Source organism: Sphaerodactylus townsendi, linkage group LG10, assembly GCF_021028975.2.
Source record: "Sphaerodactylus townsendi isolate TG3544 linkage group LG10, MPM_Stown_v2.3, whole genome shotgun sequence".
NCBI classification, from domain to species: Eukaryota; Metazoa; Chordata; class Lepidosauria; order Squamata; family Sphaerodactylidae; genus Sphaerodactylus; species Sphaerodactylus townsendi.
In genome coordinates, this window is record NC_059434.1 from 74,507,394 (window position 1) to 74,579,482 (window position 72,089).

The 72,089-nt window shown below is 45.2% G+C and overlaps 1 protein-coding gene across 1 annotated transcript; it reads left to right on the top strand.

Annotated features, from left to right (window-relative positions):
• Positions 1-24,999: 24,999 nt before the first annotated feature.
• Positions 25,000-59,623, top strand: GPRIN3 (GPRIN family member 3). The gene is made up of 2 exons (XM_048508852.1): positions 25,000-25,127; positions 56,688-59,623. The coding sequence occupies exon 2, from the start codon at positions 56,805-56,807 to the stop codon at positions 59,163-59,165; it is 2,361 nt and encodes a 786-aa protein (XP_048364809.1). The 5' UTR covers positions 25,000-25,127; positions 56,688-56,804; the 3' UTR covers positions 59,166-59,623.
• The last annotated feature ends 12,466 nt before the right edge of the window (positions 59,624-72,089 follow it).

Genomic DNA, 72,089 nt, shown 5'->3' on the forward strand with positions numbered 1-72,089 from the left:
GGGAAAATGGATGGATGTGAACAAGATTCAATTCAACAAGGATAAGTGCCGAGTTTTGCATACAAGTAACAAAATGAGGAACATGGATACTGGATGTGAGTTACACTGCTGAGTAACAGTGTGTCTGAACAAGATCTTGGGGTACGGCGGGTTAAGTAAGGAGCAGCAGTGGCGTAGGAGGTTAAGAGCTCGTGTATCTAATCTGGAGGAACCGGGTTTGATTCCCAGCGCTGCCGCCTGAGCTGTGGAGGCTTATCTGGGGAATTCAGATTAGCCTGTACATTCCCACACTCGCCAGCTGGGTGACCTTGGGCTAGTCACAGCTTCTCAGAGCTCTCTCAGCCCCACCTACCTCACAGGGTGTTTGTTGTGAGGGGGGAAGGGCAAGGAGATTGTAAGCCCCTTTGAGTCTCCTGCAGGAGAAAAAGGGGGGATATAAATCCAAACTCTTCTTCTTCTTCTTAAATATGATCAGCCAGTATGATGCAGCGACAAAAAATAGTGTGATCTTGGGGTGTACCAACAAAGCCATCTCATCCAAATTGCAAGTCCTGCTATACACTGCATTGGTGTATTGTGTACAGCTCTGGAGGCTTCACTTTTAAAAGGATGGGGACAGAATGGAACGGTTGGACAGCAGAGCACCAAGGATGATCAGCAGCCTGGAGAACAAGCCCTAGGAGGATAGGCTGAGGGACTTGAGAATGTTTAGTCTGGAGAAGAGAAGATTGAGGAGTGCCATGATTGTTCTGTTTAAGTATTTGAAGGGCTGTCACTTAGAGGAGGGCAGGGAGCTGTTCCTGTTGGCAGGGGAGGATAGAACTCACAATAATTGATTTAAATTATGGGGAGAAAGGCTCCAACTGGATATTAGGGGGAAGAAATTTACAGCAGGAGTTGCGCAACAGTGGGATCGGCTACCTGTACAGGTAGTGAGCTCCCTATTACTGGCAGTCTTTCAGCAGTGGCTGAGCAAACGCTTGTCTGGGATGCTCCAGGTTGATCATGCCTTGAGCAGGAGGTTGAACTAGATCGGGGGTCTGCAACCTGCGGCTCTCCAGATGTTTATGAACTACAATTCCCATCAGCCCCTGTCAGCATGGCCAATTGGCCATGCTTGCAGGGGCTGGTGGGAATTGTAGTTCATGAACATCTGGAGAGCTGTAGGTTGCAGACCCCTGAACTAGATGACCTGTACATCCCCTTTCAGCTCTATGATCTCTATGGTTACCTTTTTACTACTAGCTTCTTGGTTGCCACCTAAAATGCAGGTGACCTATACATCCCCTTTCAGCTCTATGATCTCTATGGTTACCTTTTTACTACTAGCTTCTTGGTTGCCAGATAAAATACAAGCACACATCTCTCCCCCCCCCCCGTCCCTTCTACCACAAAGTCTTATTTTCCTCACATTTAGGCTAATAGTTTTCATATAAAGATATCAGACCTCACTTCTGTGCACACACAGAGCACAGTTCACCGCCTAAGGAACATCTACCATCCAGTCATAACACTCTTCACTCATCCAACCCATTTTTCTTCCCTCAGAGGTTTGCATTTTTAAGGCATAGCAGACATACCTTCAAAACCCCACATTCGTTCACAGAAAGAAAGCACACAGTGTTTACGCAACAAAACAGTGGAGCTTCAGTACATACAACTGGAAATCCAGATTTTTGAAGAGGAGGAGTTTGGATTTATACCCCACCTTTCTCTCCTGTAAGGAGACTCAAGGTAGCTTACAAGCTCCTTTCCCTTCCTCTTCCTGCAACAGACACCTTGTGAGGTAGGTGTGCCTGAGAGAGCTCTGAAGAAGTGTGACTAGCCCAGTAGGAATGTAGGAGTGCAGAAACACATGTGATTCACCAGATAAGCCTCTGCCACTCAAGTGGAGGAGCGGGGAATCAAACCCGGTTCTCCAGATTAGAATCCACCTGCTCTTAACCACTACACCACACTTGAAGGTGTGCATTTACATATACCAAAACTGGGAAACACACATGTTGCCTTATTCATACTAAATGGCAATCAGGAGGTCACCTGATAGCATGCTGTCCTATTGGAGTACCAAAATAAAAATATCCACACAGGAAGTAAGTGTTGTGATGATGTTTCTGGAAACAGCAGAAGAACCTGCCATGAAGCAACTTCCCACTGTCAACATGCCCTTGGTAGATCTGCCTTCCCCATAAGTATGTTTTAAACTGTGTTGTAAAAATTACCGTTATTATTGTGAAAAGGGAAAATTCAACACAAACAATCTTCTTATTCCCCAACCTTGGTTTTAGTCTATAGTATAATAAGAAGCTGAGTTGAATACATGCAGCTCTTTGAAAAACAGATGAAAATGTTCCATGTCTGGCTGTTTTCAGTTGTAGGGAAATGTCAGCATACAGATAAGAGACATTTGGCTGGCAAAGCAGCATTTTAAAAATGAAAGCAATATGGGACGGCTTTCCAAATGAAAGGCACTTGAGAGGTATGGCAGGATGGCTGACATTATTTTCATAAAAGCTCCTTTGACACATCTCCCAACACACATGGTTTCTGTTACAGCCACTAATCAGTTCTTGGTGTCAGCTACTTAAGATCTCTCTTTGTTCATTCCATCTATCTTTTCTGGCAAGGTTTCAGACAGCTGTGCAGCCTTGATAGATCCAGGGTTGCCTTGGATGCTTAACTATCGCCATGTGAGTAAGGCGATCGGAGAACTCAGTGGGACTGCCCATGCGCTCCACCAGATCTATGGCTGGGTTCGGGCTCATCTCAATAGCCTCTGTCTGACTTATAAAAACAATGGGAAACCCCAGGCAACCTCAAGAAAGAAGGGCAAGAGAGTAGGGCATATTCTGTAGGTTCGACACCTGCTTTGCATGCAGAGAGACCTCTGCCATCTCTACTGGGAAAAAAGCACAGAGCCTCATGGCCAGCAGATTCTGGGCGATTCCGCACATGAGTAAAATAGGTTCGACCCAGTTCCCTGAGAAGGGTACTGACCTAGGTCGAAGCCATTGTTGTTCCCCACTGCAACCAGCTTGATCCCAGCTCGGAGGGCGGAATCATCCTGTGCCTCTTCACCGCTCCGTTCGGATTGGCTACTGTTCTACGGCCATGTTCCATCTATCCCCACACACGTTATAAAAAACTGCCACAGGAATGGAGGGACGAAGGTGGTGTTTTTTTGATTGGCCAGCACTGGCGTAATGCCCATTGGGCAAGGTGGGCAGCTGCCCAGGGCATCACCTTGTGGGGGGGCATCAAAATGCTGGGTTCGTTTTTGGGTATTTTAGTGGTTTTCCATTTTTGGCCTGCAGGGGGCGCAGTTTTTAGGCTAGCGGCACCAGGAGACTGTCCTTATGATACCCCCCAAGTTTGGCGAGGTTTGGTTCAGGGAGTCCAAAGTTATGGACCTTCAGGTGCCTCTATCTCCCATTGTTTTCTCAATGGGAGCTTAAATAGGGAGATGGGGGCTACAGTTTTGAGGGTATACTTTGCCCCTGAACCAAACTGCACTTCAAACTTAGACATTAGGGCAGTCTTTCCTGATGAGACCCTGAAAGGTTAGAGATTGTGCCCTCAGAAATGTGCCTCTCACAATTCCTGCAATCCCGTACATTGACAGCAATGCAGCAACTCATCGTAGAACAAAGATTCTGGCACAGGATGTTCCTCGTAGGGGCGCATTTTTGATGTATCGGCACCAAAATTTCAGAGTATCATCTGAAGATGATGGCATCCCTAAAGTTTGTGCAGATTGGTTCAGGGGGTCCAAAGTTATGGACCCTCAAAGGGTAGCCCCCATCTCCTTAGCAAAGAATGGGGGATGGGGCACCCCCCTTTGAGGGTCCATAACTTTGGACCCCCTAAACCAAACTGCACCAAACTTTGGGGGTACCATAAGGACAGTTTCCAGATGATACTCTGAAATTTTGGTGTCGATACATCAAAAATGCGCCCCCTGCAGGAACATCCCAGAAATTTGCCCAAGAATCTTTGTTCTGCAGTGAGTTTTCTGTATTGCTGTCCATGGGGGTTGCAGGCTGGGGGGGGGACATTTCTGAAGGCACAGTCTCAAAACTTTCAGGGTCTCATCAGGAGACTGCCCTGTTGATACCACCCAGGTTTGGTGCAGTTTGGTTCAGGGGGGGCAAAGTTATGGACCCTCAAAACTGTAGCCCCCATCTTCTATTAGCTCCCATTGGAAACAATGGGGGATAGGGGCACCCCCTTTGGGAGTCCATAACTTTGGACTCCTTGAACCAAACCTTACCAGACTTGGGGAGTAGCATAAGGACAGTATCCTGATGATATGCTGAAATATTGGTGCTGATATGTCTAAAAATGCATCCCCTGCAGGCACCAATGTCCTGGTGCAAAAAAAAATTTGGTCGTGGTGGAGTAGCCGCCCATGGGGGGGGGATCCAACTCAGGTTTTGCCCAGGGCTACAGTTTGCCCAGGGCTGCCTCGTTATGCCCCTGTTGGCCAGCTGTACGCATGCCCGAAACACTCGGCTGTGATTGGCTGAATGGGGGACTCCTGGCACCAGAGATTCCGCACTTTACTGGAATCAAGCTGAGTTCGAGCGGGGTTCCCTGAAAAAGTAGTAGTTCCCAACTGGAGTCGGAAATTTGACCGGTACATGGGGCGAAGCTGGTACAAAACCACGTCGATCCCAGTGGTTGTGCGGGGCACTTAGGTCGAACACAGCTCGAACTTAGGTCGATAACGCAAGTGCGGAATCGACCTCTGTCTCGGACTTGCAAGGGAGGTTCTGAGGCTACCAGACTCACATGGATCCCAGTAGGATTGTTGCTGTGGTGCATGGATAGAAGCGGCTTCATCCTTCCCCTTTGCACTCTTGTAATGCCATGAAACATAGGCACTTTCACACATGCTGAGCAATGCACTGTCAATCCACTTCCACTGCACTTTAATATCTGGATGTTACTGTGTAAAATGGCAAAATGTACTTGCAAAGGATGGCTAAAGTGCATTTAAAGTGGATTGAAAGTGCATTATTCAGCATGTGTGAACTCATGAGAGCTCTGAAGCTACCTAGAGAATGCACAATTTGCTGTATTGTTTTAAGATAAATTCCTGGGCAGGGGGCATCAAGCACCTTGAGAGGTCATTGTGTAGCTGTGAAGCAAAGATTTGTGTGTTGACCTGCCATCAAGGAATCTCCTTTCTGTGAGGAGAAGAGGTAGAATTGCTAACAGACAGAACTATCAGTCAATCCTCACCTTCGTTATGAACTTGCCAGACTGCCTGAGGCAAGTATCTTGTTCTCAGCTCTCCCTCAGCAATCTGGGGAACATATTGACCTACTTACCGGATTTGCTGGAAGTTTTAATTAAGAAAAGTTTCTCAAGTAGGGTCTTTTCACACCAAAAGTCCTATATCAATGCTGCTAGGGATTGCTTTTGTTTCCTGTAGATAGTCTAGTCAGAGATGGCAGGGCAGCACAATTTAGTTCTAGCTGTTCCACATTCCAGACCAGCAGAGCAGGTTCGAGATACAAATCCTGATAATAACATCACAATTACATTAGCAGTTCCCATCTGTCGGCAGAGCTGAATGATCACTCGACTTTGGCCTTCGCCAGACTTTATTATTCAGCATGGCATAGAAACTATTCTGTGGGAAGAGAAACAGGGCTCGAAATATTATGTTTTAAACAGCTAAAGAAAGAATCCTCATTCAGCATTTATGTTGTCTCAAGCCCCAACGTCTGTACTGAAGCAGCCTTTGTCTGAACTTGGGAGCCGCCCTCTGATCCCCTCCTTCTTCTCTCTCAGAAGCCGTTGTCATTTGTTTTGTTTCACTTTTACGGAATTTTTATGTAGACTTAAAAGGCTTTTTTAAAAAAGGAACAGAGAAAATGCATTTAACAAATGGGCTTCCAATTTCCCCTGCACCGAGTATTGACCCATGAAGATATTACTACTTGTTCTTTAATAACACCTGTAAAATTAGTTTTTAGTTGTTATTACTTCACACTTCTCTCTGTTAAATCTTATTTTCTAATGATCTTCTATCCCTCAAACCCACAAGTCGTCAACTCAGTCTATAAAGGTTCCCAATTATGCAAAAATTTAGATAATATTTTCTGTAAGCAACGAAGTGAGTTTAGCTATCTCAGCCAGCTATTATAGTTATAGAGTTTTCCATTTTGGGGCCTGTTGCTGTCATATATAAAAACAAATTTTCATGGTTTATACATACATATCTGTCCATAAGTTCCAAAAGATAAGCCTCTGGTTTCATTTGTAGATTAATTTTAAAGTATTTTTGAACTGTTGAGTGTATTAATATCCAAGTTTTCTTAGCTTTTTTTACAGGTCCACCATAAATGATAAAAAGTCTCTTCAAAAGTCCTTTGTCTTTGTCCTTTGCCCCAGTGGAGACAGACATCTCTGTAGGTCTGTCCTGTGGAGACAATATCCATACTTGTATTCACATGATGCCAGAATAGCTAGCCACTTGTTTTTGTGAAATGTAGTCTTTAGTAGGCTTGGTAAATACCCTAAAAATTCGGTAAAATTCTAATTTATTCGGGCATAAAATTATCTGTATACATATTCGGATGTACCCGAATATTCGGGTATATCTGAAACATTGGAGTCTATTTGAATTTGAGGGGGTGTTTTTCACATTTTGGCCTGCAGGGGGGTCGCATTTTAAAAGCTAGTGGCACCAAAATTTCATCCGTAGATTTATGATACCCCCCAAGTTTGGTGAAGTTTGGTTCTCTGATGCCAATTTTTACCCGAATATGCCCGAATTCGCCCAGATTCAGGCCAAATCTGGTATTTGTTACATCCGAATCTCCAACACTGGCCTTTAGTTTAGGCTTGCTGTCTTTCTATCAACTGCAACAAGAATGTGAATAGAATCTACTTGAATAAATGCATTTTACTTTTTGCAATTTACTTATTGAGAGGATTGATTTACTGCACTCAATATCATGCTTCTACGAGTGGGCAAATTCTGCAGTATTAACCAAATATACCCAATTAGAGGTACCTACACTTTTTTTTCTTCCCCAGCTGTGTTGGGGGACAAGGTTGTGAGAGGAAGGAGCCCACCACAAACTGGGGCCTCTATTGCCCATTGACTAAATTCACCCCAGGAGTTTTCATGTGTATCTGCAAAGACTCAGACAAAAAAGCAATTAGAAATCAGTCTGAGGAAGTTCCATGCTGCATGCACAGACTTCTTTTGCCCCACTGTAGCCCTTTTTGCATCAAAATCCTGCCAGACCTGTTTACCAGAAGAGGAATCTAGCACAGATGTACAAAATGGGCCACCTTTCAATCTGCCACAGAAAGTGAAAAAATTTGTCTGACTTCATCCTCCCATTATCAAGGATTCCTATAAGCAGAGCATAGTGTAACCACCCAACAGGAGCCAAGCCAGTCTTCCTGAATCTGACTTCTCCCTGCATCTCCATGTACACTGAGAGTAGGGGAGCGAGGACTACTAATTGTCCTTATACATAATTTGCTAAGAGTTTGGAATGTCTGATGATGAACCCCCAGCCAATGGGCACACAGGACTCATGAAGTCCATTGGTTGGAAAATGCATCCCTCACATTCCAACCACCACCACCTCCCTTCCCAAGACCTGTGGGCCTTGGGAATCGAGGTGGGGGGAAAGATCAGCCCCGCTCTCCCTTCCCTGATTCCCAAGCTGCACAGGGAGGAGGAGTGGGAAAAACAGCCCAGTTTTCCAATTATCCTTCCACATGGAGGTTTGGGGCTCCTTCCTTGTTTCCCAAGCCACACAGGGCTTGGGAAATGAGGGGAGGGGAAACAGCCCAATCCTGCCCACCTCTCCCCCTTTCCATCTAGAGTCCATTTTATTTCATTTTAAAACAGACTTTACCACTAGTATTCCATAATTCCTCTTATGGGGCCTCAGAGTGACCTATTTTAAGGAAGGATGGATATCCTAAACACATGTAGTTGTCTTATATTCCATCAGACCACTGGTCTATTAAGGTCAGTGTTGTCTGCTCTGACTGGAAGCTGCTCTCCAGAAGCTCAGGATGAGGTCTTTCACACCACCATTAACTGCTCCTTTTAACTGGAGATACTAAGGATGGACCGATGAATTCTGGGACCTTCAGCATGCCAAGCAGATGCTCTACCACAGAGCCATCAGCCCCTCCCTGATTGCTACATTGCAACCCAGAGATTTGCTCTGCCCTGTTAAGGCTGCAACCCAGTATGTACATAACAAAGGGCAATGGGTCTACCTTCTGACACTAGTTCTCTACAAAGCATAATACCACTTGTACGTCATTTTCAACCCACTTTCCTCATAACTATGTTTAATGAGGTTTTTGAGAAGATACGCTTTGGGGAAACTACTACCACTTTTTCAGAACACCTGTGGATCATCTGGGCTCTTTTCTGCTTTCCCAGCTACGTACAATTGTATATAACCACTTTCTATTGTAGAAATGCCACACAGCTCTAGAATTTCCTATCAAGGGACCTATCTTGAGGAATCTTGGGAAAGAGAAAGGAAACTGACCACCATCTAGTCTGAAGTTTTCCTGCCCTTGTGGCAAAGAGTTCAGGGTTCTCCCTTTCCCAGTTTATCCTTGCAACAACCCTGTGAAGTAGCCTCATCTGAGAGTATGTAAATGACTTTCAGCAAGCTTCATACCACAACAGGGATTTAATCCTGGGTCTCCTATAGCCTTCTGTGACACTCTAATTGCTGCTCTTCACTAACTGTAATTGAAATAGGTATTTCCCAACATTCCAATACTTTGAGTTTCAAGCCTCCAAGTGCGGCCTAACAACGTCCTGGAATTACAACTGCTCTTCAGACTACAGAAATAAGTTTCCCTGGAGAAAATGGCTGCTTTCGAGGGTGGGCTCTATGGGTGAGGTTCCTCTCTCCAAACCATACCCTTCCCAAACCCCAGGAATTTCCTAACCAGGACTTAGCAACTCGACATCAGAGAAGGATGATTGATAGTGCCATGTTAAGCAGAGTTACATACATACATAAGCCTTTATTGGCATAGTCAGAAAAAAGTTACATGAATTGGGAACAATTGCATGGATACATGATAAATAAAAGGCCCCATGGGGAGCACAACAAATACGTTCTACTGGGAACTCTCAACTATCTCTGCAATGAAATTGGCGATCTCTTCACAAAGACAGGGGTCCGAGTTGTTTAACAATAGAGATAACCTAGTCAGATCAGGCAGCCCAGATTGGAAGAAAAAAATGTAGGTTGGTATATTTAGATCTGATGTTATCAAATGTGGTGCAGTGCAAGAGTTGGTGAGTCAGGGTTTCAACCACATTAAGTTTGCCAACTGTTAAGCAGAGTTTGACCTTATCAGCCCATTCTCTTCAGTGGATTTAGGAAGATGGAAAGACAGTGCAGAGAATATCTAGTTATGCAAAACCAAATGGGCTGTATGAACTGCTGCAAAGCAGCTGTGTACCTTTCTCTCTGCCCCGCAATAGCCTGACCAACTTCTGACAGCAGCTGTATTGACAACACCCTGTCAAACCAGAGGCGATAGAGGAGAAGTTGGACTTGGAAAGCGTGGCTCTCTGGCCTGAGCTGGCCTTCTTCCATTTCCATAGTGAGACCCCTGTAAGCCGCAGTTGACATTATTTTCATAGCCCTCAGCAATTATGTCCAACCGAATTAGCACTCCAGTGTGATAATAGCCTTTCAATTCTTGGCCATCGCTCTCTCGTTTTTTAAAATATCTGGGCAGAGTTTGCCTTCTGAAACTGTGAAGGTTATCTTGGGGAGCGGTTCCAAAAAGCTCTCAGTGGAAAATAACGTTGGGGGGGGGGTGGCGGGGGGTGGGAAAGTGACATAATATGCATTAGAAAGGACTTCCTTTTTCAAAAAAGGAAGTTGCAACAAGGATTTATGACTGTTTTTAGTGTATATCTCCACTGCAGTAATTCCTGAACGATGTTAAGACAACGGTGTGACAGGAAACCATGACTTGTGATCCCAGAAAAGCAGTTCACCGAGAAAGGTGCCCGTTGTTTCTCTGATTAGCTTCCCTGGGGACGTGCTTCCCATGTCTCTTTTGCAGTGGATTAGTAGCACTGGTTAGCATTTGCCCCAGATTGGGAAAGTGGAGTTTTCCCTTCTTCCCCCCAGCGTTGTGGTGCATTCATACGCCTCCTCGAGGTTTTCTCTGATCATTTCCAAACCCACTTGCTGCAAAGTTCAGGGGAAAACCATAGCAAAGTAACATTAGTGGCTATGTGGTTGGAAAAGTCCAGATTTTCCCAGTCTTGCCCACAAGACAGTCATTTGCATTGATTCATTTTTTATAGCAACCACACACACTCCCTCACACACACACTAAAATCATTACACCTCCCTTCCTCCTTCACTGCTAGTGAATCCTTGCAAGATGGAGGTCCCTGTATGCCATAATAATAGACAGCAAGAAGTTCTAAGGCAGCGATGGCGAACCTTTTCGAGACCGAGTGCCCAAATTGCAACTCAAAACTCACTTATTTATCGCAAAGTGCCAACATGGCAATTTAACCTGAATACTGAGGTTTTCGTTTAGGAAAAAACGGTTGGATCCGAGGCACACGTTACTTGGGAGTAAGCTTGGTGAAGCAACCATGCAACACTTCAAATGGGTGAATCACAACCCCAGGAGGGTTTACTCAGAAGCAAGCCCCATTGCCAGCAACTGAGCTTACTCCCAGGTAAAGGATCATGCCCAGACTAGCCTAGATGTGTGTGTGTGGGGGGGGGTGATTTTCCACCCCCTCCCACATGATGAACTCTGTGCACCTGTGCCCACACAAAGGGCTCTGAGTGCCACCTCTGGCACCCGTGCCTTAGGTTCGCCACCACTGTTCTAAGGGAAGGGAAGTCAACCTGGCTTGGTACCCTTGGAGGAAAATGTGCTGGAGACCTGAAATACAATTAAATGGAATCTATGTGTTTATTTATTTACTTCAAAGCAGCTCACAACAGTCTCCATTTTCTGCAAACAACTGCCCTGTGAGGTAGGTTAGCCTGAGAGAGTAGGAATGGCCCATGGTTACTCATCAAACTTCCATGGCCGAGGAAAGATCAAAATCAGGGTTGATCTACTAAAATGGATGTTTTTACCACAGAGATGGGTGAATTCCTACAGACACAGCCAAGCCCACCCTTGAACTGCATACACCGCCCCTGAACTCCACGTGGACTCAGGACCAGCCTTGAAATTCACCCCCACCTCTGGACTCCACATGGAGTTTGGGGCAGAGGCATAGTTCAACTATGGGGGCCCAGGATTCTGAGGGGGTCTCTGGGCTACCTCGTGCCCCGCGCAAGCAGCACCCAGGGAGATCTCCATTTACCCCCTGGAGATTGGCAACCCTAGCCTTCAGGACAAATGACAAACTGAATTGGGCTAGCTAGTTGAATCCCCAGTTTGGCACGTTCTGTTTCTCCCTCTTCCCAATCCATCTCAAAATGCTTTGTAAATAACAAGATCCTGTGACTGTCGCAGGTAAGAACAGAAATCATTCTCGGGCTATTAGATTGTCTTTGTTGAATTGAAAGCTGCACAGGAAGTGTGCGGGGTTTTTTTTTTGTTACAGCGACAGCATGTGCCGGGCGCTCCACGGAGCCATTCAGCTGCCGGAAAAGGCTTCTGCGCTGTCCCCCCTCTATTTGTATGCAGCTCACTACACATGTTCACGCTCTTAAAAGTGTGACTGGCACTAGAGAGGGGAGAGGGAGAGGCCCAAACCAATCACAACCCTGCCTGGAGGGGGGCGGCAGCCAATTGGGAGCCGGCCCTGGTGTTTCTAAATAAAGCAGCAAAACTGGAGCTCGAACAGATGTGGGAGCCGAGCTTCATAAATCAAATGTCCCTGCTGTGATGGAGCCATGATGCAACAGAGGAAGCAAACACGTCCCTGCCAAATCCATTCATATGTTTTCGGCCTCCTATTGCATCTGCCCGGCACAGGCCTGCTGGCTAGCAGATGCCACCAATAGGCCCCATTATGGTGACACAGCAGGTATATAAACCCAGAGGCTCTTCCACAAATGGGCATGGCCTTGTTCATGCTGTATCTTCCAACAGTGCTGAAAAGTCACCTTTATCTGGGAGAGATTCCCTGTTCCTACACTAGGGATGCCAGGTCTGGGTTGGGAAATACGTGGAGGTTTTGGGGGTGGAGCTGGGGAGAGAGAAGTTTGGGGAGGGGAAGGATATCAGGAGGGTATAATGCCATAGAGTCCACCCTCCAAAGCAGCTGTTTCCTTCAGGGGGACTGATCTTGATCATCTAGAGGTCAACTGTAATAGCAGGAGCTCTCCAGATGTTACCAGGATGTTAGCAACCCTACCCTACACCCTGTTCTCCTTCCCTGATACGGTCCCACACAGAACAAGGTATGTTTTTAATGCCTTCCAGAATGACAGATTCTTGTCTACGCCACAATCTGTATCACTGCGGACCGCAGAAAGGAGACTGCATAATTAATCGCTCCTTGCAAGCAGAAAATCAGCACTTCAAGGAAAGGAGTTGGCTAGGATTTTGTTTCTCTGTTTGTTGTGGAATTTTTGCAAGCATTCACAATTGATATCTCTCATCATTGCATCAATGATGTTTGAAGTTACAAGATAATGAGTTAGCCAAAAACACGTGCCGTTATCAAGTGGGACAGTTAGCTCTTATTAGAAGATTATTCTAAAATCCTATAAATACAGGAAGTTGTATCGATTGAAAACTTCTTCTCAGAAGGGACCCCTTGATTGTGACCTGCTCACTTTTGGGTAAAAAACTGTTATGGACTCATGTAATTGCTCTCTTTTATCTGTGTAACAATGATGGATAGATAGTATAATGCTTTGATGATTTGGACTATGTTAAGGACACAATAATTATAGTTTAGTAAAATGAGCTTAGAATGGAAGTAGAGACTTTCTAATAGTATTTACTTGTGTGCTATAGCCAGAATGAACCTATAGCAATTACTAAGGTGTACATCTGGCTAGATGTGATCGAGTGCAAAAAAGCTAACTACCTAGGGTTCCTTAAGTGCATGCCAGGTAATCAGGGCCTGACCAAAATCGTTCAGTAGAGCAACACTGAGAACACAAAGACGAATCGTCCCCATTTAGAAGAGAAGAAGAAGAGTTTGGATTCATACCTGACTTTCTCTCCTGTAAGGAGTTTCCAGGTGGCTTACAAGCTCCTTTCCCTTCCTCTCTCCACAACAAACACCTTGTGAGGCAGGTGGGGCTGAGAGAGTTCTGAGCAGGGGTCTTCAAACTATGGCCCTCCAGATGTTCGTGGACTACAATTCCCATCAGCCCCTGCCAGCATGGCCAAGTGGTAGGGCTCATGGGAATTGTAGTCTATGAACATCTGGAGGGCCATAGTTTGAAGACCCCTGGTTCTGAGAGAGCCGTGACTAGCCCAAGGTCCCCCAGCAGGAATGTAGGAGTGCAGAAACACATCTGGTTCACCAGATAAGCCTCTGCCGCTCAGGTGGAGGAGTGGGGAATCAAACCCGGTTCTCCAGATTAGAATCCACCTGCTCTAAACCACTACACCACTCTGGCTCTCTATCAGTGTTGGCAGACTGCTTACAATAATAATAAAAAAGAATGAGCTGGCATCTTCTGGGTCATTTATTGCCATTAAAAAATATAACTTAAACTTGTTCTATAAATGGTTTCATGCAGAGTGTATCCCGACATCAGTCTTGGTGCTTTCATTACTGTATACGTACCTCATTATTACTCCCAAGAGATGGATTCTTCAAGGCCTTTTCACATTCTTCCTACAGATTTTCCAGCTGCTAGATTGTTTCCAGTTATTGCTTGAGCAGTCAGACTGGTTCAGTTTTGAGTGCTTCAGAGGTTGACTCATTCGCTCAGTCGAGTAGTAAAATGGCTGGCCCCCTGCCAAATGCAGAAGCAGGAAAACCAAGCCACCCACAAGACTGTGCATTCTACTACTCAGGGGAGTTCCTAGGTAGGCAGAAAAATATGACTCCGTAAATTAACCATGCATCGTAAATATTGGCCTGATCTGTGTCAAAGTGTGTTCCAGTGAGCGTGAACTACTGAGACTGTTTATTTTGTATATATTCTGCTTTACTCCCAAATGGAGAGCAAACACAACTTACAAAATCACCCTGCCCCTTCTGCATTTTATTATCCTGACAACCCTGTGAGGAAAATCATCACGACAACCCTGTGAGGAAAACGCCTGGTCTAAGGTGACCCATGAGGATTGGGGCAGAGGTAGGGATTCTAACCCACGTCTTCCAGGTATGACACTAAACCAGGCTGGCTTTCTGACTGTTCAAGAAAAAGAAGGGGAGGTAAATCCTGAGGTAAATGTAGCTAAGTAAAAGCAGCTAGAATTCCACCTGTCAAGAACAGCAGTGGGGATTTTTTTGCTTCCAAACAATGTGAAAATCAGGTTCCTTCTGTCTGGTCTACTGGAAGAGTGTTTCTATATGTTTTTAGAGAAAAGTTTATTTCCTTGCACTCTCAGCTCAAAGCTTCCAAGACAGCTTTATATAATAATTGCCAGAATCATCTGTAAAAACAACCCATTAAAACCCATTAAAACATCACAGAAAACAATAGCCAGCACTTAAACATTTAGACATAAAAGTTAACCATCCACAGAAGAACCCCTCCCCGCCTGAATAGACCAAACAACCGCAAAACAAACATCAAAATTAGCTCAAAATCTGAGTAAACGGAAAAATTTAGACTTGGTGGCTGAACAATGAGAGGGAAGCCACAAACTTTGCAGTGAGGCCTAGTGACAATGCTGTTTTTAACAGCTGCAACCACTCATGAGCCAAGCCTTAGGACATGAACAATATTGGGACGTGGACAATATATACCCCACTAAACATTCCCTTCTCACTGGACAGAGTGTGTAACAGACTTCTGTCTGTGATACACCTCTGAAGATGCCAGCCACAGATGCAGGCGAAACGTTAGGAACAAGATCTACCAGACCATGGCCACACAGCCTGGAAAACCTACCACAACCAGTTTCATTCGGTCGTGAAAGCCTTCGACAATACAGGGATAAAACTGTTTATAAGGCAACCATAGCATGTGTCTTTTTTATGGCACACAGGCACAGCATGTCAGTCACTCATTCCAGCATGGTGTAGTGGTTAAGAGCAGGTGGATTCTAATCTGGAGAACCGGGTTTGATTCCCCGCTCTTCCACCTGAGTTACCGAGGCTTATCTGGTGAACCAGATGTGTTTTCATACTCCTACATTCCTGCTGGGTGACCTTGGGCTAGTCATGATTCTCTAAGAACTCTCTCAGCCCCACCTACCTCACAAGGTGTCTTTTGTGGGGAGAAGAAGGGAAAGGAGCTTGTAAGCCACCTTGAGTTTCCTTACAGGAGAGAAAGGTGGGGTATAAATCCAAACTCTTCTTCTTTTTCTTCCTCAGGAGGAACAGTGGGTTCACCAAATTGGGTGATAGTAGACTCATTCTGACACGCCACATTTCAAAATAAAAGGAAAATTGCATTTTAAATGCTCGTCCGCACGTGTAGAAAATATCTGGGATGGGGTAGATTTCCCCTGAGGTACTAACTAGTTTCTCTACAAGGCAGCCTGCAAAAATTGTAGTCCCCACAGACTGAAATGAAATAATATGCTGGTCTATGCTGGTCTATGACTGTCATAAAAATTTGATGTAATATGATTTGAGCCCACTGTGTAGCTCAGCTCTGCATGTTTCATAACAACAATCTCGCCTCTATTTCCTCACTTTGGCTCGCTAGAACATAACTTAGCCATGTTGCCATTAAAAATATATGCTCATTTTGCATTAGCATAGTCTACATTATGCAGATTAATTTTGGGAACCAAATGAGGGAGGACCTCCACCTCCCTAGAGACGAGGCTTGTGGGTTTCCTCCCTACTTCAGGGACACAGACTTAACGGTGGTTGAAAACTAAATTACATCCATTTGTGAGATGCATGAAATGCCCTGTTTATGGAACCGGGAGATTCGGTGCAGCATGTGGAATGCATATTTATTGTGCTCAGGGTGCATGAAGAGAGTGTGTATGATAGGTGAGGGGGGAATGCGCACACTCACTGCGTCACAGTGCTTGCTATTTTCTTCCTCGACACCGCTGGGTCTATAATTGTACAATTAACTACATCTTATGGGAGAGCTGCGTAATCTGAGAGGACTTTGTCAGTCCTAGAGGACAGAGGCGAAAAGCAAAAGATTGTTCATTGATTTGTTTATTTTTATGCATGGGTTGAATGTTAATAGGAAACTATCCCTCCAGGACCTGATGGGAATTTTACTGTTAATTAATGTGGCCAAATCCAGTCGGGGAATTGCTGGTGAAGGTGGGTTTGGGGGAAGAAGGAGGCAAACAGGAGGAATGTGGATTTATAGCCCATTTTTTGCAACTGAAAGGCGTCCCAACGTGGATTATAAACTCTTTTCCCTTCAATGTATTGTCAAAGGCTTTCACAGCTGAACTCAACTGGTTGTTGTGGCTGTGTGGCCGTGGTCTGGTAGATCTTTTTCCTAATGTTTCTCCTGCATCTGTGGCCGGCATCTTCAGAGGTGTATCACAGAGAGAAGTGTGCTACACGCTGTGTCCAGTGAGAAGGGAATATTTAGTTGGATATATATTGTCCACAGTGGTGGGATCCAAAAATTTTAGTAACAGGTTCCCATGGTGGTGGGATTTAAACTGTGGCAAAGCGCCAATGGTGCTGGGTGGGGCACGATGGGGGCGTGGCCTGGCATTCCAGGGGCGGGGCATTCCTGGGCAGGACTGTGGCAAGGACACAGCTGCTGCGCCAGTCCTTGGGCGGGAAACGAATGCACGCAGGCGCAGGCTGCCACGCACGCCAGTGCACCTCCTGCTAGACTGCTTCAAGTTCTGCACACTACTGCTGAGAGGAGGGGCGTAACTAAGGCAAAAATCACGTGGCAAAATCACCAATTAGTAACCCTCTCTCAGCACACACAAATAATTAGTAACTTACTCTCGGGAACCTGTGAGAACCTGCTGGATCCCACCTCTGATTGTCCATGTCTCGTTTCGTAGTTCCTATGTGTAGTGCCTATGAAATGCAGCATTCAGACTTGTATTAAAGAGCATGAAAGACACTGTTGCCTTAACCATCCTGAAAAATCTGCAGGAGCAGAACATGCTCTAAACAAAACTGGACATAACACTTTATTTGAAAACACTGAAACTCTGGACAATTCGGACAGTTGTCAGACTACACAGGGAGGCTATTGAAATCAACAAACAGCAAGACAACTTCAACAAGAAGGAAGAGACTCTGAGAATTAACAAAACTTGGCTACCAGTACTTAAAAACACCAGAATCAAAGGTAAAGGGCATGCTAGGTTCATGGACAATGAACTCCACCCAACAACCCTTCATTATTCCACCCCATCCCTCTGTATTTGTAAACCAGGAGTAAGGGATTAAACCACAGAGCCCAGGGGAGATGGGTGCTGTGTGCTGAGAGGTGAAGGAAGATGGACAAATGGCAGATGTCCTGGAGGAAGAGACAACAAGGGTGAATCTCCTTTTCCCCCTGCCCTGAAGAAGCCTGCAAATATTTCAAAGCAGAGCGGGAAAGGGGCAGAAGGAAAGGAATCACTCAGAACAAAACACATTAGGCACATAAAGGTAGCAGGAGGCTTGCTGTGTAGGAGAGCATGAAAAAAGCCCGTTTATGTGCCACGCCCTCATTCTGAGAATGAGGATCCTTTTTGTTCTAACATGAGATGATCCGCTGCTAGTGAATTTGTTTTGCAAATTAATATTTCATGACGTTTTATTGCAAGAAGAGAAGTCCAGGACCAGGTGGCTGAAATATAGCTTCAAACTTCATTTTTAAAAAAAAGGCAAAGAGAATGTTCCTAGTGGATTTGGCCCTTCGGAAAGCACTTCTGGTGTTCAAAATGCATCTGCGTAGCCACTGTATTTACCTTTATGGAATGCCACCCAGATGGGAGATTTAGAAACAAAGGAAGAGCACCAGTGTTGTGCTATGGTTAGATTGCTGATCAAGTCCTCCTGAGCCATGGAGCTCAGCAGGTGACCATTTTCCTTCTGCCTCGCCTTCCTCATTGCAAGGACCCTGAATGAGCATTGGATGTGCCATCTTCTTTTGGAGGCTACGGCATCTGTTATGTGCTAGGGGGCTGCGACAGCAGAAATGTTCACAGAACCAACTGTTCTACCCACACGCACAACCTTCATCACTCCCTGCAAATTCTCGGTCACCTTCTTCTCTTTTTGCTTTCATCTTTGGACACGGAAGCGGCGTCTCGGCTCTACTGTCACCCTGGTGTCCTGTGTTGTTTTCTCTGCACACATGTGGAACAGCTTTGGAAGACCACATGATGTCTTTAAGGGGAGCACTATTTGAATGCAAGTGCAGAAACACCCAGGCACACTGGAAACTGAAACAGATTGTGACAGAAACTGGAGCAAGTGCTGAGTGCGTGGGCCTCAGAGAACATGGGATAAGGAACATTCACTCCACCACCCCAACTCTGTGCAGCATTTACTGACTGATACCTCTGCTGAGTCCTGCTGTGCAGAAGGAAGGGAGTTATACCGCAGAAGATTAGTCATGGATCGTGAGACAGAAGACAGTGTGGTGTAGTGGTTAGTGTCCACTCTTCTGGAAAAACCAGATACAAATCCTCTCTCTGTCATAGAAGCCCATCTCAGCCAGCCTACCTAAGAAGATTGTTGTGAGAGACGGGAAAAGGTGTAGATTGCCCCAAGTTCCTTGGAGAAAGGGTGATATAAAAATGTTCTTGATAATGACAACAATTTTATAAACATCCTTCTGAGTTTCAGGTTCTTAAGGTTCCTTAAGGCTCTAATGTTTGTCCTGGGGTTACACAGCCACTTTTGTGATACCTGTCTCCAGAGCCCCGTCTTTGAACAAGAAATAGCCTAACAATTTGGATGTTGTATTGTTGAAGGCTTTCCAGACTGGAATCAACTGGCTGTTTTGCATTTTCTGGGCTGTGTGGCTCCAAGTTACATGTTGCTGAGATGTTCTCTGTGGCTGTGGTCTGGTAGTTTTTGCTCCTAACATTTTGCCAGCATCTATGGCTGGCATCTTCAGAGGCATGTCACGGTAAGATGTGTTTCTCTCTGTGTCATGTCTCATTGTGTTATGCCTCGGCAGATGCCAGCCATAGACATGGGTAAAACCTTAGGAACAAAACTGTCAGACCACAGCCACACAACCTGGGAGACCCACAACATCCAAATTGGACATTACTTCACAATCTACCTACTTCTATTTTCTGGCAAATCATTTCAGATCTGTTTTAAGCTTCCGATGGGCTTGGTTTCTTAGCAAAGACTCTCAGCTCAAGATCATGAGATGGTCTGAAATATTACGTTTAGCAAACAACATGGAAACTTTTGTCTGCCTAGTTTAAAAAAATTAGGGCCAATTCACCTTACAAAGTCCTTGTGTCCCACATATGCTGTTGCAGGTATGGGAGTGGAGCATACCATTCCATGCTTGGAATTTAATTCCACGATGAGGATAATGAAGAAGTTAGATTTATATCACCCCTTTCATCCATAAGGAGACTCAAAGGGGCTTACAATCTCCTTTCCCTCCCCCCCACCACAACAAACACCCTGTGGGGTGGGTGGGGCTGAGACAGCTCCAAAGAACTGTGACTAGCCCAAGGTCACCCAGCTGGCATGTGTTGGGAGTGCACAAGCTAATCAGGTTCACCAGATAAGCCTCCTCAGCTCAAGTGGCAGAGCGGGGAATCAAACCCAGTTCTCCAGATTAGAGTACACCTGCCTTTACACCTACATGAGACAGGGAGCTTAAGCCCCTCTGCCAGGTGCCATTTCCTTGACATAAAATGGCTCCAGAGTGCCAGCATTTGCCATTGGGGAATATGTACTGATGGCTACATGAAATATTTTGCAGTAGCAGTGGTGCCAGAGGCAATTCCCTTGCCTTTTTCAGGCCAGGAATGCAGTAGAGGGGCTTAGTTTCCCTCTCACCATATATCACAGTCCTAAATGAAATTGACCATGCACTTGAGAATTAAGTTCCAAGCACAGAATTCCTAGATCATGTCTACCCACTGGATACGTTGGAGAACTTGAGGAGTTCATAATGCATGACCAGTCCCTTGTACGTTCCAGCACAGTAGTGACAGCTACTATTACAGATCTGCACAAAGAGGACAATTCTGAGTTCCCATCCCCCCCCCAAATTCCAATTCTGCAGGGAAATATTGGCATTCACAAATGAAAGTTGGAAGTTTGGCAGGACATATCCACTTCCTTCGATCTCCGGCTCTGGGAAGAGACAACTACCTGGCCACAATTCTCAACCCAACTTCCAAGAACTCAAGAGGGATTACCAAAAAAGCTTTACAATATATGTGCCGGGTGGTTTCAGTCCTATGTATACTTGGCAGGCAATTACACATTGGAGATTATTCAGATTTGGCTATAACCAGGGCAAGCTTGGCAGCATGACTGTAGCTGACACCATGCCCGCTTGGGGGGGGGGGGGGAGAAGAGAAATAGTGTTGTATAGTACTTAGAGCAGGGTCCCAACATGGTGCCCTTCAGCACCATGACAACACCTTTTCTGGCTCTCCCCAAGTGGTTTTAAGAAGCGGTTAGAGCCAGGTGGGGCTTTTGCATAGGAAGGCTTCTGATTGGCTATTGGAGATTTGATTGACAGTGCAGATTTTTTAAATATGTTGCTTTGGCAGAAGCTGCCACCACAGCACAAGGATCTACACGGTGTTACTAAAGCTCAGCTGTAGGAACCATTTGTGGCTGGCTCCATCTTCTATGGCCACCAGTCCTGTGAAGGTTGACCACTCACTGAACACAACAAGGTGGAAAGGGAAGTGGGAGGCCAGATGGTATCACTACCATGGCTCCCTCAACCAGTGGTGGGATCCAAAAATGTTAATAACAGGTTCCGATGGTGGTGGGATTCAAACAGTGGCGCCGCCGCACACACGCACCTCCAGTCCCTATTGGGCAGGGAGGTTGCTTTAGTAACCCCATCTCGACACTCAGAAAAAATTAGTAACCACTTCTAGAGAAGTGGGGAGAACTGGTTGGGTCCAACCTCTGCCCTCAACCTTTCACATGCTGGAACAACTCTGTCTTACAGGCCCAGAGAACTGCATGAGATCCCACAGGGATCTCACTAGCCAGAGTCTGCAACCTGCGGTTCTCCAGATGTTCGTGGACTACAGTTCCCATCAGCCCCTGCCAGCATGGCAATTGGCCATGCTGGCAGGGGTTGATGGGATTTGTAGTCCATGAACATCTGGAGAGCCACAGGTTGCAGACCTCTGAGCCAGACTGTTCCACCAGACTGGAGCCAGAGCCGAAAAGCCAACACAGTGATGTCACTGCCAGGTTCATACATGAAGTGACATCACAGTTTGAAGCAATGCCTGTTCCACCCTTCCAGGATCTGTAGGGGGAATCGGGGAAGACCCCAATTCAAATCCCTTCCCCTAGAGAACTAGCTGGGTTTCTCTTAAGCCAGTCAAACACTCTCATTCTAACTTACCTCATGGGATCATTGTGAAGGTAAGTGGCAGAGGAGAAACTATGTATACCACCCTGAACACCCTTGGAGAAAAAACAGGACAAAAAAACAACCAAGTTTCAAACGTACTTCCAAGACCAAGAAGATCAGACTGCAAGGATAAACGTGCTCTGCGGGAAACTTGTTGTAATGTTTCTGAATCAACAGAAGATAATTATCATCATAGATATTACTCTGTTAAATTTGTCTACGTTACTAAATCCTGAAGCAGACATTACTACATAAATAGAGTCTGATGTTTATAGATGCTGTTGTGATATAAATAGAATTCTGACGGCACGCTGTTTAATAGGCTTTTCATGTTCATGATTCAGAAAAGCTGTAGAATGAAGGGGCGAAGATGCAGATTCTCAGCCAGGTAGATCAGGGACCTTACAGGCTACACCGGAAACTCACAGATCTATAAATAAGTAGTTCTTTCCATTAATATCAGGAAGGCAAATTCACTGCAGATTGGGGGAAGGGGGAGATTTCAATGCAAGTAAAGTAAAATTCGGCAAATTCACTAGATGCTGAAGTAGGGCATTGCATAGTTTTAACAGAACAAATCAGGCGGGGATATGTTAGAATGCAAAGAAATTATTCACCGTTATTCAGCTGCAGTGACATGTGATAAAGCAATGGAACAAAATTTATGACGTGAAGTTTGGACAGTGCTATTCAATCTAGGTTAGGCACTGCATCCGAGTTCTAGATGTAAAATCTGCACAATAATAAAGGCATGAAATTCTGTATCAATATCCAAAACAAGGGGGTGGAGTTGACCCATCCAACTACCACCCAGTATCACATAGAATCATAAATCATAGAGTTGGAAGAGACCCCAAGGGCCATCAAGTCCAACCCTCTGCAATTCAGGAACACATAATCAAAGCACTCCTGACAGATGGCCAAAAAAGGAGACTCCACCATACTCGGGAGTAGTGCATGCCATTGTTGAACAGCCCTTACTGTCAGGAAGTTTTTTCCTGATGTTTAGGTGAAATCTCTTTTCCTTCACTTTGAACCCATTACTCCTGGTCCTAGTCTCTGGAGCCACAGAAAACAAGCTTGCTCCCTCACCAACACAAGCTTGCTCCATTCAAATATCTAAACATGGCTGTCATGTCACCTCCTAACCTTCTCTTCACCAAACTAAACATACCCCGCTCTCTAAGACTCTCCTCATAGGGCATGGATTCCAGACCTTTTACCATTTTGGTTGCCCTCCACATCTTTTGTTTCTAGGTAAGGTGGTTGAGAGAGCGGCTGCAGAACCTCTTTAGAGTTTCCTGCAGGAATGGATAGGCTCTGCATACATTTCAGTTCAGCTTCTAACCTGGCCACAGTGTGTTTGTTATGAGGGGGAAAGGAAAAGGAGTTTGGAAGCCCCTTTGAGTCTCCTGACAGGAAAGCAACTCCTCTTCTTCTTCTTCTTCTTCTTCTTCTTCTTCTTCTTCTTCTTCTTCTTCTTCTTCTTCTTCTTCTTCTTCTTCTTCTTCTTCTTCTTCTTCTTCTTCTTCTTCTTCTTCTTCTTCTTCTTCTTCTTCTTCTTCTTCTTCTTCTTCTTCTTCTTCTTCTTCTTCTTCTTCTTCTTCTTCTTCTTCTTCTTCTTCTTCTTCTTCTTCTTCTTCTATGCAACAGTCACCTCCAGAAAAGACCACTGCAACTCACTCTATGTGGGGCTGCCCAGAATGCATCCTTACAGAATGTCCTTACAGGGACACCATGAAGAGCACATATCCCATTGGTGCTCTGTCAGCTGCACTGATGCCAAGTGGAATATCAAGTCAGGTTCAAAGTTTTGGTATTAACATTTATAGCCCTGAATAGTCTGGGCATTTGCAAGACTGCCTCTCTGTGTGCCGCCCAAAGAATACGGTTTTCTGCAAATAAACTGTTGATGGTTCCTGGCCCCAAAAATGTCTGGCTGTCCTCAACTAGATAACCAAGACAGACGGCAGGTCCGCCAAGGACCAAAATCATACAACAAAAAGCAAATAGTGGTCCCTAGGCAATCCCCAAACACTTCCCTGAGTGCATAAATATTGAAGCATTTAATCTAAAGTGCTCAAAGCATACACGAAAAACTTTACAAGCAAGTAGGGGCATATATATAAATAGTATAAACAGTATAAACCAGTCCTTCCAAAACAAAAGGCTATCGGGTTTTCTTGGTTGTTTCATGGATCAATACCCAATTCTTCAGTTCATGCAGTCTGCCTGCTTATGGGTCACGGTACACCTTTCATGCAAATGCATACATTGTTCACATTCAAATACTCAGTGGGCCTTTCCCCACTTACCTTAAGCCCCGTGCTACTTGAGGAGAGTAGCATGGGGTCCCCGGCACTCCCCACGAAAGGGGCGGCGACAGCGCAGCCACCCCGACGCTGCCGCTGTCGCGCCCCCTCAGCGAGAGGCATCCCTGGCACTCTTGCAAAGGGCGCCTTTTGATGACCCCGCGCAGAGTGCGGGGTTGTGGGGCGCCCGGGCACACGCCAGGGATGCCGCGCGCTGGGAATTGCACGCAGCGACGGCGGCCGAGGGAAAAGTGGGGAAAGGCCCACTGGGTTCTTTGATTCTTTGATCTGTTCTAAAGGTGTCCATCAAAAACGTGATGCTAGAAATAAAATCTTAGTCTGAACGCCAGTTTCCTATAAGAATGAAGATTTTAATATTCCATAGCTAAATATTCTACAAGGTGTCTGTTGTGGGAAGAAGAGGGGACGGTAAGCCGCTGGGAGGCTCCCAGCGGTTGAAAAAAGCGGGGTATAAATCCAAACCCTTCTCCCACTTTTTCTGTGGTTTAAAAGAGTTGTTGATGGTGGGAGGTGTCTTTTTTTTTTTACCCCACCAATCTCCCGAAGGACTCAGAGTTGCTTACAAGTAAAAGCATATAAAAGCAATACAATAATTAAAAATATATAAACACTATAAGCATTCAAGCCCTTCACTTTTGTTCCCCTTCAAAAAAAATATACAGATCCGGTCCTGGTTCCAGCAGCGATCGAACGCTTCCGGGAGACGTGAGGAGCCTCTCTCTAGTTGTGCCCCGTTGGAGTTCCCGGGCAGCCTTCTTCACAGCTGTGGCTCCGGCCAGGCGTCGCTCCCCGCGCTGAAAAGCTGCTCCGCCTGGTTCCAGTGGCGGTGCGTTCCTCTGGCGCGCCCGGCAAGGGAGCGAGCGGGGCGCTGCAAGAGGTGGAAGGCGCCACCCAGCACGGGCAGAAACGCCCCCGGGAGGCACCTGCGCCGCCCCCGACGACGCTGGCTGGGAGGGAGGGAGCCACGGCAGCCAGAGCCGGAGTAGCCTGCCTGCCTGCCTGCCTGCCTGCAATCCCCCGCCCGGCGGCTCTTCCTGGCAGCGCAAGGGGGCTTCAGGCTGCTCCTGGCTCGGGCTCTGAGGGGCTGCTTGCAGGAGAGGCGAAGAGGAGCGGCTGCTTTTCCCGGGCTGGCAAGCCAAGGTCATCCCGCCTGAGCTTGCAGCTGTCGGAGGTGAGGCGGGGAAGGGCAGGGCTGGCAGGCAGGCAGGCAGGCGGTGGGTCTCCGCGCTTGCTTGCTTGCTTGCTTGCTTGCTTGCCTGCCTGCAGCCGGGCAGGCAGGCAAGCGGTGCATGACCGGGCTAGGCTGGGGTGTGTGGTGGGGGAAATAGGAACAGCCTGGTGGGCAGTCCGCGGGCAAAAAGAGACGCCCGCAATGTTATTGTTTACCCACGTCCCCCCCCCCCCCCCAACATGGGACAGCTGCTTGTTTTTGAATGGCCCCACCGACTGCATGGGATGGGCGGGCTTGGCAAGGAAGTGGGTTCCTTGCATGGCCTTCGCGCCCGGGGCTGGCCAGAGACGTGTGAAAAGGGGTTTTGCAGACGCGTGTTTGCAGATGGCAACTGGGAAGGGGAAGGGAGATGCGCGTCGTGAAGGTTGCTCCACACACCGGGCAAACTGCGTCTTCTGGTCCCCTCGGCTCCCCAAGGGATCTTGTGCAGGGGGGGTGGATGGTGGCCTTTTTTTCTGACCTGTTTGCCGGATGTAATGGGCTTCAGCTGGAAGTTAGACCAGTCATGTCGTCTCCTCCTCCCTGGCCCATTTTTTGTTTGTTTGTTTATTTTGCTTCCCCCCAAAATCTATGCTGCCTTCTGGGGTTATTTTCCCTTAGAAGGAATTGTTAGGTCCTGCAGGAGATTTATGATGGCCAGCGGCCTCAGGACAGAGCAAGGAATTAAACGGATTGGGCTGAGACCCAGATGTGGGACGGGTCTGCAAACTATTTATGGGCTGAGTGACTTATTCCGAAGCAGACCACTACGGGAATTCTGCCCTCCTCCCCCGCAATGCAAGGTCAGGGTGAGGCCTTTAAGAGCTCCTCTGTAGGATTTGTTTGTGCAACGGACATTCTGCAGACTTCAGGATCTGCCGACTTGCTTTCATGCTGTTTTTGGTTATGCAGTTTTAAACGAGAGGCAGTGTTGTATAGTGGTCAGAGGACCTGGTTTAGAACCTGGCCATGCCATGAAGCTCATCGGATGACCTTGGGCCACACTTCCTGTCAGACCTACCACACAGGATTGTTGTGAGGATGAAATGCAGACAAGAGCCATGTACGTAATGTGTGGAAACACTCGATAGATTACTGTTCTGACTAGGGGTAAATTGCTTGAGTCAGTGGCAGCATGTGCTTTAAAAAAACTATTCTGCTGTACATATCACTGCTTTGCTACATTCGTTGGTGAGGAAGGAAGTAAAAAATAGGATATGGGTTCAAGCTTCTAGCTGAGTGGTTTTAAGAAGGGTTAACTTTCATTTGCCTTGGTGTGAATGCAGCATACCGGTAATTATTGGTAGATACCAAGTTATCAGTAGGGAAACGCCAGCATTTCAGCTGGTACATGGCAATGTTCAATCTGCACCAAAGGGACCATGAAAGAACTTGTTCCTACAGCAGAATTCCTTCAGTAAAAAAATTTCCCCATTTCTCCACGACCCAAACAACTGAATTTAGAAAATTATCAGATCGAGAAAATTTTGTTCCGTTGACTTAAGAGCAAAAAGTTTTTTTCCTTCTTTATCTGTAAACAAACAGGTCGCGTTTCCTCTTCCTGTTTCAAAAGCTTTCTTGTTACCAGCAAACCTCAGCAATGCCAATAATACACGCAGGGAGGGCCTTATCTTATTGTTTGTTGATTTCATCTCTATTTGCTGGTGGGTTTTGAAAAAAAAAAACCCGTCTGCGAATGCAGATTTCTGGAGATTTGTCTTTAAGAAAATAAAAACATGAATGGAGGAAAGAGAGGGGTTTTTTTTTGGGGGGGGGGTGTTTTGAGGGGGTAACATCTTGACCTGTTTTGGGGCTATGATAGTAAAGGATGCGTACCATTTGGGCTCAATTCCAGGGGACATTTGTCTGTACGTGCCCCATTGAAACATATGGAGCTATGTAACAACAGGGGTAGGAGAACTTTATTTTGGATTGAGCCCTTTGTCTTTTTTGCTGCAGTGTATGTGGTTTCCTTTTTTTTTTCCTGCCATCCAGTGGAGAAGAGTCATTACCATAGCAACACTACTGTCACAGCATAGAAACCCTTCCTCAGCACAGGTGATGGGGGAAATAAGACAGCCGCCTCGGGGGGGGGGGGGGGGCTGTAGTCTAGTGACGTCTTTTTGCTAAAAGTCCCAAATTTTAATGAGTGCTTTTCTTAGTTTCCATCTTTATGGGGGTGCTTTGGTTGAATTTGGTACCAGGAAACAGGGAAGAGAGTGAAACAGTGGAGAGACGACCAGAAACGTGATATCCCAGTAGTTTATTCCCCATGCCACCCTACGGGTCTTTTTTTTTTTTTGCCATGTATGTAATGTTTATCAGTTCTCAGACTGGTCTGTCGAGCACCTACATTAAACTCTGGAATCCTGTGGCTGTGTCCTAAGTAGAGGTGTTGGGTTTGCTTAGGGATTCCGGTGTTCCCACTGAACTCTGAAACATATTTGGGTGACCTTGGGAGAAGCAGTTGAATTTCATAATTATAAACAAACTCTCAAGGTTAGCCAGGAGAACAAATAGATATTTTTGTGGAGGGAGGGCTTATCGGAGCAAAGTGTGGTGTGATGGAATACGATAAAACAAGTTTCTCAGTCCCTTATACGCACACAAGCCTGCTGCAAGTTCAACTCTGGGCTCTCACAGAGGGGCTGTAGACAGGAACATCAGTGTCTGGGAAACTCCCACCATGTGTAGGTAGGGGAAAACCCCTTGGGAAGATTGTGCCATCTGTGCCTTAAAAAGAGCTATTATAATAATTCATAATAATGAAATTGTGAGCTTTCCTTTTGGTCCACCCAGTACCAAATCCATGAACAGTGAAGAAAGACATGCTCACTTGTGATCTCTCCCCCTCCCCACATTGAATTCCACCATGGCTCCCAAATAGTCTACCAGTTATGCTGTGCAAACTGGTGCATAATTCTTGGGCATCGCTTCCCAAACTATTTGCTGCGGCTGTGGCCCTCCAGATGTTTTGCGGGCAGATATTAAGCTCCTGAAGTTGCTGGGTAGGTGGTGGGCTTCCCTGGCTGAGAGCAGAGGTGATCAGGGCTATATCCTGTTCGGTGGTTCCCCTTTTGGTGGTCCCATAACATCTGAGGGACCTACCGCCCCCTCTGGGGGGAGGGGTTAATGACTGGACACAAGGCACTGTATCTTAGAAAGCTGTGTTTTATGGGGATTTTTAGTTGTTTTAATCTTAATAGAGCCATAAGTTTCTATTGTAAATTACTGATGTTTTAACTTGTGCTCTACCTATATGATGTAAACCACCCAGAGCCCTTCGGGGGTGGGCGGTATTCAAAATTAATAAATAATAATAATAAAGGTGGCAATAGGTTTGTGAATTCATCCGCCATTTCCTGGACCATCTCTGTTCTAGAATGTTCTGCTTGGATCCTAGCACTTTGGGGACAGAACCAGGTTGGCACTAGGACCCAGGCAGAGCATTCAAGAATTACGGTGCAGGAAATAGTGGATAAATTCACAAATCTCCTGCCATCTTTATCCTGAACAGGGTATAGTTCAGACCCTATTGCTGTGGTTAGAAGGTATAAATGGCTGGAAGTGAAAAGACAGGAATTACTCTATCGCTGCGCTGTAGTAACTCCATGCCCTTCCTGCACTTCCATGATGTCCACAGAAGACTACGGAAGGGGCGTGGCATTTTATTCGTTATAACCCCTTCCGTGGCTTTGAGATGTTTCTGCCTATATGGGGAAGAGGGACTTTGGACTGTATACAAACACAGATGACTTGGTGGACTGCATAGTGGGAAACATGTCTGAAAAATCCTCTATTAAAGATAGGGTCTCTTAAACTAGAGATGAGGAAGGAAAATTGTAGTACTAATCATAGTGAATTTGAGCTGCGTTTCAATGGACTTAGAATGGTATAATTTTAGTTAGGATTATACTATCAGTGACAATGAAGGGTCAAACTTTGTTCTTGTTGGTTTTGTATGCGCAAAGCTTTTTTTCCTATGGGAAACGGGCATCTCTTCCCGCGTACAGACATGTCCGTGAACTGAATTTCTTTAAATCAGAAGCCCTTTCATTACATTGGTGTAGGTCAGTCTTTTGTGATTTTATGCAGACATGCTCATGCCAGTCTGGCACAGTTTATTGAACACTGGAGTCATGACAGTATAATGCTGAAATTCTCAGATGGCATGCAAGCGCACTCCTGTATAAGGCCAGCCTAAAAGATAGATCAGGAACTTGACTGAGAGCTTTGGGGATTAATTGATATGACCTAAATGGCATGGCAGAGCCAGGATGGTGTAAAGGTTAGAGCGTTGGACTATGATCTTGGAGACCTGGGTTTGAATCCTCATTCTGCCATAGAATTTTGTGGGGTGACCTTGGAGCAGTCCCACGGTCTCCTATCTAGCAGGATTTTGTGAAAATAAAATGGAAGAGAGGAAAATGATGCTATGAACTACCATGGGTTCCCACTGGGGAGAAAAGGGGGATAAAAATGAAGTAAAGAAATGTTTTTTTAAAATCAACTGATTTTAACAAATCAGCTGATTTAATTAGGAAGATTTTAGTTTGTGGTGAATTCATCCTGAGGTAACTACTATGCATTCAGCCTGTGGTTCAGCTTGCTTTCAGCAGCGGGTTGTAAAAGAGCTGGCTGTGAGGAAGAAAAATACAGCTGCTTTGCTGAACCTCCACATGCTGATTTGGGTCATGTGAACTGGTGAAGGATCCAATCGCTGTTCTCTGCTGATGGGTGGTAGTGAATGAATAAGGATAGGAATATAAAAAAAAAAGACATAGCAAAGCATAGGTGTGCCCGAGCAGAAACCAAACTGTAAACCGAAACAGAAGAATATTAGTTGCCTTTTGCATTTTTGCAAGTTGGAGTAATACCACAAAGGGCGTTGAAGGGATATTGGTCAGCAATGTACCTTTTACACTGAAGGAGAAGCTACAGGGAGTGTATGCATTTAAAATTATGATTCTGGGCGATAATGAGCCTTGTGTGACTTCTTAGTACCTTAGATAACATTTGCACACATATGTTTTTGTTTTTAATTAAGATAAACTCCTATGATATAGGGAGAGCCAACGTGGTGTAGTGGTGAAGACGTCGGTCTAGGACACAGGTGTCAAACTCGTGGCCCTCCAGATGTTATGGACTACAGTTCCCATCATCCCCTGCCAGCATGATGCATGAGCATGATGCTGGCAGGGGATGGTGGGAACTGTAGTCCATAACATCTGGAGGGCCGCGAGTTTGACACCTGTGGTCTAGGACCTGGCAAAACCCAGGTTCAAATCTCCACTTGTGCCATTGATGACCTTGGGTCAGTCACACACTCTCAGCCCTGGCTAATATTTGGATGCAAGAGCTCCAGGCCCTTGTGAAATCCTAACACAACTCTTCTGTGTTTAAAAAAAATCCTTCTCTTGATTCTTTCCTCAGTCTTTTTATCTCAGGAGTATACTACTCAACGTCAACAACATGCTTCAGAACACAGCAGTACCCTGACATTTTGTAGGCCAGCTCTGCAGTGTCTCTATATTTTGGTTTTTGAGAGATTGTTCTAGTAACAGTCTGCTGAGGTAACTTTCAGCCCCAGCATACTTCCAAGGTCCTTGTTTAAAGGAGTCCAAATAAGAGAGGAATTACTACATTTTCCTACATGTTTTTATCTGGGGGGTTAATTAGCCTTGGTTGAAAATCTAGATCCTGGCAGCAATTTCCATCTATTTGATCTCATTAAGCCTGCCAGATATGAAGAGACTTCGCATATAATGTATTTTCTTCCCTCTCGGGTGCTGATAGAAACTTCTCTTTGAGACTTCTCTTTGAATCTGTTCCGGAAGCTGGTGGCTGCAAGTTGAAAAGCAGGTTCTAATTTTGGCTGCTTTCTCCAGATCTCTTCAAAAGTTGTGTCCCCAAGATATAGGTCAAAGGGCAAGGGGGTGGAGTGGGATGTGACACTTCCTTTTTCTTCATGTTAGAAATCCTTACCAGCCATTCATTTGAGGCCGCTCTCTTTTTTAAGTATATGTTGAACATCAGTAATTAGATTTGCATTCAAATCTTGGAGAATCTAAAATAGGGATTCCCAAAGTGGGTGTTACCGGTCCCCTGGGGGCATGGAAGTATCAAGGGGTGGTGGTGAGGAATTTTGCAGCACTAGGGGTTTCCTGGGCCAGCTGGTGGGTGAAAGGTTCTTGGAGCAGAACCCTGATGCTACAGCCCAGATCTAGCTGCAACCACCCTACCCTGAGAAGCATTGTTGTGTGCTTCCTCCAGGCACTGTTGCTGACTGGTGCATGTGGAACCGGGGCGGGATGGTGGTGCGGGAAAGGCCCCCTGATTGGCAGGGGGAGGAGATGAGGTCGCTGCCCCCAGCCCTGCGGAGCAGCTCCTGAGGTGGGTGGCTGGGTGCGTGGACTGAATTTTTCTTACAGGGAGCTGCTAAGCCTATGCAGTGGCGTAGGAGGTTAAGAGCTCATGTATCTAATCTGGAGGAACCGGGTTTGATTCCCAGCTCTGCCGCCTGAGCTGTGGAGGCTTATCTGGGGAATTCAGATTAGCCTGTACACTCCCACACACGCCAGCTGGGTGACCTTGGGCTAGTCACAGCTTCTCGAAGCTCTCAGCCCCACCTACCTCCCGGGGTGTTTGTTGTGAGGGGGGAAAGGGCAAGGAGATTGTAAGCCCCTTTGAGTCTCCTACAGGAGAGAAAGGGGGGGATATAAATCCAAACTCTTCTTCTTCTATGCCATTTTGATGGCGACTGTGAGGAAGGTGCAAGGCACGGGCTGGCTACTGGGGTAGGCAAGATTCTTAGTCCAGGCTTCTGTGGTGGACTGGGCCTGTGGCAACTGGCTGGCTGGGCAGGAGCAGAGGGAGGCGGGCTTGGCACACCCGCCCACCAACCCCTGCAGGGTCGGGCCTGTGTGGCTGTCCCACCCTTCCCCCATAGAAAGGGATGCACTCCCTCTAGGCCAAACACTCCCTATCTAAGCCAAGGAAGGGCCACTGTGAATGGTGGGCTTCTGAATCACCCAGATCCCTAACAGGAGGCTGGGGGGCTGTTGAATGTTTAATTATCTGAGGAGCAGCCAGAACACACTCTCTGGGCGTTTCCCCACTCACCCTGATCCCCCCTATGCCGCGTGCTGCTCTCAGTGTGCGGCATCCCAGGCGCGAGCGCCGTTAAGAAGGCGCCGTTAAGAAGAGCGCCTGGGATGCTGCGCGCTGAGGGGGCGCGGCAGCGTCGAGGCAGCTGCGCTGTCGGCGTCCCTGTCATGGGGAGTGCCGGGGGACCCCACGCTACTCTCCTCAAGTAGCGCGGGGCTTAAGGTAAGTGGGGAAAGGCCCTCTCTCTCTGTCTCTCTCTCTCTTCCCTTTCATATTGCTAAAGTAGCTCAGTAAATTGGTTTACTCTTACAAGGACATGTTTTGTTTGTGAAATGCATACCTGTGTTTACAGTGTTAGACGTTGTTTTGAATTTGCAGTAGACCTAATACCAAGAAAGAGCTGTGTGCTTATTTGGGGTGGGGGCACTAGGGATGTGGCCTGAGAGCCAAGGGGGCAGCAGCCTGAAAATTTGGGTAAGGGATCATTTATCTAGAACATGCCTGATTTTTATGCAAGAATAAGACGCTGGTAACATTATATTCTTGGTCCTGACGTCATCTTCAGGCTGAGCCAGGGGCCCATCGCAAGCAGATATAATAAATGAAGCTAAAATATGCAGAGAAGGTATTTGCGTTGTATTTTCATGCTTCAGCCTTGCCCAGCCTCGGTCTCCCCACTCTTCTATTGGAGGACGATTTCTTGGGCTGCAGTAAAGCTTGAAACCTAGTTGAATAGAGTGGTAAGATATAAGCCAGTAAGCTGTTGACCTTGCTATTTTCTGTTTGCAATACTGTAAAAATCCAACCACCATAAACTCTGTTCTGTCATATAGACCAGCTGGAAAGTTGATCAGAGATGCTGCTTTGGGGGCACAGGCTAGATTAGACGGGTGTTGGGTGTCATCCAGCCCTGCTTCTTTAGGGTTCCTTATATAGACAGTAAAGGACAACCTATGCACAATGGGAAGATCTCTGAATCCCTTTCATCTGTGTGTGACAAGTTTTTAAAAGAACAGCACAGAAATTGAATGTCGATATTGCCAGATGGGTATTAGCATCTACATAAAGAAATATTTTGCCTAAAGAAATATGAAATAAGAAATAAGGTTTTTTTAAAAAAAAATCAGTGAAACTCCATGCTATCTTCTTAAAATTACCTTGCAGAGAACACTTTTGAGCAGGCAGTGAGTGGATCCCCTGCAAGGAGCCCTCGGGTGGCACGGGGCCCACTGGCACTGTTGTTGGCACCTGTCAAGCTTTTTAAGGAAGTGGGTGAGGCCAGGTGGGGCTTTTGCCCAGCAGGGTTTCTGTTTGGCCGCAGGAGATCTGACGTGCTGTACATATTTCTAACACATTGTTTTGGTAGCAGCTGCTGCCACAGTAAAAAGATCTTCATATGACTCAAGCCAGATAATGTTTTTGAACAATATATTCATTTTAAAAGGCATCTTGTTAAAATGCAGCTTTTTCCTAAAATGTTTGTGAGTTACTGCTAGAGTTATATGGGACCCCCCATAGAGCCTGGAGCAGAGGGAGGGGAGGGAGGGGTGGCATGCAAGGGAAGGGGAGGGAGGGAGTAAGGGGTGGCATGCAAGGGAGGGGGAGGGGCCCCAGCATCTGGACGAGGCCCTCCCACCCTTGCAGAGGGAGAGGGAGGGGAAGTTGGGGTGGCATGCAAGGGGAGGGAGGGAGTAAGAGGTGGCAAAATGTTGTACACTGCCCTGAGCCCTCCAGAGAGGGCAGTATATAAATTAAATTTCAAATCAAATCTCTCTCCCCCACATTTTGTGGCTGGCTCCACCTCTTGGGACAGCCATTTTGTGGCTGGCTCCACCTCTTATGGTGAACAGTTTATGCTTGCATCCACCATCCTGTGTCAGAATTTCAAAGGTGCCCACGGGCTCAAAAAGGTTGAAGACCCCTTAAATACTCTATCCTTGAAAAAAAAAATCAGTCAGGTATCACCCTAATGTGCGCATCTATAAATATATTTCCTTTTAAAGTTGTTTTCTGGATTTCAAACTCTACAACTGTTTTCCTGAAACAAAGACTTGTTATGACTGGTATTCTAATAACCGCTATTTAGTTACTTATTAAATCTGCAAAACTCAGTGTCCTCCAGGCACTCCGTAGGTAAAACAGCTTGCATTGCTGTCGTCTGCGAATCTGGAAATCCACCAGATTTAGCGTTCCGAACAGTCAGGCCAAGACTCTGCCAAACAAGAATAGTAATATTTCAGTGGCGTAAATGCCTTGGGCTGAATTCAAAGCCAAGTTCTTTCCCCCCCCCCCTTTCCAAAGTCAGTGATCAAAAGGGCGCGTTGAAAAATATCTGACTGCTATGTAACTTAAGCTCGTGAAAAATCCAAAGTATCCACTGACCACTGCCTGTTTGCATGGCGTTCTGCTCTGGTCTTGTTTTCTTGCCATCGGCGCCCAGAAAGGGTGCATAATACACCACTGTGTAAGTTGTTCCTGGAGCAGATACTCAAATAATTACTTGCCTTCAAGAACAAAAAAGATTCTGGTGGCACCTTGAAGACTATCAGATCATGGCATGAGCTTTTGTAGACTAGAGCCCATTTCATCAAGATCCCTGACGTGAATGCTCAGTCTGCAACATTTGAGATATATATGGCATGCTTGCAGAGGGTCATAATTGTACGCAATGGGTCAAAAGGCCCATTTTTTGCAATGCAAATCATATGGTTTGACATGACGATGCAAAACTCAGAATTATACAAGCTAAGCACAGTGACCATCTACAACAATTGTACTCAGTGATAACAGGCCCTTCAGAGGCTCGTCTGAACATGAATGATCCACTTTCAATCCACTTTGAAGCTGGATTTTACTGTGCAGACTAGCAAAATCCACTTTCAAACAATTGTGAAAGTGGATTGAATATGCATTATTCTGCATGTGCAGAAGGGGCCAGAGTTATATCATTGTAGAGTTGGAAGTAACCGTAGAGGTCATCTAGTCCAACCCCCTGCTCAATGCAGGATCAGCCTAAAACACCCCTTGAAAGTGTTTGTCCAGCTGGTGCTTGAAGATTTCCAGTGCATTTAAAGGGATTTAACAAAGCTCTTTATGTTGCAGCTACCAGGTGTAATGGGATCTGTGCCTTTAAGGGGGAGGTGATGAGTGGAGTTAAGAGAACCAGGAAAAGTGGACCCCTGTACCGAATCCTGTTGCTGAAAAACTCTTTGGCCCACGAGACGTGGAACACTCTTACCTTGGGGCTCTTAACTGCGCATTGGGACTGTAGTGTGGTCTCCTTGCCTTTTCTGTTTACATGCAAGGAGGCATCCCAGTGCCTGGGCCACTGCTGCTTGCTGAAGTCTCAATGGGGGCTCCACTTTTCCTGGTTCTCTTAACTCCACTCATCACCTCCCCCTTAAAGGCACAGATCCCATTACACCCGGTGGCTGCAACATAAAGAGCTTTGTTAAAGCCCTTTAAATTGCAGTTATATCTATATGATTTTCCACATGGCTGCTCTGACCTGGATAGCCCCAGGCTGTCCTTATCTGTCAGATCTCAGAAGCTAAGCAAGGTCGACTCAGGGTAGTATTTGGATAAGAGACCTCCAAGGAACTCCATGGTCACAAAAAAGCCAGGTTGATCTGCAATAGGGGAGCAAGATTTGAACCCAGAAGCACCGTAAAAGGTTTTTGATCCTTGAAAGCTGGTGCCCTGGAAATCTGGTTGATTTTTAAGGTGCTACTTGGTTCAGATCTTGCTTTCCCATCACGTGAACGCTCAGGCCCCTTCCGCACATGCAGAATAATGCACTTTCAATCCACTTTCAATGCACTTTGCAGCTGAATTTTACTGTGCGGAATAGCAAAATCCACTTGCGAACAATTGTGAAAGTGGATTGAAAGTGCATTATTCTGCATGTGCGGAAGGGGCCTCAGAGCCACACTAGTGCCAGGCTTCACTGAGTGCAGGTGATCACTGCTTATATACAGTTGAAGAGCTAACTTTTTCTCTCTCCTTTAATACTAGAACACAAGGACAGCCAGTTAACTTATTGGGCAATAGATGCAGGTTGGGCAAAAGGAAGCACTGCTTTCTCAATGAGTAATTAAATTCTGGAACTCACTACCAGTGGTGATTAGACAAGTTCATGGAAATTAAATCTGTCAGTGGCTACTAACTGTAGTGACTAAAGGGAACTTCCCCATGAAGAAGCAATAAACCTCTAAATAGTAGTGCTAGGAGGCAAAGTCAAGAGGGAGACCTCACCCTCTCTAGGTCCTGTTTTTTTGGCCCCAGAAAGAAGTTGGGAGACTTCTTATTTGGAGGTTTTTAAAGAGAGGCTGGATGGCTATTTGTCAGGATTATGTGTTCCTGTATTGCAGGGTGTTGGACTTGATGGCCCTTGGGGTCTCTTCCAACTCTATGATTCTGTGATGGCTGTGAAAACGCTGGACTAAATGGATCTCTGATTTGATTCTGCAAGGCATCTTGTACATTCTTACTGTACATTCCCAAAAATAAACCTATTTGAGTGTGAGGGTGTGTGTGTGTGTGTTTTTTTAAGCCTGTGAAAAAGGTCTGTTGGTTACGGAAGCCTGAGAAATGTTAATCCATCTGTTTCAGTGAATAGTGAATGTGGCTTCCTCAAGTGTCTGTAGAAGCAAAGCTTTTATATGTGCTTCAGCAAATGCTTTTAACTTGTGTAGCCAGACACTGTTGTTCATATGCATTTTTACAAACTCTTCTCTCAGTTTGTTTGTTTTTTTACTTTGCTGAAGCCTTATATGGTTCACATTCCAGAATATGGCTGGCCTGACAAAGAACGAAGGTCTTGGTTCCAGGTTGCATTGGAGGAAGAGAAGAGAATATTATATCCAGAGGCGGGATCCAGCAGGTTCTCACAGGTTCCCGAGAGTAGGTTACTAATTATTCGTGTGTGCTGAGTGGGGGTTACTAATTGGTGATTTTGCCACGTGATTTTTGCCTTAGTTACGCCCCTCCTCTCAGCAGTAGTGTGCAGAACTGGAAGCAGTCTAGCAGGAGGTGCACCGGCATGCGTGGCAGCCTGCGCCTGCATGCATTTGTTTCCTGCCCAAGGACCGGCGCAGCGGCTGCGTCCTTGCCACTGCCCCGCCCAGGAATGCCACGCCCCCGGAATGCCCGACCACGCCCCCGTAGTGCCACGCCCAGCGCCATTGGCGCTACACCACAGTTTGAATCCCACCACCATGGGAACTTGTTACTAAAATTTTTGGATCCCACCACTGATTATATCCCCTGTTAGGAAAAGTGAGTTGGGTCCCACATATGGGGGTGGGGGGTTGTTACGGGAGAAGTTCTGCTTTTGGATGTGTGAATTTCAAGGTAATCTCGAGAACCGTCATGGGCTCTGCTACTCGAGACGGTAGGAAGAAACTCACATTTCTGAATGCTCCTCCATACAAAACAAAAAATTACCTGCCTGTAAGTATCAGGGTAAAGGATTCCAGCTTCACAGTTTCCTTCTGGCATGCTTGTTTTTTATATCTAGGACTTTTTTAAAGTGATGAGTACTTTCCTGTGTCTGTCCAGCTGCCAACAGAAGTGGTACAGCCTGAACACCCATCTACCACATAATTTCCTGTTGTGAGAGTTAGATTTTAAATGGGCCAGCACGGCCTGGTTTCAAATTTCCTCTTAGCCTGCCATTGGCAGTATGGGGTGCCCTTTATTCCTGCTTGTAAGATTGTTAATAAAAATTACTGAGATAATTGCCTGCAACCCCAATGGGGTTTGAACCGGGGGTGTGTGGGGGAGGTGGTTAGCCAGACTTTTGTGTAGAGTGTGCCATATTGCTCAAACCAAGGAGGAAGTTAGTTGTTAGGTTAGGGTGCTGTTCATAAGATATTGTCGCTGGCCAGCATATTTGTAGCTGCTTACTTAACTTGTGAGGTCAGCCAGTGAGTAGAATTGGAAATTATGCCTTCTCAACTGTTGATCCATCATATCTTGAAAGCCTCTCAGATTCAATGCTGGCAGAAAACAGATTTCTGCTCAATAAGATTCTGGAGATCATGCTATTACAGTCTTCCTGTACAGCATTTTAAATGGAATATTAACCAGAGAGAGAGAGAGAGAGAGAGAGAGAGAGAGTTTTCCATGAGATTAGTAAAGGATGACGTCTGTGTATAGCCAAGTGTCTGGTAGGAACGCTTTACAATGAGGCTGCAGTATTTGTAACAATGGGGAAGAAGAAGGTTTCAGATCTGTGAGGTAGGGATTTTGGGTGTGACTTTTCAGAACGGCTCTCCCACATACCTCATCCTTGACCCAGGTCTGCAGAGCTTATGAACCACAAAGCTGAACTCAGCTCATTGGCCCTTTAGTGTAGCTACCAAGTGTTTGAGGACCCTCCTATGTCAACAGTACTAAGCAGGCACTGATGGGGGCGGGGTTAGAGAGCTCAGCTGCAAATGAGACACCATACAAGGTATGTAGAGTGTTTACCATGGTGGGTCACAGCCTTTTTGATGCCTGTTCTAGAATTTTCTTGGTTGCCAATGCCACGTCTTTCTCACCACAGATATCAATATACTGTCCACCCCCTTCTTGGGGCCAGTTGCAAAAGCAACCGCCCTCAATCAACATAGGGCACTCTATGTAGTCTGGGACTTGCCAGGGATGCAGAAATAAATGACTTTGCAAATTAATCAGATTAATTTTACAGTCATATCAAAAATCGCTGGTTTGAATGTACTATTAGAAATACATAGATAATCATGAAACTGTTGCGAGATTATCTCCGGTTCAGTTTAGGCCACAAGGCTGTGTGGTTCTTTGTTACGGTATTTGCACTTTGCACAAATGCCTGCCTTATCTGTATGTAGAGAAAGTTGGTTAAAATATTCCCAAACGGGGTCTCTTACAAGTTTGCTGCCAGTATAGATTTTTCCCTCCAGGGAGAGAATAATATGACCTACATATCTTTGAGACCACATCTCCCCCGTATTGCCCTCAGAGACCCACCGTTCGTCGGAGGGGAACCTTCTGGCGATCCCTGGCCTGAGAGATCTCCGTCTGGCTTCAACAAGAGTCAGGGCTTTTACGGCCTTAGCTCCAGCCTGGTGGAACAAATAGCCGAATGATGTTAGAGCCCTGCGGGAGCTACCACAATTCTGCAGGGCCTACAAGACGTGGCTGTTCCACCAAGCTTTTTTCTAGCCAGCCAGATCGAGTCAAGTAAGATCATCTCCTTTCAGCCTCCAGAGCAGGGGTGGAGCAGACTTCTATTTCTATTATCCGCTGCCATCTGTTTTTCTCATCTGTTTTGTCATTGAAGGGTTATTGCTTTTAATATTGCATTGTTGTTTATATTTTAAATGTTTTAAGGGCTGTATGATGATTTTATGTTGTGACCCATCCTAAGCCCTGCGGAGATAGGGCAGGATATAAAGTGATTAAATAAATAAAATAAAATAAACCTCAGGCTATGCACACAAAAATGTGATAAACCTCAGACTATACCCACAAGACTTGTGGAGATTCACTTTTATTTTTAATGCTTTCCCCTCCCTCCTCACACTTAGCTCCTTGTGCAGATCTATACCACTACAAACAATCACTACTGATTGGTTCCCCACCCTGGGACATGGACAGTATATACCCCAAACATCCCCTTCTCTCTGGACACAGTGTGTAACAGACTTCCCTCTGTGATACACCTCTGAAGATGCCAGCAACAGATGCAGGCAAAACGTTAGGAACAAGATCCAGCAGACCACGGCCACACAGCCCGGAAAACCCACCAGAACCAATCTTCTATTTATTAAACTTCTTGAAATGTAGCACTTCAGATGCAAGGGATTGGTTCTGTGTACATAGATTTGCAAAAGACCAATGGGATTAAGGTCTTTTTCTCAGCTCTGTATATTTATTTTATAACATTTTATCTGTGAAGAAGAGGCATGCCATCTCTGCAGACACAAATTCACAGTTTTGAGAACTACCAAACCAAGCATGTATGATAAGATCTTCGAGACAGAAAAAACTGCCCAGAGTAATCTTACAGAAAGCTCTGGAAAAGTTTGAATGGATTAATGGAATTCATTTTCCAAAAAAAATTAAACATTGCCCCATGCTACATAATTAAGAACTCATCCTTATTTTCATGATGAATAACCTTTGGACTGTAATGTATCTTAAATAGAAGACTACGTGACAGGGAATGTAGTAAGGAGAAGACTCAGATGAGCCATTTGATGCAAGTTAAGTCAGGAGTTCCCGGACCTAGCTTGCAGAGGTCAGTTCTGCACAGCAAATGTAAAACGGGTTGCAGCCATTATAAAAGAACCTGTTTTCCTTTTTCCCGTTCAGATATATGCCGTGCAGGCAGCAATTGAAGCCCATGGAAATAATCCGGGTTTCTTTCATGCCTTCACACAGAGACGCTTCTCTCTTTTTTATTATTTCCTACAACACATGCATAGCTACGTAGGCATACAGAAATGAACCCCTACAGCCATGCCAATCATCCCACAATATGATTGGCTGCCCCTGCGTAGCTGTGCATGTGCAACACGCAAGATTAAAAAAGAAAAAGGGGCCTCCCTGCAACAGCAGGGCGATAATGAACGTATTGCTTTGGCAGGTGGATTCTCCCTGACTATGACCCCTTCCACACACGCAAAACTGTTTGCAAGTGGATTTTGCTATTCCGCACAGCTTCAAAGAGCACTGAAAGCAGTTTGAAAGTGCATTATTCTGCATGTGCGGATTGAGCCTATGAATGGTGAGGTGGAAGGGAGGGAAATACAACACCTCCTGCCTGACCTTTTACGCAGGAACAGTTGCAGTCCTGGATTTTGCAAAAGAATCGCTAGTTTAGCGATTTTCAAAAATCCCAGATTGAGAGAAATATAATGGTACAGACTCATTTTGGGGGACGGGACTTACACACACACACACACACACACAGCCTGTTTGTATTGTGTGCTATGCCTGTTATATTTGCCCGTGCGGAATCCACCACACGTAACAGGAGCTCACCTTAAAAAAAAAGTGTTTTCCTTTCCTCTTGTTCTGTTTTCACAAGAAAAAAAAAGACTGGGTCTGAGGGGCCTTTTGTCCCTCTGCCAGGAGCCATAAATCTGCCCTGAATTAAAAAGCTGGGTGGACCCCACCCTATGTTCCAAGCCCTGGAAGACAGTTTGCCATTACTGTATGAAAACACCTGTGCTCTCCCCTTCAGTCACGGCCTGCCACCTGGATGTCTGGAGATGGGCTAACAAAGGACATGGTGTGTCACGTCCCCCCCTCCCCCTCCTTGGCCCCAGTCAAAAATAGACTTCTTATATGATAGAGAAGTATAGGTAAGGGTTTTCCACTAAATGACTGTGAAGAACAGGGGTCTCTCCCACTCCCCACCTTGATTGCAGCCCTTGTTCAAACAGCATCTTCCATTTAGCCTGTAAATCTTAAAGCTGGCCTTAGGTCATCCAGAGCAGCTGTAAATGAGCCTGGTTGAGTAATATGCCTTCTGAAGCTCCCAGCGTGAAACCCCAGTCTGTGGCAACAGGGCTGTTAGCAAGACTAGCTCTTCGTGTCCAGTCCCAGGTGAAAAAAAGGCCAAGGCGGTAAGGAAATAAATTACTACCATTCAGGTAAATGAATGGCACCCTTTGAGTGCCTGCGCTACGTGAATAACCTGGATCCGTCAGTGACCTCTCATTCAGAAGAGCAGAGAATGCTTTAAAACTATTGTAATAAACCGCCCATTTTTCATTTTAAGCTGAGGGGACAGTTTTGTTGGGAAGTATCAAGCGATAAGAGCAGAGAAGGGGCAGTTTAAATTGGAAACTGAAAAAGAGCAAGTGTAATGGCTAATAAAATTTGAGCTGGGAAAATCTTCCGTTCGTTTCACATCTTAGGGAGGAACTTCCTGTTTCTGTGAGGATAAGCTGTTTTTTTTTTACAAAATGATCAGGCAGAGGGGTTTTTTAAAAAGTTTTTCAACAAATGCAGCCACCAACCCCACAAACCTAAGGGGGAGATTGGTATAAGGGGAGAGAGACTTATAAACCCTGTTTCCTTAGGCCAAGCTCCCACTGAAAACAGCTCTTCCAAAGGGTATCCATAAACTGGTCCAATAAGCATAAAACCAGTTTGCAGTGGCAAATTTCAGTGGAAAGATGGCTCCAGTGAAAAAGTATGGATACCCCTCCGGTCCCTCACCAGTCTCTCTCCTTAAATTGTATCCTAAGAAACTGAGTTTTGTTGTATTTTCTAAAAATCAATCGAAAGAATCATGGAACTGCAGGTGACATGTCATTCTTCCTTTACTTGTGATCCTCAGAACACTTTTCAGGGAATAAATCCTATTGAATGAAGTAAGGCTTACTTACAAGTAGCTCTACCTGGGTTTGCTCTCCTAGTGGCCTTAGACAAGAGACTGTTGGTTTTATTCCCACAGACCTACTATTGTGTGGATAATACTGTTGTCTCTTAAGTAGAGAGACGGCTTGTGGAACATACTGAATCTCCAAAGTTTACATAAATGCAGAATGAAGTTATCGATTTGAGTTCTTTTTTCCTTGTACCTTCACAATTTGTTGTGTGAAATACAGCGGCAAAATGTAGAACGATTTCTATAGAATCCTTAGTATTCCTTTTTTCCCCGCCCTGGTGACATTGTAACTTTTTTCCCATTGTTAACTTCCCTAATGCTTCAGTTTGAAAAGGTCTGGAGACTTCTCCAGTAGTAGAGAAAGTTCTAGAACTGGCCCACACATCTTCTCACTCACTATGCCAAATACAGATGTGTGTCTCAGATTTGAACCTGAGCCTCTCCCTACCCTTACCCATGAGTCATGAAAAAACTAAGCCTTACGTAATTCAGAGTAAACCTCAGAGTTGCAAACTTTGGGATTTTAAATCCTGTTTGCTAGGCTCCCACACTCAGCAGCAATTATATTAACTTCCTCAGGCCCTTTCATTGACATAAAAGAATTGAGCAGCAGAGTGTTTTGCAAACATTATTGATTTTTATCTTCACAGCAACTCTGGGTGGCTGAGAGCTGCCATTTATTTCTGTTTTACCAGTGAAAATCAAGGTGTACAATATAGGACAGAGGGATAATAAATTGCGTCTTCTGTGAGACTGCATCCCCTTGAATCCCCTCTGCAGTTTCAAGACCCCGGGGGGGGGGGGGGGGTTGCGCCGCTTCATACCGGAAAAGTCTGGGAGATTTAGGGGTGAACCCTAGGGAGATTTGGGGACTTGAGGGACCTCACCAGGTACAATGCTATAAAAGCTGTGCTCCAAAGCAGCCATTTTCTCCAGGGGATTCCAATGTCTGGAGATTAGTTGTAATTTTAAGATATCTCCAGGCCCCACCTGGAGGTTGGCAACACTAAGGCTACAACATTTAGGCTAGGGAGGGGGGCATTTTACTCAGGCCTTGTAGACCAGTGGACAATCCTGTGACGCAAGCAAAAAGAACTGAGGCTAAGTTGTGGTTCTCATTTCACGGTATTTATGAAAACCTCTTATCTGTGTCAAACACCTCTCCACCTGGTCCTGATTGTGTGAGATTTTCTGGAGCCACTGAGAAGCTGTATTGGAGCGGACCAAGTAGCTAGGGAGTTGCTGACTCAACCCCAGAATTTGCTGTTGTAGTTAAAATAGGGCAGCCACTTGCGCAAGAAATTGTCAGGGAAGTGGGCGTCGATAGCCTGTGGCTTATTCTGTGCACCGAGCCAGTAACTGTGGTTGAACTTGAAATGTATTTTAGCAAGCAAAGCACTCGTCAAAAATTGCAGACATGACGATGGAATAAGAGCTCCCAGCTAGGTATGTATATGAAGTGCCACCATATCACTTCAACTTACAGCAACCCCTCGTGGAGTTTTCCAGACAAGAGACAAACAGTGGTTTGTCACTGCTACCTCTGCATAGAAACTCTGGACTTTCTCGGTGGTCTCCCATCCAAGAACTAATCAAAGCAAATCCTGTTTAGCTTCTGACATCTGACAAAATCCAGTTAGCTTGCGCTATTCAGGTCAACCAGCTATACTAGACATTTTAAGAAATGACCTCCATACAGGGCTAGAGCGAGGAGGAACCGTGCCCGGGGCACATATGTGTCCTGCGCCCCTGCCACACACACACCCCGCCGCCACCCAGAACGCCCCCTCCATGCCCCTGGACCGGCACGTGCCCGATGCGTTGCCCCCCCCCCCCCCCGGTGCTTTGCAGCACCCTCTGGACTATGTCTCCCACAATCCTTTGCTTTTTGTTTCGTTGTTGGGAACACTTCTCAATTATATAATAAGATTTTTCTTCCCCTTTCTACAACTATCCCCCTGTATAACACTCCTATAAAGTATTTTCACAACTGCAGCTATTATCAGTGAGTAAGGTTGGATTGGAGAGTCATGCAAGTATCTATGGGCAAAGGTTAGAGTATGAAAAAAGGATATTTTTCTTCAGCTCAGTGCAGCTCTTACATAAACAGCTAATATTTCAAGTGGCTGTTTCTTGCAGTGTTCCACAGAATGGCTTCCTTCTGTACAGCAACTAATGAACATTTCAGGACCAGTTCTGAATCACTAGAATGACATGTAATTATCAGGTTGTGCGACAAGGGTGAAATGCCTAGAACAGGGGTAGGGAACCTGCGGCTCTCCAGATGTTCAGGAACTACAATTCCCATCAGCCCCAGCCAGCATGGCCAATTGGCCATGCTGACAGGGGCTGATGGGAATGCTGCTGAACCAGGCTATCTGAAGATTCCACCTATTGACCAACATTTATGTACACAGCCAGCTCATGAAGGCCCAGCTGTTCATCTGTTTCAGGCAAAACTGTATATTGTATATATGCACACAAGTGACTGGCCTCCTACAAAAAACATTTACAGTGAAGATCAAAGCAGAGCTCTGCTTTGCAATTCAGTTCAGGATCACACCTTCAGTAACTGGCCTGCCCATTCTTATCTATGTTAATCATTTGCTACCTAAGAGATAAAAGCTCTTCCACGGCTTTCGTCCAGATTGCCTGGAGATAATTCTTGCCTACCTCAGGCAACCAGCTAGTGGTGACTTGTAAGTCTGTACTAAAATCTATTATACATTCTCTAAAAATGGGTGTTTGTGAACGTTCAGATCGAAGGGGTTATATTTAAAGAAGATCGCTGAATGGTGTTCCCTTCCTAAACCTCAGTTCTTCGCTTTCGCTCAGGCAGACGCTGCCCACAGAAGTTACAAATTTGTGCAGAGGGGCAGAATAATGCATTTTCCTTCGTCTCAAATTCATCAGACCCATTCTTGCTGAAACAGTACAAGCTCAAAGCAGGCTGTCTGCTACTCACTCGCTAAAAGTGTGGCCAAGCATAAAGTAACTAACAGATCAATCCGAGGAGGGAGGGGCGAATGGGCCAGAATCAGCAGATTTGCCCTCCCTGGGGCATTCACCCTGGCAGTGTGGCAATCATGCCGACAGGTGGCCACTGCATCCCCCTGGGACGCCCAGCCCCTCCGGACATCAGCGTTTCCACATCGCCCTGCTGCTACAATGAGGGTGTGGCAGTCCATTAAATCCATTAAGCCCTATGAAGGGTTTTCCAGTGACAGGGAGATTTTGCATTTTTCACCATTGCCATGACTGTCTGGGGCTCTGGATTGGGCTGCCCAGCTAAAAATCTGAGAGCTGAAACCAGTACAGATCAGCTGAGCTTTGTGTTACACCCAAGCGCCTTCCTTCTGCCCACCTGAGGAGATTTTCCCTTCAAAAGTTCTAAGGCTCGGAGCAAACAACAGAGATTTACATCAAACCACGAACCATTTCAGACCATAACTCTATACGGTGGAAATGGGGTAGAGAAAATGGTAGGTTGTACTGGAAGATGAAGGATTGGGTTTTAGGAAATATAGAGAGTCTTGAAAACATCAGGCGCAATCTTAAAGGAATTCTGGATTATTAACAACTCCTCAATAGATGACAGAGGAATACTATGGGACGCACATACAGCGGCGATACATGGAAGTATGATAAGAGAGGAAGCTAGGTTAGTCTGCTGATAGTTGTCTTGCTGGTGTATTACGGAAGGTTTACGAATCGTTATAGATAGTGAATAGTAGTGGATGTAGTAAATAGGATTTTTTTGTAAATATTTGTGCGATTAATAACAATATGTAAAGTTTTAATATTATAATATAATAATCCGTATTTAGTAAGGATTGTTAAATTGTCATATATTTATGTTGTGTAACAGCTTGATTATTGATGTATATGTCAGTGATCTTTGCTTGGAAATAAATTTATTTGGGGGGGGGAAAAAGTTCTAAGCCTTTGGCTGGGCAGCCCCTTTTGTCTGTTATGATATTGGTGCATTAATGTGAACTTGATAATTTTACTTTATTTTTCTTCACTTTGTACTTTCCCACCTTACACTTCTAATAAAAAGTAAAATGTTCTTCAGCTGACCAGCGAGGGCACCTCTCAGGTGGGCAGAGGTCTGCTGTCAGGGAACACAAAATAAACCTTCTGTCAGAAAATAATAACTGAGGTCCCTTCTGCACACGCAAAATAATGCGTTTTCAAACCACTTTCACAACTGTTTGCAAGTGAATTTTGCTATTCCACACAGCTTCAAAGAGCACTGAAAGCAGTTTGAAAGTGCATTATTTTGCATATGTGGAATGAGCCTTAGTCACCAGAGGCTTTATAACATTAAAAGATTAAAAATGAGGTTTTTATTAACAGGAACAATGAAAAAAATGGTTCTAGGCTAAATAATAAAGATTATAAAACAAGATGCTGTTAAGTTGAGATGTTATTATTTACAAGTTGCTTCTGTATCTTTCTTCATCGTAGTTACAAGCTGGCTCACGTCCCTAGTTTAGTACCTTCAAGAGTTTAAGTCTAAAGTAACCCTCAAGGATTTCGGTTCATTTCAGCGACTGACATTATTCTTTTTAAGTAGGAGAGATCCCTATATAAATCAACCATTACACAGTTTTCATCTTGCATATGTTCAACTGTCCCATCAGACCGCTTTCAGGGCCTGATCGACTTTTCTGCTTCTTAAAGAATTATAAACGTTATCAACGTTTTTAAGAATATCACAGTTGTTTGGACGCCATGCCACTTAGATGGGACTGGCACAGAATGAACAGTGAATAAACTAGCCTTCACCTCCGCTTAATTGTCCTGGCTTTCCAGTTTAGCCTTGAGCAGATAAATAATGCATTGCTGAAAAGTTTGCTAATGAACAATAGTTCAGTTGTTCATTAGGAAAACAGATTTCAGTACTCAAGGATTCTTGTTATAATAACTTGGCAGTAATGAATCTATCTTTTGTTTGTTCAGAGATATAGTTGGAGACACAGAAAACTGATGTTGACAGGGGTGTTCTTTTAAGTTGCTTTCTGGGTTTATATGAGGATAGCTCATTAAGTGTTCTCTGTTGCTATCTTCCTTGGGTTTCCGTTAAGAACTTGTAGCCAAAAATGTAGGAGTTTGCATTTTAAAAATTACAAGACACTTATCGGCTATGTTAACTTGGGAATACAATAATCTGAATTCAGAGCTACAATCAAGGTTGCTTCTACATGAGGTTTGGGAGCATCTACATGATTTCATCCCCTAGTTGTTCACTTTTGTGGTTTCTTTGCTTTGCTTTTTCCTGAACTTAGTATAATAAGTCAAAGAGTGTTTTCATGCCATGTGGATGGACAGGCACGCATTTTGATGATCTGTCCATGTCAGAACCGTAGCCACCTGCTGCTGCTGTCTCCCCAAACACCACTGAATTCCTAGGTTGTATTTATTGGAAAAAATCTTCAGCCCTCTTTCTTACAGAGATGCAGTTTTTTTCCTTTGTATCTCTGCAACAAAATAGACTGGAGACTTCATTAAAATGAAAACTGGGAATTCAGCAGTAGCTAAATTGTGTGTCTTTCCCAGTCCCTTACACTGACAGGCCAATAAATAAACATTTGTATGTTCCCAAAAAGCCTCAAAGACTTCCACAGGGACTGGAAGACAGAGATGTTCTGTAAGGCCTATGGCTGAGGACTGCAATGGTGACCAACTACCGTGTTTCTCTGAAAATAAGCCCTACCCTGAAAATAAGCCCTATCATGATTTTTCAGGATTTTTGGAGGATGCTTAAAATATAAGCCCTCCTCCAAAAATAAGCCCTACAGTACGCTACAGATCACAATTCGCGGACAATGCCCTGTGCTCCCTGCCAATGAGGATGCAGCTTGTGTCTCATATGACGGGGGAAGCAACGGGTTGCCGAGAGCCCGCCTTAATGAATTTTGAAGGTACCGTATTTCCCCAAATATAAGCCCTACCCCGAAAATAAGCCCCAATGCATCTTTTGGTGCAAAAATTAATATAAGACCCTGTCTTATTTTGGGGGGAACATGGTAGCAAGTCACATTTTTGTTTTAATCTATAAAACACTCAATATTTACTTAGTAACCTATTTCTTTCTTTCATTATACTTAAAGGTCCTTGAGAATGTGCAGTTTGGTTTTGAAAACTGTACATCTGGTTGTTACATTCTTAACATGTTCTAATGAAGATTATTCCTGACAGCTATCTTGTGTAATTTGCAAAAATGTAGTTCAGCTCTTGGTCAGCTATGTTGGAAAGCTGACAAGCTTTGAACAAAAGGAACTGCCGTATACTCCTCCATGGTCCATGTAGTTTGGATTGCCTACTCAGACAGTCGCTGGCCAGGTTTTCTGCCAGAAAAGGGTCTTTCCAGACATCCATTGTCTGAGATCCTTTAACTGGAGGTACCAGTTCACCTGGGGCTTCAAAGGTCTGCTACCTTTCTTAATTGTGTTTGCTTGGGTCTTCGTCTGAGGTGTGTCTTGCAGAATTGAAAGGCATCTTTTTGGCCAGCGTATGCTTTGACCTTTCTCAAGCAAGAAATCGTATAATTTTTCTAGGCTGTGGATACTCTTTGTGGGATGGTATAGAAAATGTTTCTTCTAAATTCAAAATGGTAGAGAGGGAACGTTTGGCAGGGAGACACCAGGAAGGACCCATGTGTGCAACGATGATATTTACAGCATTTCCCCTCCTCCCACAAACAAGCCAGAGGAGGAGAGGAAAGCGAGTTAGGTATTGGTCTGGCATGAAACTGGCATGAAGCCCTTGAATGAGATGTTGCGTTTCCATGTATGTTGGGGGCCCATCTGTTACACGCTTTCTTCCTCGCCATTCAAAGTGAATCCACACTTTGGCGTTTACTTAATAGCTTCCAAAGGGTAGTTGTGTAAAGTTTTTTTTATACATATAGAAGGTTAAATCGAAGGTCTTTCTTTCCAAATACTGAAGGTTTCTTGGCTCGACTTCATCCTACGGGAAATGGTTGTAGCAACGCCGTGCTTTCTTGTTTGAAAGGATGTCTGGGTGATCATTGTGTGTGTGCTTACGCTTTGTTTAAAAAAAGGGGAAGCAATTTGTTGAGATTCTGTGGTGCCCGTTGTCACTGATGGATTGCCATGGCAGTGGGAACCGAGTGAGAAAGTATGAAAAAGCAGGAAGCATTTGATGAAGTGGCTGGCAAGAAAAAGAGGGCTATTTTTAACTGATTGTTTTCTTCCCGCCCAATACTTATTGGATGTTTTCTGCATCAAGCTCTTTGTTACCCTTTTTTTTAAAAAATCTTTCTGTCTAGCAAGGGCAGGATAAAGGTAAAGAGATGAACAAACCCAGTCCTTAGTGTTCTGCATGGGGTGAGGAGCAGTTCTCCAAATCTTCATGAAACAATGTATTGTCAAAGGCTTTCGTGGCCAGATTCAACTGGTTGTAGTGGGCTTTCCGGGCTGTGTGGCCGTGGTCTGGTAGATCTTGTTCCTAACATTTCGCCTGCATCTGTGGCTGGCATAAGAACATAAGAAAGAGCCTGCTGGATCAGACCAGAGTCCATCCAGTCCAGCACTCTGCTACTCGCAGTGCCCCACCAGGTACCTTTGGGAGCTCACATGCGGAATGTGAAAGCAAATGGCCTTCTGCGGCTGCTGCTCCCAAGCACCTGGTCTGCTAAGGCAGTTGCAATCTCAGATCAAGGAGGATCAAGATTGGTAGCCATCTACATCTTCAGAGGTGTATCACAGAGGGAAGTCTGCAGTGTGTAACAGACTTCCCTCTGTGATACACCTTTGAAGATGCCAGCCACAGATGCAGGCGAAACGTTAGGAACAAGATCTACCAGACACTCGGCCACACGGCCACCCAACAACTTCATGAAACATTTTTTTGCTAAAATGCCAAAGTGCTGTATATTGCATAATGTTGTGGGAGCCCCAAATCCCACAGAAGTCCAGAATATAGGTGCCAGAGAACGTCAGTTTTAATTTATAGAAAGACGAATGTGTCCATCTCCAAATTCTTGTCATCTTCTGCTAGCAGCTGTATGGTCATGTCACTTCAATGTGTGAGAACCAATTGCTGATGAAATCTTAGAAGGCAGAAGAGTATCTGAACGTTTTAAGTGGGAAAGGAGAAGGAGAGAACTGGGGCTGCGGAGTATGTTTACCCATTTCTTCTAAGGATTTGGAGAGATGTACATTTTACTTAACCAGTAAAATAGGCGTACAAAGGTCACTTGCACTAAAACAGTGGTGGCGAACCTATGGCACGGGTGCCAGAGGTGGCATTCAGAGCCCTTTCTGTGGGCACACGTGCACAGAGTTCATCATGTGCCCCCCCCACACACACACACACACATCTAGGCTAGCCTGGGCACAATCCTTTACCTGGGAGTAAGCTTGGTTGCTAGCAATGGGGCTTGCTTCTGAGTAAACCTAGGGTCGTGATTCACCCATTCGAAGCGTTGCATGGCTGCTTCACTAAGCTTACTCCTGAGTAACATGCGCCTCAGAGCCAACTGTTTTTTCTAAACTAAAACCTCAATACTCAGGTTAAATTGCCGTATTGGCACTTTGCGATATATAAGTGGGTTTTGGGTTGCAGTTTGGGCACTCGGTCTCAGAAAGGTTCACTGCACTAAAAGAAGGAAGCAGAGCCCTCTGCAGACATTCTCAGTGATAGATCAAAACTGGAACATCACCAGCAGCACACCTGCCTGCTGTATAGGCCTAGGAATGCCAGCTTTGGGTTGGGATACACCTGGAAGTTTTGGAGGTGAAACCTGCAGAGCATCATGGTGGTTGCTAGAGTTGCCCAATTGCTAAGAAACACATCTCTTTACTGAAGCTACTTGGAACAGAAGGGAATCTTTGAATGATAGTGGTCCTGTATAAGCAATAGGCATATATTTATTGCTGACGAAATGGAATTATTGACCATCTGTGGAACAGGATTTTATCCAGATTCCCATCCTGACTTGGAATATATACTTTGATTGTGTAGTTGGACTTTCCAGACTGAGGTGGATTTGGAGATGTTTATGGATTATGACTCGCTTTTAGACCACTGGCTGGTTGTCCAGTACATGATCTGGACTGTTGCAGCATTTCTAGACTCGTTCATGCAGTATTATGAATATGCACTTTGGATGTTTAGAGGTTGCATTTTATTAAATGCATGCGTATAAGCGTGCAAACATTATGTGCTATCTTGCTAGCCACATAAGTGATTTTATGTTTTTCCCTTCAGCCTCACTATACTTTCTTTTGGGGTTTTTTTCAACACCTGTGATTGCCTTGGTGTCCTCCATCATTCAGAAAAGCACACCCACAAACCAAAGCAGGGCATTGTCTCAAGCCACAGAGTTTCCAGTATGTTCCTTTTTCCTCTTCGAAATCAAACTGACAGCCGTATCAGAGACAAGCATTATTCATTTTGTCACCAGCCAACTCTCTGACTGTACTCTGTCCCCCTAAGGAGCAATCGTCACACAGCAGCACTAATAGTGCTAGCAGCTGGAGCCAACTGAAGAAGGAAAAGAATCTATTCTTCACTCAGCTGAGCCAGCAGCAGTGAGTTCCACAGCTCAGCAGAAATAGTGATAATCAATGATGTGCTATGGGAGTTCCAAAAAAGAGTTCAAACAGAAGTAGTGTAAGAACTCCATCAATTTAAAAGTGTGGTAAGGCAAGGATATTAGCTGGGGGGGTGGGTCACATGAAACTGCGTAGGAGGTTAAGAGCTCGTGTATCTAATCTGGAGGAACCGGGTTTGATTCCCAGCTCTGCTGCCTGAACTGTGGAGGCTTATCTGGGGAATTCAGATTAGCCTGTACACTCCCACACATGCCAGCTGGGTGACCTTGGGTTAGTCACAGCTTCTTGGAGCTCTCTCAGCCCCACCTACCTCACAGGGTGTTTGTTGTGAGGGGGGAAGGGCAAGGAGATTGTAAGCCCCTTTGAGTCTCCTGCAGGAGAGAAAGGGGGGATATAAATCCAAACTCTTCTTCTTCTTCCTTCTTCTTCTTCCTCCTCCTCCTCCTCCTCCTCCTTCTTCTTCTTCTTCTTCTTCTTCTTCTTCCCTGCTGAAGTAGATCTTTGGTCTATCAAGGCCAACGTTGCCTGCGCTGACTGGCAGCTGCTGTCAAGGCCTCAGGCAGAGGAAATGTCAAAGCATCCCCTACAACCTGATCCTTTTAACTGGAAAGGCTGGGGATTCAACTGGAGAACAACGGGCGGTCTTATCTTATCTTATCAGTGACACGTGCCTATTTTTGTCTTGGTGCACACTGAAAGTTGCATCCATCAGCCGGCCAAGGAGCCCAAGCAGCATACACGGTTCTCCCTTCCCTGTTTTAGCCTCACGACAATCCTGTAAGGTTGGTTTGGCAGAAGGAGAAGGGGTTATTGGCCAAAGGTCAGTGCCACAGCCCAGCAGGTATCTGATCAGACCGTGAGGTGTTTTTCGTGGCGCACAGATACTTGTCGCATGAATGCTGACCCTTTTCACCCCTGCCATCCAAGGCATCTTTACCCCCATGGAGTTTTCTTGGGAAGGGGGGGATTTCAACCCTCAAGCACATGAGCAGAGCACGTGGAAGACTGACTTTGGAAGGAGGAGGGTGACTAGGCAGTGCCAGGCAGAGAAAAAAATGGAGCTTTTGTAAGGAGCAGCTTTCTGGACCTGCCTGTGCTAAAAAGGAGCAGCAGTGGCATAGGAGGTTAAGAGCTCATGTATCTAATCTGGAGGAACCGGGTTTGATTCCCAGCTCTGCCGCCTGAGCTGTGGAGGCTTATCTGGGGAATTCAGATTAGCCTGTACACTCCCACACACGCCAGCTGGGTGACCTTGGGCTAGTCACAGCTTCTCGGAGCTCTCTCAGCCCCACCTACCTCACAGGGTGTTTGTTGTGAGGGGGGAAGGGCAAGGAGATTGTAAGCCCCTTTGAGTCTCCTGCAGGAGAGAAAGGGGGATATAAATCCAAACTCCTCCTCCTCCTCCTCCTCCTCCTTCTTCTTTTTCTTTTTCTTCTTCTTCTTCTTCTTCTTCTTCAGTTGCTGAGCAATTTCACCCCGCTGTCTTGCTGTCCCTGTCAGTCAGCTCTCAGAGAGTCAGGAAGCGTGACATCTTTGCTCTCTGCGCATGCATGTTAGCTATAGGGTCCATTCAAAAAGGGACAAGAAAAAGTTGGCACTTATGGGGGCTCACGATGACCGAGCAGGTAGGAATCTGCAACCCCTTTCGGGATCCCGGCTGATGGGTTTGAAGACAGCTGCTGTTGAATACAGTCCTCTGTGACTGTGCATCTCATACCGAACAGGGAAAGGACACTTGGAGAAACTTTTATCCACATCTGTGATAATCTCAGAGGAATTAATGGATAAACTTCCAAATAACCCTCAAGCCCTTTCATGCATGCAGAATAATGCATTTTCAATCCACTTCCAATGCACTCTGCAGCTGGATTTGACTGTGCGGAATAGCAAAACCCACTTGCAAACAGTGGTGAAAGTGCATTATTCTTCAGGTGTGGAAGGGACCGCAGTCTTTCTGGAAAGCAGTTTGAAAACCACTAACCTACACTTTTGTTCCTGCATCTGCTGGTGCTTTTAGCTTCAGCTAGCGGTATGCTGGCAGTCATGGCAGAAGCATGCCTTGAGTGGCCTCCTGTTTGGATTTAGCAGACGAGCGCCCAGAAAATGGGCTTGCTTCAAACAGGTCAGCGCGCACTTCAGCGATGTGGAGGATTTTTTTATGTTGGCTTTGATGAAATTTATATAACTATCTTTTCTAACGCCGGTGTTAGGACTTTCAGCTGCAGCTCTTTTGTGTGCTTAAGGCTGGCTGAAAATTACAAAGCAAATCATTTCAGTACTTCTTTTCCAACCTGACCTTGTTTATTCTCAGCCACCACGAAAAAAAGCAACATGCCCATAATTGCCGTTGAAGTTGCTTTTAACAAAGGGCGCTTGGAACTCCTTGTGTGTGAGAGAAATTGCCTTTCATTTGCCATCAGGTGACCTACCCAAGTCTTCTGAATGCAAATAGCGAGAGGTAAAGCGGTAGAGGAACGCGTTCAGCTTTGTAGGGAACTGTTAGGTCTCGGATCTAAAAACAATAAACGGGCTCTGTATCGTTGATCAGCAGTGTTTATTGGTAGGCATCGAAACACCCAGCTTCGTAAAGCCGGTTCTGGTGAACCTGTCTTTTGCAATCCGCTTTATTCCGATGTTACCCCCTCTCCCATTTTCCCAAAGAATATGAGAAACAGTTTGGAGCAAAGGCGCCCCAAGGGCGGTGATAGATAGAGATAGAGAGTCACCTGTCCCCACAGGATAACGGAAACAATCCCGGTTCCCATGAGACCAAAGTGTCAGGGGAAAGCCTAGTTATCTACTCAGTGTGTGAAGCCATGAAGCAGAGATCAAGGAAAGAATGTCCCAGAACAGTAGTGATAATGTATAGCAGGCTAGTTACATATATCTTGTAGCAATTACATTGAGCTAGGAATACATCTCAATCACCTAGATACAACCCCCACCCCCCCACCACCCCACCACCCCACACCACCCCGGACAGGAACCAGGAGATCTCAGCTGCAAAAACCTGTCCTCGTTTCAGGCTTTCTAGAGGTGGTCTTTCTGAGAAACTAAAAGTCTGGCCTCAGTGCTCCCCCTCCCCCTTTCCCTCCTTTCATCATTTTTCTCCTTTTCCTGTTTCCCTTCCCCTCTCCTCCCTCCCCTTTCTCTTCCTTTCCTGGTTTGTCTTAAAATAAACTCCTTTCCCCCCATTTCTTTTCCCTGGTTGCCGACCCTCTGCTGGAAATCTCCTAAATCAAAGGATCTGGAGGCAGTGGCAGAGATCTGGGCCTTATTGCCTGATGACTTAAAACTAAGTCAATTCACTTGTAGATAGAGAAGCATTTATTGGAATGTGTATTGTTTCAACTTGAGGTTGTTTTAACTGAGGTTATAACCTGAGATCGCTGTGAGCTTTACAGGGAAGAGCATAGGGAAGAAATCTAATAAATAAATAAACACCGCACAGGCAGACCTAACAATTCAGCAGGGAGGTTTTTTAATTGCCCTGTCTTCCATCCTTCATCTTATCTGGTCTACAAAGATCTGCCTTACCTGGGGGGGAAAAATGCCCTTCGTTCTTCTTAGAACGGTTATGCTCGGAGAAGCTCCACCATGTCGAGCAGTGGTTCTCAACTTGGGGGTCAAACGACCCTTTCACAGGGATCGCCTAAGACTCTCTGCATCAGTGTTCTCCATCTGTAAAATGGGTAAATGTTAGGGTTGGGGGTCACCACAACATGAGGAACTGTATTAAAGGGTCACAGCATTAGGAAGGTTGAGAGCCACTGATGTAGAGGCATGGTTCTGGTACAGTCCACAGGTCAAATCCTACCCTAATCCCCAGTGCAAAGGCATCTTAGATGTGTTCAAGAGCATCTGGCTTATGCTAGATCAGTGGTGGCAAACCTATGGCACGGGTGCCAGAGGTGGCACTCAAAGCCCTCTCTGTGGGCACGTGCAAATAGAGTTGGCCCCCTCCCCCACACATCTAGGCTGGCCTGGGCCACTGGGCTCAAATATTAGCATTAAACCTAAGTCCTAGTTTTGGGGAAGCAGTGTAGGTAACCCTGTTAAGCACTGTTAAACCCCACTGATTTTCATGCAAAGAAGTAAAGTGCAATCCTTTACCTAGGAGTAAGCTTGGTTGCTGGCAATGGGGCTTGCTTCTGAGTAAACCGTCCTAGGGTCATGATTCACCAGTTGGAAGAGTTGCACAGTTGCTTCAAAGCAAAGCCACCGACTACCACCAAGCTTACTCCTGAGTAACGCATGCCTCAGAGCCAACTGTTTTCTCTAAACTAAAACCTCAGTATTCAGGTTACATTGCCGTGTTGGCACTTTGTGATAAATAAGTGGGTTTTGAGTTGCAATTTGGGCACTCGGTCTCAAAAAGGTTCGCCATCACTGTGCTAGATATTGTGATTGCTGTCAGGGGACTGTGTTGTTAATGATGTCTGTTTTCTTCTTTTTCAGATGAGTTGCAAGAAAGACTTGCCTGCGGCGGTGCCTCTGTCTGTGTAAGCGTTTTTCGCCAGGAAACTGGACCCACACTTCTGAAGCTGTCTGCAAGCCGTCACTTGGCGCACTCCCATGGGGACTGTACCGGAGTCTCTGAGATCCGCCAGGCTTTCGTTGGTCGCGGCTCCAGAGGAGAAAAATGGCCCAAGAGAGCCGCAGTCTCCCAGAAGCCAGCGCAGGCAAGCAAGCATGGAGACGAACAGCAATGGCTTCCCTCTCCCTGCCAAGGCGCAAACTGCCGGAGAGCGTTTGCTTGACGTGAGCTGTGCCCCAGCGGAAGATAAGCACGTGAGCAAGGAGCATTGTGGGTATGACACTAATCAAGCTAGCCCGTTTTCCCAGGGGCCTTTGAGCCGATCCAGCGAAGTCCAACGGGTCATTCCGGAGCCAGCAAGTAACTCTGAGCAGAAAGGCTCCGGAGACCTGGCTGCAGCAGAAGGCTGTGTGCCACTGCAGAAAGCGGTCAAGAAGCTTTCCACTCAGGAGGCCGATGAGATTATGCAGAGTGACAGCAGAGGTCAAGTCTGCAGGGCCTCTGATAAGGTGAATTCTACAACTGGAGATGGTGTTGAAGACGGTGAAGCCCGTGGTTGTGCTTCTTCGTGCCTCCCCTCTGCTGCCCAGCAGGTTTCTCCAGCAGCAAAGGAAGCTGTAGGTGCGAAGGCTGGTCCCGAGAGAACTCACCTTCCAATGCAGGAGTCTGACGCTGCCTCTGATCCTGGGGTCAATCCCAGCGTTTGCTTGGATGCTGAGCTGATGGCTAGAAAGGATTCCGAGATGCCGGGCAGAGAGGATCCAAGTCCCCATCCTAGGGCTGAGGTTAGGCCAAAAGCGGCACATGAACCCAGTTGCGAGAGTGCAGCGCAGCCGTCCTGCAAGCCAAAGGGCGAAGAGAAGGCGGCGGCAGAGGTTTCTAAATTCAAAGACACAGGCACAATGACAGTGCAACTGGACAGCTGGGGTGCAGGGGGGGAGGCGGTGCGCAGGGACCGTCAAGATGCCGAGGTCCAGGCTGTGGCCACCGTGGAGGACAAATCCGCCTCCACCAGCCCGAGCATCTCTGCTTCATCCTTAAGAGAGAGCCTGCACCCCGAGACCAAACCGAAACAAGAGCAATCGCACGTTATTTCTACAGGAGGTGGTGGGTCGGAACGATCTGGAATGGCTGACGGTTTTGCGCCTCTTCTCCAAACAGCACCCTCCGTAAGCATCATGCTCGACGTGCACGTTCAGGCACCAGCTCCAGTAGATGTGTTGGGAATCCAGACTGCCAGGCTTCAAAATGACCCAGTGGGAATGCACAGCACCGTCTGCTCGGCTCTGGCGGACAGCAGGAAGCATCCGTGCTCGCTGATCTCCAGTAGCACTCCAGAAACGCCAGTCGACAGGGTAGAAGCACAAAAGGCAGGTGCGTCTAGAAATCGCAGTGATTCTCAGCAACTGTCCGATGCTTCGGTCTTGTCAAAGACCAGACCTGTTTACCAGATTACTGTCAACAGCAGCAATCAGCCCCCAGCTCCTCCGCAGCCTGTGAATGTCGAAACCAATCTACCTCCCTCTGCCGTTCTCTCTCATCTGGATAGCAAACATCCGGCTCCTGGGCCTCACGTTGCAGAAATCAACCAGGATTCTCCATCGTGCCACCAACTATCTGAACAGGCGGTATGCACCATTGTTAGCACTCATGGTAGCAAAAGAGGGTCGCAGTCGCAAAGCCAGACGGGTAGCGGTCTTGAAACTGGCCCAGATAGTTCCCACGTGGACGTCAAACCAAAGAGGGAGGAAAAGTTCATCCCTCTTCATCCAAGCGAGCAGGAGATGGGTAAAATGGGAGCTGCTGCTGGGCCCCAGACAGAATGTAGCCCTAGTGTAGGGAAGAGTGAGCAGCATAAGTTTCCAGAGCATAACAAAGAGGTGAAACTGTCTGGCAGTCAGAGATTGGCAACTGGTCTGGAGTCTGAATCACGTAGAAGTCCCAGTCCGGCTCGAGGACCCCAAGTTGCCAGAGGCAGCGAAATCAGAAAGGAAACCAAGCTTGGTAAAATGGCATCACCTGCTCTACACAAACTGCATTTTACTGGCAATAAGAAGGAGCCCCGGCCAACCGCTGAAGCCAAAGTGCAGGTGAAACAGTCCAAGCGTGTCAGGGATGTCGTATGGGATGAACAAGGCATGACCTGGGAAGTTTACGGGGCTTCGCTCGACCCAGAATCCTTGGGGATCGCTATCCAGAACCACTTGACGAGGCAGATCCGAGAACATGAGAAACTGTTGAAGTCCCAAAGCGCCCCGAACCGGAAATCCATTTCTTCGGATACGTCGTCCAATAAAAAACTGAAGAGAAGGCAACACAATGTTTTCCACTCCGTGCTGCAGAATTTCCGGCGCCCTAATTGCTGTGTCCGCCCCACTGCTTCTTCTGTGTTGGACTGAAAGATTGGGGAACGTGGGTGGGGAGGTAACAGTCATCCATTTGTATCCGTTTTTGTACGTGTGTACACAGAGATCCGTGGCAAATGAGCCCCCCAAGTTCAGCTTTGTTTTGTGAGACTCTGATACCGGTGGGGGTGGTAGCAATTTCTCATTATATCCCCTGCAGCCCTTGCCTCTTTTCTGCCCTTATTCTGCAATCGGCACACACAGTTTTTGTGTTAACGTACAAGTCCTTGGCCGCAGTCTGTTGCCAAACGAAGAGACAAGCACGTTAACGAAGCACAAGTGAAAACTGCCCATTTACTGCCGCGACCCGGGTTGCTTTGGAGATGGAAGCAGAAAGAGGCAAGGTGGTGGTTGATGTCCTAATAAATCCTATACAGTGAGCAGCAGTGGCGTAGTGGTTAAGAGCAGGTGTACTCTAATCGGGAGGAACCGGGTTTGATTCCCCGCTCTGCCGCTTGAGCTGTGGAGGCTTATCTGGGGAATTCAGATTAGCCTGTGCACTCCCACACACGCCAGCTGGGTGACCTTGGGCTAGTCACAGTTCTTCTGAGCTCTGTCAGCCCTACCTACCTCACAGGGTGTGAGGGGGGAAGGGAGAGGAGTTTGTAAGCCCCTTTGAGTCTCCTTACAGGAGAGAAAGGGGGGATATAAATCCAACTCTTCTTCTTTTATAAGAATGTTTGATTGTATAGATAATTCAGCAGCGATATGGTTAATGTGGCAGGTGTTTCCCAAAATGGGGCAAGAAGGGAGGTTATACATTCAATACACCTAAGCTGAGTTGGCATCAGAAGAGTTAGAAGCTGGGTTTTTTGGTAAATTCCCAAACACATTGAGAAATTTTTGGAGATCCCTGAGAGCATAGAGATGGAAGGGAAGTTGGCGTGGTGTAGTCCGATCTTCTCAGATCTTGGAAGCTAAGCAGGATCTACGTTTATGTGACTGACAGTAATTCTGAGGGTTCTTTATTTGATATTTCTGCCGGAAGTAAAAAAAAAAACCCTCCATTTTGCTGTTAGACACAGGAAAGAATTAGAAAGATTGGAAATGCTGTGGGTAGTCTTTTAAATTAAATTGAATTTTTTAAATTAATAGAAACAAATTCTCAACACATAGCAGAGGGGTAGGGTTGAATCCAGTTAGCTTTTCTTCCGATAAAAAATGGAGGGAGAAGTCTTCTGTGAACACCAAAAAGGCAATATGTTGGGGATCACGGAACCTCAATTCACGGAACCCCCCTAGTGAGGCCCCTGCGGTATGTTGTCATCTTTAACAATGCCTCATATTGGTTCCATCTCTTGGCATTGCCACCCCTCCCGGCCTTAGAATTTTTGTATGCTGCTATTGATTTTAAGGGTTGTAATTATGTTTTAACTGTTGATAGATATTAATAGAAACAAATTATTATTATTATTATTATTATTATTATTATTATTATTATTATCAATAACAAGAATAATAACAAGAATAACAACAACAAGAATAATAACAATAATAATAATAATAATCCAAATGGACAAAGTGTTGAAACACAATACACCAGACATCACCGTGATCTGTCAAATTCAGAAGGCAGCCCTGCTGGGATCTGCACGAATACTACGCTGATACATTACAACTTCCTAGGCCTCTGGGTGAGGCTCAAATTGTAAAGAAGGCCAACAACCAGCTAAAAATCTGGCAGCTGTGAAATCTACAATAATAATAATAATAATAAAGCCATGGGGGATGTAAAGAGAAGGAGAACTGGCTGAGATTGAGTGAAAAAGTTAGCTGGATCTCACTCACCATGACCAGGTGCAAAGTGTGAATGAAACACCATGCCACCTTCCGTTCCATCTCTACGCTCTTAGGTATCTCCAAAGTGTAAGATAGCTTTGTGTGGCCACGAAACTTGTATTTTTTTTTTTAAAAGGCATTGGCCGAAATTGGTTCATATTATTGTGCTGTGCTTCGTGAAGGTGTCGGTTAGTTTTGACACAGAGCAAAGTTTTCTGATCTTGCGAGAGTAAAGTTTAAAGGCACATGGTTTTCTGATGCAGGGAAGCGCAGAGGACCAGTTTGGAGTTCGTTGCACTCATGCTAATCACGTCCTCACCATTTCTTTCTACATATAGGCGGTACCTGCTTGGAAGGGCTTAAGAGGCGGCTTTTATAATTTTATTAATGTAGATCAGGTAACTGGGCTGAGATAAATATGAGGGTGGTAAAAATGCAAATCGTAGATTCCAGTCTCATCTGACTTTTTTCTAATTTAAAGGCACAAATGTCACAGTCCTTGTTGGTCAGGTCCAGTCAGCATTCTCACTAGGTGGACCAAAGACATTCTGGAATAATTCTTATTCAGAGTCAAGTAGGACTTATTTTAGTTGTTCCAATAGAATCATATCAGGAGAGAATGGATTTCAGAGGCACAAAATTCGCATTTTTTAGAGACATCATTCTTTCAAACGGATTCTGGAGAATTCTTAGGGCCAAGCTATCTTACAAAAAAGAAAAAAGGAAAGGACTTCTGAAAAGGGCATATCTTTCTCTATCTTAAATAAGAAAGTACGTATTCCATTTATATACTCCCTTTTCTTCTTATGTCGACCCTGTTACAAAGGGAGGAGAAGGGAAATTCAACATGGGGTTGCTATGTTCAACAGCAGCTCTCACTTGTAAATGTGTTGAGCCCTCACAGTGCAAGTCTTGCCTTCACTATAGAATTAAAGATGTTTTCGCCCTATTGCTTCCATGCTGTAGAACTGATCATCCCATTGTTCACCAGTTCCAATTTGCCCAGCCTCCGAGTGCCTTTTATCGCCTGCTGACTTGGTGAATTTGTCAACAAGGCACAGGTTTTAACTGGCCTGACTTGAACAGCTGGTATTGCCTGCGCGGACAAAAAGGAGTATAACTTGAAAAACTTGTCAGGAAAATGTAAAATCTTGATGAAATGCAGATAATAAACGCAGGAGACTTACAGTGTGGTTCTAAGCAGAATTGTACATATGGACTTAGGAGGGTATAACTTTGGTTTAGGACTGTATTGTATGGTTTTAAAAGTTTCCTAAGGAGGATATCAACCCACTGTTTAAGCCAAACTGTTTAAAATTAAATTGGTTTAATAATCCCAGAGAAACTGGTGAGACTCAGCTATGGGGAAATTTGGTATATAAATAAATTGGGCTGAACAGATTTTAGTACACCGGATGTCACTGACGGTTTATCCTGAAACTCAGGCTGATTCCGCATGGGTCAAAAACAGCGGTGTGAAAATGGTGTGAAAACAGTATAAACCCTTTCACACCTTTTTAAGCCCCTTTACACCGTTTTCACACTGCTGTTTTTGGCCCATGCGGAATCAGCCTCAGTATTTAGTATTCAGACTACTGGCCTGCCCAGGGCTTGCTTGGATATCATCAATGACAACGAAACCTTTGAGTGGGAAGCCATTTTAGTCTGTAGCGTCAGAAAAAAAAATCAAGTCCACTAGCTCCTTAAAGACCACTTTTTTCCAGAGTGTAAGATTTTATGAGTCAATAAAACGAGCTTTGATTCATGAAAGCTTATATCCTGGGAAATTGTTGTTGGCCTTCAAGGGCTTCGTAGAGTCATATGGAGACTTTAAAACACAAGCCAAAGTTAAGCAGGCTGTAAATGTCACCAGGAGATAAAGCATGTATGTAACTATAGTGAAGGGGTGAATTGAAACCTAGCCCACACACACACACATTCATACAACCAAGCCACCTCTAAAGTTTTGACATGGTTCATGGATTTTTTCCCATTGGTTAATTCTTCCTTTCCAAGCAGATTCCTTTATTTGTTTCATTCATCCTCCACTTTTCTTCCCATTGGGAACACTAAGTAGATCACATTGCTCTCCTTCCTGTGCTTTATCCTGGCCAACTTTGTGAGGTAGGTTAGGCAGAGAATGTAACTGGGCCAAGGTCACTCATCAAGCTTCCATGGCAGAGCAGAGATTCAAACCTGGGCTTCCCGGATCTTAGTATGACACTCTAATCACTGCACCACCTGGACTCCCCTTTGTGGTGGGCAGGAACTGGTGGTATATGGGAGGCTCATTCATGACTGGACATCCCAATGTAGGCACAACACCCCTCCCCACCGAAATTTTAAAAAACTGACAGAAATACAGTGCGAGACAGACAGCAGAGTTCAGAAAATAACGCCAATGAAAAGTCTGGGGACTGTAGAGAGTCATGGGAAAGGTTTTTAAGAGATCACATTCGTATGACAAGTGAAAACGTTTTTTAAAAAGAATCGCTCGGGAACAGCGTGCAAATAAAATGTTTTCAGGCAGGGAATTAAACGTTTTGGGCTAAAATCCCATGTGGAACTCCACGGAGAAAACATTTTATTTCGTGCCTCAACGTGTTTTATTTCGTTTGTGTGGAAAGGGCCATGGACACTTAACGTTGTTGATTTTTCCAGTCAAATCTACAAATATATATGGGGTTCAGGTTTGAACAGCATAGATCATATATGCTGCTTTTCAGTGGTGGGATTCAGCAGGTTTGCACCACTTCGGCAGAACCGGTTGTTAAAATGGTGCTTGTAAACAACCAGTTGTTAAATTATTTGAATCCCACCACCGGAACTGGTTGTTAAATTATTTGAATCCCACCACTGCTGCTTTTCTAACGTTTGAAAACTCATTCTATTTCCACAGATGTTTGATGAAAGATGTCTTCCATCAAACATGGTAATTTTACCCTACAACACAGGTGTCAAACTCGTGGCCCTCCAGATGTTATGGACTACAGTTCCCATCATCCCCTGCCAGCATGCTGCTGGCAGGGGATTGTGGGAACTGTAGTCCATAACATCTGGAGGGCCATGAGTTTGACACCTGTGCCCTACAATATCAAAATGATGGAGAAGTTTCATTTCTGATTTTTTGCCAAAATCTATCCTCCTTGTTACTAATTGTCTGTATCATTTTACTGTTAACGTGATGAATACATTATAGTGTAAATTGGAAAGGCTGATGTAAAAAATGGGGACTTGAGTTCAGTCTTTGGCATATGTATTGCACTGGCCCAGTAGTAAACAGGCACATACTGAGAGTCTGTACCATCATAATTAGTTTTGCAGTAGTTTCCAATGTGTGTATTTTTCATGTGCAATGCAGAACATTTCCTGTCTTTTATTCTTAAAGCATCCGTCATCATTTCTGATCAGTTTTTAAGGGAAAACTCATTTTTTTTCCATTTCTTTTTTAGTACAGAATCACGCAAGGGCTAAATACTAAATTATGGATTTCTAATCCCAGATTGTTCACGGGTGTTAAATCTATTAGAGATTTAAATTCATTAAATATTTCTCATAATTTCTATGGTGTCATCTCTGTCCAGTCTTTATTTACTCCATACACTGTACTTTTATGCCAAAAGCTTTTTCTCCCCCATGCCCTGCCCCATTTTTTTCTTTTTAGTGGGAACAAAATCACAATACGGGGTGGGGCCATGGCTCAGTGGTAAGACAGCTGTTTGGCATGCACAAAATCCCAGGTTCAAGCCCCGGCATTTCCAGCTAAAAGGATCTGGCAGCAGATGACGTGAAAGGCCTCTGTCTTTGACTCTGGAAAGCGGCTGCCAGTCTGTGCAAGCAATACTGACTGATTTGTTATTAAGGCAGCTTCACAGTGCTAAAAGTTTACTCTGTATGATCAAAAATCACTATTTTGTTCATTAATATCCTGATCTTACCTGATGTAGGTGCCTGTCTGGCAACACCAATCTCCATTACACTATCCAATCTCCATTACATTGCTGTTATAATCTCAGTTGCACCATGCTGGTCAAAATGGAATTTGTGTGATGAACCTGGAAAGAGGTTTCTGCCAGACAAACGAAGGGTGTATTGCGTTAGTTGTCCCCAAAACTGACTGCCCACATCGTCCGGGCATGGAATTAAATTACAAGTAGTCAGGGCAGAGCACATCATAGTAAAAATGTGTTTTTGGATGCGCGAAGGCCATAAAGATGTTACAGCCCAACAGTAGTTCTCTAAATATGTAGAAGGACAAGGCAGAGCCACGCAACTAACCAACTGTGGGTCGAATCAGGCTCTGCGATTATAATCTATCGATTCACTGAATATCCATTTTCTCCAAACTGATCTTTATAGCCAGTGTGAGGAAGAGACTAGCAGAAATACATGATTTGTACCACCCATAATGTATTTCAGCCAACTGTAAATACATCTGGATCTTGGAGACGAAATCTGTTCTCTAACCTGGACTGGCCAATTTAGTTGTTAGCCTCTAGAATTTGCACCAATTTTGGCATGCCATCGTTAGATTTCAACTCCACCCATCTTTCTCATTGCAACTTACTTTTAATTCACTCCCAGCCTTCCTGTTGATACGTGATCAGCCATGTTTGATAATTTGTCATTTAGATGCCTAATAATAACAGGATGCTGTAATCTTGATTCCCTCCTCCTTTGTCCAAAACTGTGAGCCTTCTGTGTGGATTATTTGACTGGCCGTAACCGTCGACGGTATTGTTAGGTAAGAGTTGTTGGTGTTTGGCTTCTCTTACCGCTTTTATCTGTGTTGGCGCTGATGTGTTTCTCTTCTTGGTGTTCGCTGCAATTTTATCAGCTGTCCTCTGTTCAGGTGATCTGAAAGTTCTTCTGATGTTTATTCTCGTGCCTTCAGATAACATTGTTTCCATCCAAAATTGTTCTCGGTCGCAGATTGTCAAGTGATATTCATTAAGGGAATCTTCCATTTCTTTCCACCCTTTGCGTCACAAAGAACTTCTCCTCTTGGATACTTTCTTGTGCGACAGTCTCAAAAGCAGAGTCCATGAACAGTTCATGACGGGGCAGAAGAACGAAGGACATAAACAGCAATGGAAAAACATATTTTAATGGACTTGGAAGTTCACAAGCGAGGAAGCTGATATATCACATTTCTTTTTCATTTAACAGCAGACTTCTGTACTGGCCTTCCAATCACAGACGAAGCTAATCATGGAGATAAATACAGTTTTTAAAAAACCCACAATGGATGTTGCTGCTTCGTAAGGAAACCGAGATCCGTCTTAATGTTCTGCAGCTGCTCTGAGCTGTGGAATGAGACCCCCATCTCCACACAGCTGACTAAAGCCTCTAATTCTAGTGTTTCCAATACATACAGCTATATTTTTTAAAAAAGAACAATTTTAAAAGTGGAAATTTCCATATTGTTGAATGGCGAGAGCAGGCAGGAGAGGACAACTACGGCATTGCCCTTTTGAAAAGTCCAAAAAAAAATTGGACTGATAGTGAATACAATACATGGGGCCCCATGCCTGCGGAAATGCACGTGTAGCTAAGCAATAGAGTGCTCCTGGTTTCCCCACCTACCCCAAAAAAAATCCACAGCACCAGCACATTTCATGTTAGAAAAGTATTATCTTAACAAAAATTACAAACTTTGCTCTATTAGGGCAGAATGCAAGTCGCTTTAATTGCCTGAATCGATCGTTGACCTGGACGAAAGGCCTTTTTAATGATGATATTGCCGCAGCTTATCAAACGGAACGGCGATGCAAGAAAGCCGGCTGATCCTTCTGAAGGGAAAAAGAGATGGGATTCAGATAGTCTCCTTATGCTATTGTGGATGTTTAAAGGTGGTCCATGGGGCTCTCACGAAAGAGTCTTTGTTTACCATCCTATGGAATAGGGGTCTTCAAACTATGGCCCTCCAGATGTTCAAGGACTACAATTCCCATCAGCCCCTGCCATCATGGCCAAGTGGTAGGGCTCATGGGAATTGTAGTCTATGAACATCTGGAGGGCCATAGTTTGAAGTATGGAACAAGCAAATAAATTATAGCTAAGTGAGTTAAATGGCCAAATGAACACTCAATGAAAATCTTAAATGAAAGAAGTCCAGCGGAGTGAACTTTGGAGAATCTCTTGCTTCTCAAGGGGACCTAACTGGGTGCTTATCGTGTACTCACTCCAGGGCTCTTCAATTGATATAGCTGCAGTCTATCCCTCTGGGTCTCGGAGCTAGGTTAGGCCGAGATGCAGGCCTCTTCTGGCTCTTTGTGTTACCCTTCTGCTTAAAAGACCCTTCCCAATCTTCTCTGCAACCTATTTTTGCTGAGTGTAGGTCTGCTGTCTCCAGTTTCCTGCTTTCATTCACTCCATATAGAGGAAGAGCAATTCCTTCAATGCCTTTCATTTCTCTAGCTGCTCTTTTAAAAGTATTAGCTAAATAGTGTGTGAATTGTCCCTTAAGACCATAATTATGGCCACAATGTGGAGGTTGCTTTCCATCAATGTTTGCGGGCAGCACTTCACTCTGCCAAGCAGTACGTTTCTCCATTTGAATAGAAGCTAAGCAGGATCAGGTCTTGGAAACTAAGCAGGATCAGTCCTGGTTAGTACTTGGATGGTAGACCTCCAGGTTTGCTACACAGAGGTAGGTGATGGCAAACCACCTCTGCTTATCTCTTGCCTTGAAAATCCTATGGCCGTGGTGGCGAACCTTTGGCACTCCAGATGTTATGGACTACAATTCCCATCAGCCCCTGCCAGCATGGCCAATTGGTTCGCCACCACGGCCAAAGGTTCGCCACCAATTGGCCATGCTGGCAGGGGCTGATGGGAATTGTAGTCCATAACATCTGGAGTACCAAAGGTTCGCCGCCGCCACCATAGGTTCGCCACCAATTGGCCATGCTGGCAGGGGCTGATGGGAATTGTAGTCCATAACATCTGGAGTGCCAAAGGTTCGCCACCAATTGGCCATGCTGGCAGGGGCTGATGGGAATTGTAGTCCATAACATCTGGAGTGCCAAAGGTTCGCCACCAATTGGCCATGCTGGCAGGGGCTGATGGGAATTGTAGTCCATAACATCTGGAGTGCCAAAGGTTCGCCACCACGGCCAAAGGTTCGCCACCAATTGGCCATGCTGGCAGGGGCTGATGGGAATTGTAGTCCATAACATCTAGAGTGCCAAAGGTTCGCCACCAATTGGCCATGCTGGCAGGGGCTGATGGGCATTGTAGTCCATAACATCTGGAGTGCCAAAGGTTCGCCACCACTGTCCTATGGGGTTACCCTAAGTCAGCTGCATTGTGACAATGCAAAAAAAAGGATTCTGACAAGAAGTAGGGGGCAAGCTTGAGCTTGCAAAATACCTTTCTGAGGTAAAACCGAGTTTGGCTATAGCTTCTTATCAAGCAGAATTTAACTGAGTCTGTATAGTATACAAAAAGACCATGAAAGCATCTAGGAAAATGAAAGTTTGTATTAGAATTTGTCTTTGGAAGTTCACTGGATGATAAGAACTTCACTGTATTATTCACATTCCCTCATCCCCAAGTGGAGTATTAACACTATGACACAAAAAGAAAGGAAACGAGAAAAAGAAAGTCATGCAAATCCAATCCAGAACTGCACAGAGACCCAACCTAAATTCCTCTGACCAGTGATCATATTAAAATGGCCTTACATCTGTCTACAGACGATTAGAAGACTGGCAGGCTTTTAAATTCTTTACATTCTTGTGGCTGTATTCTTTTTACAGGTTGAAAAATCACTGACTGTGATATTCTGTACAAAATAGAACTAGAGTTAGCTTTCAAAGCTGTACGTAGCATTTATTTTGGATATTACCTTTTAGAAACGTGCACGTATGAACTGTCTTATAATGATATGCCGAAGTTATGTTATTGAGGCAGTCCAATGCCTTTAGGAAAGTCCATTTTTTCCTGTTTTACATCTCTTGATTTCCACAGTAATAAATATAATAAAGATAAACTTTTATGAGCTTGGATTTGTGATTGCAGTCTGGGTTTTAGGGGAACAGATCTGGCTTTCAAGAAAGCCTCTGAAAGCTATGTGTGACAGCAGAGTGACTTATCTTTAGAAGGCCGACAACCAGTACTAGTGGAACAGTGAGGCACAAGGTAACATTGTGCAGAGCCAGACAGATGAATTGCCAGCAGCTGGGTTCATGCTACCTGTCCTTGGGTTTTCCCATGCATGAAAAAAGGACTGAGATCTACCATGTGGGCATGTTCTAAAAGTTGCTGTGCCACATGTCAGATCTAAAATTCTTTCACACATCCTGCGGGGGGGGGGGGGTTCACTATTGACTCTCTTGTCATCTGTTGTTGACAACCGCAGGACTTGTTTTATTCATAAATAAGCCCAGATTCTGCCCTGCAAAGATTGGTTCCTTCCTGGAACTATTGTTTTGCATGTGGTTAGCTGAAACGCACAAGGCCCAGGGTGTGTTTCAACAAAGGAAATAGACCTTCTCAGCTCTTTAACCATCTGCAGTCAGCACAATGGCTTCCCATTTTTGCCCACAAACATTCCTCCTTTGCTTTTTCCTGACATTCTGCACCTGGCACCAAAAAATGTGGACAGACTTGAAGACCACATTTGACCAATGAAAAGAACATTTTTCCAGCAGGCTGTAAGGACACAATAGTTCCTTTTCAGGGCAGCATGCAGAATATCCACATAAACCCTCCTCTGGTCCATTATCCCACTTCCATACAAATGTCATCTGAAGTTACATTATTATTTTTATTTATTTATTTATTTATTTATTTATTTATTTATTAGATTTTTGTACCGCCCTATCCCCAAGGGGCTCCGGGCGGTGTACAACAATAAACATAATATAACATAAAATGGCTAAATCTTTAAAAACAGCGATAAAACAGTAAAAGCTAGATCTCATAAATACAATATAAAAATACTAGCATAAAAATAAAGGGCGTCCAGCAGCTCCATATTCAAAATCCTCTTCCCAAGAGGGAGGAATGGCAGGTCCCGTTGAATGACAAACGGCCCAGATGTAGAGGGCCATGAAAGGGGGGGAAGGGGGCACCATCAGCAGCCGGTTCCTCCAAAGGCCCGGCGGAACAGCTCCGTCTTACAGGCCCTGCGGAACTCACCGAGGTCCCGCAGGGCCCGGACAGTTGGAGGAAGAGCGTTCCACCAGGCCGGGGCCAGAGCCGTAAAGGCCCTGGCCCGTGTGGAGGCCAGCCATGTGGAGGCCAGCCATTACCAACCTCCATACTGTGGCTGCATACATCGGATCTCCAGTTGACAGGTGATCAGTTCACCTGGAGAAAATGGCTGCTTTGGAAGGTGGACTCTGGCATTACATTACACTACATTACAGTCCTTCTCCTCCCCAAACCGCACCCTCCTCAGACTCCACCCCCAAAATATTCAGGTATTTCCCAACCAGAAACTGGCAATTCTATCTTAAGTAATTTTTTCCCTTTAACCCAGTGGTTAGCAACCTGTGGGTCGGGACCTCTTTGGGGGTCGAACGACCTTTTCACAGAGGTCGCCTAAGACTCTCTGCATCAGTGTTCTCCATCTGTAAAGTGGATAAATGTTAGGGTCGGGGGTCACCACAACATGAGGAACTGTATTAAAGGGTCACGGCATTAGGAAGGTTGAGAATCACTGCTTTAACCCATCACTGTTGGTGTACAAAAAGATACTTCTTTCACAAATGGCCAGTGGTGCAAGAATGCATTCACGTAAGGATAAATGGAGGTTTACGTTATTTTCCTAACCAGCATTGATAGACTGGCAAAAGCAAGGTGTTCTTTGAGCTGTTCAGTCTATGGTTCAGCCTTTTATCACTAGTATGTAGACTTTCTGTTTCTCCCCATGTTTGAATTGAAAGCTGTAGATCGCTTCAGATGGCTTCTGTTGCAGGCACGTGCACAAACCCCTTTTGTTTCTTTGTTAGAAATCACTAGTGTAGTTCTTCCTCTAAGACTTATCTGTATTATCTGCCATTAAACATCAAGGTTTCTTTTGGTTCTAAATCATGTCCATTGAAACATCCTTATATGCCATATGTAACGGATCTTTTCTTCCAAAAAGGAAATGCCTCTAGCTAGCTTTTGACTGTTTCCACACTTGTGACTTTATTATTTTCATACAAGCATGTGTTTGTGGAAGAGGTATTGCTCTTTCTGAGTGATGGGGAAAAAATTGGATCCCCAGATCTTCTGTATGTCTGTAATTTCCAAAAAGTCTACCTTTGTTTAGCCTTTTCTCTCTCAAACAAACAAAATGGCTATAAATGACAACATCTTTTAATGTTCACCTGCTGTGTCAGTGTATCAGTTTTTCTGTGTAAACCTTTCCCTTCTTTAAGAGTAGTTTTAACCTCAATATCAAGAGGCTTTGAACTAAGCTCCCAGATTCCACTTAATTCCCATGAAATATAATTTCAAGGATAATTAATATTGGCCCATTATGAACAAGGGATCTGGTGTGAAATGGGAGCGAATGTCCATTGTGGCAAGATTTCTTGCTTAGATCAATTTCCTGGCACTCCCCTTTTATTTTCCATTCTCTCTGTAGCAAGCGAGACCACTTCTAGCACTACTTTCAATTTGCTTCGCCCCCAGAGCAGGGAGATTTGCCAGTGAGCACAGCCCAGACATCTTCCCTTCGCCCACAGCCAGCCTTCCCACTCCCTCGCACTGCCGTCCACGCCTTCCCTCTCACTCCTGTTCAATGTTGGCTCCTTTCTGCTTTTCTAAATGCTCATATCAATATATCAATAATAACAGAGACTTGACTTTTGGAAGGAACAGCACAAGCAAGATCTCTTTTGGGCTCCACCCCACCCCTGCTCTGCTTCCTCCTCCCCTCCCCCCCCACCCAGGAAGACTTTTAAAAACTTTATTTAAAACAAGCCTCTCTCTTCTCTTAAAGCAGCAGTAGCAGGAAGACAGACACACAGAGAGAGAGAGAGTAGGGGAAGGGAGGAGGACAGAATATCAGCTCTAGTCTTGAGACTACCCAGTGGGATGAGATCTGTGCCTTTAAGGCTAAGTTGACAGACAGAGTTAAGAGAACTGGGAGAAGCAGAGGCCTGGCAGAGTTTAGCAGACAAACTCTCTTGTAGACTG

Coding starts and splice junctions, on each gene's coding strand:
- GPRIN3 (XM_048508852.1), top strand. CDS start 56,805: ATGGGGACTGTACCGGAGTCTCTGAGATCCGCCAGGCTTTCGTTGGTC.